The 72,089-nt window shown below is 39.9% G+C and overlaps 3 protein-coding genes and 1 pseudogene across 3 annotated transcripts; 1 reads left to right on the plus strand and 3 right to left on the minus strand.

Moving 5' to 3' along the window:
* Nucleotides 1-6,083: 6,083 nt before the first annotated feature.
* Nucleotides 6,084-8,282, minus strand: LOC145907429 (uncharacterized). Its single transcript, XM_082994841.1, has 3 exons — nucleotides 7,601-8,282; nucleotides 6,661-7,523; nucleotides 6,084-6,095 (listed from the first exon to the last, which is right to left on the minus strand). The coding sequence occupies exons 1-3, from the start codon at nucleotides 8,280-8,282 to the stop codon at nucleotides 6,084-6,086; spliced, it is 1,557 nt and encodes a 518-aa protein (XP_082850967.1).
* Nucleotides 8,283-11,188: 2,906 nt separating this feature from the next.
* On the minus strand, nucleotides 11,189-13,387 carry LOC145907431 (uncharacterized). The gene is made up of 3 exons (XM_082994842.1): nucleotides 12,706-13,387; nucleotides 11,766-12,628; nucleotides 11,189-11,200 (listed from the first exon to the last, which is right to left on the minus strand). The coding sequence occupies exons 1-3, from the start codon at nucleotides 13,385-13,387 to the stop codon at nucleotides 11,189-11,191; spliced, it is 1,557 nt and encodes a 518-aa protein (XP_082850968.1).
* A 1,994-nt stretch (nucleotides 13,388-15,381) lies between these two features.
* On the minus strand, nucleotides 15,382-21,582 carry LOC145907432 (fibrinogen-like protein A). The gene is made up of 7 exons (XM_082994843.1): nucleotides 21,321-21,582; nucleotides 20,287-20,340; nucleotides 19,825-19,937; nucleotides 19,459-19,555; nucleotides 18,309-18,408; nucleotides 16,575-16,712; nucleotides 15,382-16,305 (listed from the first exon to the last, which is right to left on the minus strand). The coding sequence occupies exons 1-7, from the start codon at nucleotides 21,580-21,582 to the stop codon at nucleotides 16,125-16,127; spliced, it is 945 nt and encodes a 314-aa protein (XP_082850969.1). The 3' UTR covers nucleotides 15,382-16,124.
* A 13,140-nt stretch (nucleotides 21,583-34,722) lies between these two features.
* LOC145907453 (unconventional myosin-X-like) lies at nucleotides 34,723-47,132 on the plus strand (annotated as a pseudogene).
* Nucleotides 47,133-72,089: the final 24,957 nt, after the last annotated feature.

The raw sequence follows: 72,089 nt of genomic DNA on the forward strand, positions 1-72,089 counted from the left end.
GACGGTGAAATCGCTCCACCAATCCGTTAGCCTGTGGGTGGAACGCTGTAGTGCAGTGGTGTTTAATTCCCATGAGCTGGCAAATGTTCTTCCACAATTCAGATGTAAACTGCGGGCCTCTGTCAGACGATATTTCCGTTGGGATCCCGAAGCGGGCAATCCAATGAAATATAAACGCTCTTGCGCAAGTGACGGTTGTCGCATCAGACATTGGAATGGCTTCTGGCCATCGTGTAAAGCGGTCGACGATGGTAAGCAAGTATCTACTTCCTTGTGATGGCGGCAGAGGGCCAACAATATCAATATTAACATGGTAAAATCGCGCTTTGGGGATTTCATAACGATGAAGAGGAGAACGTACGTGTGTTTGGATCTTTGCACGTTGGCATTGCAAGCATTGCCGAGCCCACTCTGCAACTTGCTTGTTCAAACCATGCCACACAAACCTTGACGAAATCATTTTGCGTGTTGTTCTGATTGATGGATGGGCTAGACCATGAATAGCGTCGAACACCTTTCTTTGCCATGATTGCGGGATGATTGGTCTGCAAACACCAGTGGACACATCACATAAAAGTCTCACCTGTGAGGTGTCCATCACAACTTCCTTAATTTGTAAGTTGGATACGGCAGTGCGGTAAGCTTGTACTTCGGGAACATGCTGCGCTTTGGCAAGAGCAATGTGATCCAAATTGATTGCAGGATTTTCAATGGAGCCAATCACTGCTCTGGATAAGGTATCAGCAACACAATTGTATTTACCTTGTACATGGCGAAGGTCCGTTGTATATTCGGATATGGCGGACAAGTGGCGCTGTTGTCTTGCTGACCATGGATCCGATGCCCTTTGTAACGCAAAAGTCAACGGTTTGTGGTCGGTGTAGAGGGTAAATATGCGGCCCTCTAGGAAGTATCGGAAATGACGAATAGCCAGATGAGCCGCCAGCAACTCTCGGTCGAAAGCGCTGTATTTCATCTCGTTAGCACGAAAATGACGGCTAAAAAATGCAAGAGGTTTCCAAACCCCGTTTACATGCTGTTCAAGCACCGCTCCTACAGCCCTATCGGATGCATCAACAGTCAGGGCGACTGTGGCATCAGGATGTGGGTGGTTAAGTTTGGTTGCATTTACCAGTGCAAGTTTTGCTGCGTCAAAAGCACATTGCAAATCACGAGACCACTGCAGCTGAGCATTCCTTTTTGACATGGAATTATAAATGGGGAACATGATACTTGCGGCAGAAGGAATAAATCTGTGATAAAAGTTTATCATTCCAGCAAATCTCTGCAAACCTTTAACCGTGGTGGGCCGAGGAAATTTTTCTATGACTTCCACTTTACTGGGCATAGGTTTTGCGCCTTCGGCATCAACCAAATGACCTAGAAACTGGATTTGTTTTTTTCCAAAAACACATTTGTTTAAGTTGATTAAAAGGCCGCATTCCTGCAGGCGGCGGAAAAGCTGTTCTAGGTGTAATTTATGTTGACTTGGGGAACTGCTGGCCACCAGTATGTCGTCCAGGTAAACAAAAACAAATGGTAATGATTGACATACCTGGTCCATAAGCCGTTGAAAAGTCTGGGCTGCATTTTTCAGACCAAAAGGCATTCTTAAGAATTCAAACAGTCCAAACGGAGTTATGATAGCAGTTTTTTGGATGTCTTTCTCGGCAACAGGGACCTGGTGGTAGCCCCGAACTAGGTCGATCTTCGAAAATATCGTGGAGCCGGACAACCGCGATGTGAAGTCTTGGATGTGCGGAATGCTGTAGCGATCTGGCTGGGTGGACACATTTAGGCGGCGGTAGTCACCGCAGGGGCGCCATTCACCTGATGGCTTTGGAACCATATGTAGTGGTGCGGCCCAAGGACTGGATGAACGACGAATGATACCCATTTGAAGCATCTTGGCAAACTCCGCTCTAGCGATTGCAAGCTTTTCGGGGGATAAACGACGTGCCTTTGCATGAACCGGTGGTCCAGTTGTGCAAATGTGATGCTGGACCTTGTGTCTGGGTACAATGCTGGAAAACTTCGGTGCAGTTAAAGACGGAAATCGTGAGAGAAGTCTTGTAAAATCTTCAGTGGATGTGGTCAATTTGCAAATGCGCGACGATTTGTCATTTGTGGCCTTTATAGGAATGCTGACGAATGATGTTGAATGAACAAGGCAACTGTGGCGTAGGTCTACCAGCAAGGAATGTGCACGCAGAAAGTCGGCTCCCAGAAGAGGTTGCGATACAGCGGCAAGTATGAATTTCCAACGAAATTTGCCAGCTGCGAGTTCCAAGTTGAGTACCTTTTCCCCAAAAGTATTAATCCTGCTGCCGTTAGCTGCAATTAACTTGATTCCTTTAGCTTGCTGTTGACGAGCAAGACGTGATGCCGGAAAAACGCTTACCTCGGCGCCTGTATCAACTAAGAAATAACGACGAGTGGTTTGATCCCAAATGTGAAAAAGGTTATGAGCTTTGCCGGCCGATGAAGTAACTAACAACGGCCGGCTGACGAGTTTCCCTGGAAACTGCAGGGAGGTTGACATTTCTTTGCCTTTTCACCAAAGCGCTGATGGTAAAAACAAAGTCTCTGATTTGCTGCAGTGCGTGTCGATGCACGTGGAGACGCCGCGAGCATGTTGCGCTTGTCTACCTTTGCGACAGCCGTGAACGCGTAGCGCTCCTCGCTTCTTGCCTGCCAAAGAGTGGTAGCACGTCGTGCAAAAACACGTGGGTCGTCAAAATATTCTTTTGCGAGTATAATTCGTATTTCTTCGGGCATCCTTTGCAGAAAGATATAACGAAAAAGGAAACACGGCTTATGACGGCCTAACAATGACAGCATCTCATCCATTAATTCTGCTGGAGATCGGTCTCCAAGTTCAGATGCATGTAACAGTTTATGCGCTCTTTCATAATCTGAGCAGTCGTAAGTGTTTATCAAACGTTGCTTTAGGTAATTGTACTTATCGTGATCCGGTGGGTTTTCCAATAAATCCAATAGTCTACCGGCGCTTGCTTGATCCAGGGACGAAACAACGTAAAAATATTTCGTTTCATCAGCAGAAATGCTTCGTAGCGCAAACTGGGCTTCTGCTTGCTGAAACCATATTCTTGGTTGCTGTGTCCAAAACGTTGGCAGTTTCATAGCAACTGCGTGCATGGCAGGAGTTTCTTCCATATCCTCAAACGTCAGGGGTCACCAATTAAAGCGGGTGCTTCGTAACGTGTATTTTTCTGAATGCGCGTCGTTGCCAGAAAACGCTTAATTGTTTCGAGACACGCAGAAAAAGGCAACACTAAAAGCAAAACTTATCACGCTTCAGTGAATTCAAGGGTGGCATCCGCCACAACCTGGTCACTGTGATTAACTGCTATGGTGGCGCAACATGCGAAATCTACATCAACTCTTTCACCACTGCTGGAAAGGCAAGTAGAGCATTGCTGCAAATTGTAATGTCGAACACTCGGAAGTATTTCTTGTATAATTTTGAATTGTATTTTCTTCTGATGATCCGGTTTTGTTGGTTGGTGGCAAACATGCTTCTTTTTCAATATTTGTTATTAAATTATGTTCTGCATTTTTATGTGTTCAGAAGCGTTTCGTTGTTTTAGTTACAAAATATTTTTACTTTAAATTAGAGGAGTTACTTTAGACAGTTTACGTCCAACTTTGGTGTTCAGGTTGTCCAGAAACTCCAGCATGGAATGAACGTGGAAGGGAATAAGAACACGTTCGCATTATTCGAACACAAGGGCGATGTTGACAGAGCGATTGAACCAAACACTTTCCTCGCTGATATCGTTGCAAAGTTCGAACAGTAAGTTGCCGTTCGAACTTTTTACTTTATTTGAGAAGTCTAGTTACAAATTCGTTGCAAGAAATTGGTCACACAGCTCAAAGAAGAAAATAAAAATATTATCGTACAAAGTAGATTTCGTAAATATTTAAAATATTTGAATTTTTTATCAAACATGGAAACTTGGGGTGTTACAAAATCATGTCGTTTGCATCTGACTACCAAATGTAGATGGAGGAGATTGAGAGGAATGCCGCAAGAAGACGCCGTGGTCAGTATCACAATAATCTCACTAAACAATAAGACTGGAGTTTTGTGTTATTGGATGTCGGTGCATCTCTGCCCGTGGTTGATATTTATTGGCATTGTATTTGGGTGCTTGATGTTTAAATATTATTCGCATAATTTTATGTTCAGCATATTTCGCGTTCTCTTCATTCCGTCTAATTCCTTTTATCTCAACAATTTGTTTCAGGCTGAATATGTTAACCTTGCACGTCGGTGGCCCGGATACGGATCCTACTTGTTTAAAGTTGAAAATCACGACGCGCAGTTCGGTCAAACCCTTCTCACTCTGGCGATATCGGCGCAGGTTTTCGGTGACTGGAAATTCTATTTATCGAGTAATTTATTTCGAGTTCAGGAATCAATTCTACAAAACTTCACTCTCTCCATGCCATCTACATTCTGCCATGGAATGCAACCGGCAGACGCATCAGACGCGTCTGTGTCCTCCACAAACTGCTGCGTTAAGTTTGGTTATTACACAAGAGTGTATAAGGTCTAACCTTGGGAGGTGACAAGAAAATGATTTGTAAAGGAAAGCCAAAGCTAGTATGCTACTCATGCCGAAGCAAACGTTTCAAACACCACTGTGTTCATCATCAGTGCCAAGTAAGAATGAGTTGCAGCAACGTGTGCGCAGAGGGAGGCAGGTAACTGAACAGACAAAAACAACAACACAAATGAAACACGTGACAGACGCCACTCGAAAGCCCACGGCCGTGACGTCATCATTTGGGCTGCAATGAGGACCTGGGTGTTGACAAGAAACCTTGTTACACAATTTACCCTCACATAAAACCTTTCCCATAAGTCGGAGAAATGGCGCCGCGATATCCGCACATTTCTGTAAATATTTGGGGTGAATTGGCGTGACTGTATTTTGGGGTTTATCAGAGAAAGCCAAAATGAACTGAATCAAATTTACTGACATCCTCGAATCAGAAATCAACTGTCAAATCTGATGGATCAATGTTTATATTTACATGGATTATCAACATAAAGCATGGAAACGGTTGCATGCGATATTACAACAACGACATGATATACAAGGAATGATAAAACGGAATATGTTGTCAATATCTAATTGACACGTTGACATAATTCTATGGAAGAAGTGCCATCCGAAACACACAGAATGTAATAATAAGTAGTGTCGACGTCATATTTGCAATTATTATGTTGTTTTTTTTCTGGCATCAACCGTTTTTTTATTAACGTCGGATAATAATCACGCTGTAAACCAAGTTTACCTCATTTACGGCGAACGTGCTATTCGTTCGTTGACACTTCCAGCAACAAGCCGCCTTTTCAAATGAGTCACGTGGTAATCCGAACTCAAATAACCCGGTATGCATTTTCTATATAGGCCACATGTCTTTTGCGTAAAAAAGATACGAAGGGACAGAGGACAAAGGACATATAGGACAGAGACATTTTGTACGCGTGGTTTGTAACGTGTTAATCCTCGTGCGCTTGTTTATTATATATTAAACTGATCGATTGACTGTGGGTTTGATAGCAGCCTTTTTATCAGGAGTCAGATATACGTCAGTGTTATTATTTGTGTAGACGTTTTAAGTAACGCCCTACAAATACCAAGATAATAACAAACATGCAGAAAGGTGAAGTTTTCGCTATTAACACAAAAATTGTAAGGATTTGTGGAATAAATTCGGTTCGGTATAATTGCTTTCCTGTTATTTACGATTTAAAGCCTTTATCAAAACTGGTGAAAGTATTTACAATGTCTGTCAATAATTGTCAATTAACACGACGTTGCCATGGTAACTAACGACGCAATGTTAATTTTCGTCACTTAAACCTCCCCAACAATTATTCGCATTTCACTTTCATCTTAGAACTCATTATTCCGCTCCATGAGTTTTTCCAATAATACCAACTCATAGTGTTGTAATCAGTAGAAGTTCTCGACCACGGACCATTGAGGTGGGCATCTGAACAACTACGATGCCACCAAGCTCCACCATCAGTCACAGCACAATTACCTCCATACCTGCAATTATAATTAAGTCGGTTGTCAACAACTCTGTGTTACAACTGATTTAAACTCAGTTAAAACTTGTGTTTAACTAAAACTTTAACGCAACCGCCTGTTTCAGAGCAATTGATTTTTACAATTGTTGATTTAGGGTAGGCGGTTAACTTTGTCAACGAAAATCAACTATTTGAGGAAATGCATTTCATCTTTATTAAAACAACTCGATTTACTTCGTTAGTAAAACAGAAATATAATCAGACACGTTGTATCATTATTACTCACGTATCACGGTCTCTGTTGCGTGTTGAAAATCTCATCCCGTTTAGATTGTGGTGCCCAGTCATGGAATCTCCTATATTCCCCGAATATCCGGATATAGTAATTGTGTAAGAACTTCCTTCATCGCCAATGCTGAAAGTACTGAAAACAACAATGTCATAATGTTTAATTTGATTAAAAGGCCGCATTCCTGCAGGCGGCGGAAAAGCTGTTCTAGGTGTAATTTATGTTGACTTGGGGAACTGCTGGCCACCAGTATGTCGTCCAGGTAAACAAAAACAAATGGTAATGATTGACATACCTGGTCCATAAGCCGTTGAAAAGTCTGGGCTGCATTTTTCAGACCAAAAGGCATTCTTAAGAATTCAAACAGTCCAAACGGAGTTATGATAGCAGTTTTTTGGATGTCTTTCTCGGCAACAGGGACCTGGTGGTAGCCCCGAACTAGGTCGATCTTCGAAAATATCGTGGAGCCGGACAACCGCGATGTGAAGTCTTGGATGTGCGGAATGCTGTAGCGATCTGGCTGGGTGGACACATTTAGGCGGCGGTAGTCACCGCAGGGGCGCCATTCACCTGATGGCTTTGGAACCATATGTAGTGGTGCGGCCCAAGGACTGGATGAACGACGAATGATACCCATTTGAAGCATCTTGGCAAACTCCGCTCTAGCGATTGCAAGCTTTTCGGGGGATAAACGACGTGCCTTTGCATGAACCGGTGGTCCAGTTGTGCAAATGTGATGCTGGACCTTGTGTCTGGGTACAATGCTGGAAAACTTCGGTGCAGTTAAAGACGGAAATCGTGAGAGAAGTCTTGTAAAATCTTCAGTGGATGTGGTCAATTTGCAAATGCGCGACGATTTGTCATTTGTGGCCTTTATAGGAATGCTGACGAATGATGTTGAATGAACAAGGCAACTGTGGCGTAGGTCTACCAGCAAGGAATGTGCACGCAGAAAGTCGGCTCCCAGAAGAGGTTGCGATACAGCGGCAAGTATGAATTTCCAACGAAATTTGCCAGCTGCGAGTTCCAAGTTGAGTACCTTTTCCCCAAAAGTATTAATCCTGCTGCCGTTAGCTGCAATTAACTTGATTCCTTTAGCTTGCTGTTGACGAGCAAGACGTGATGCCGGAAAAACGCTTACCTCGGCGCCTGTATCAACTAAGAAATAACGACGAGTGGTTTGATCCCAAATGTGAAAAAGGTTATAAGCTTTGCCGGCCGATGAAGTAACTAACAACGGCCGGCTGACGAGTTTCCCTGGAAACTGCAGGGAGGTTGACATTTCTTTGCCTTTTCACCAAAGCGCTGATGGTAAAAACAAAGTCTCTGATTTGCTGCAGTGCGTGTCGATGCACGTGGAGACGCCGCGAGCATGTTGCGCTTGTCTACCTTTGCGACAGCCGTGAACGCGTAGCGCTCCTCGCTTCTTGCCTGCCAAAGAGTGGTAGCACGTCGTGCAAAAACACGTGGGTCGTCAAAATCTTCTTTTGCGAGTATAATTCGTATTTCTTCGGGCATCCTTTGCAGAAAGATATAACGAAAAAGGAAACACGGCTTATGACGGCCTAACAATGACAGCATCTCATCCATTAATTCTGCTGGAGATCGGTCTCCAAGTTCAGATGCATGTAACAGTTTATGCGCTCTTTCATAATCTGAGCAGTCGTAAGTGTTTATCAAACGTTGCTTTAGGTAATTGTACTTATCGTGATCCGGTGGGTTTTCCAATAAATCCAATAGTCTACCGGCGCTTGCTTGATCCAGGGACGAAACAACGTAAAAATATTTCGTTTCATCAGCAGAAATGCTTCGTAGCGCAAACTGGGCTTCTGCTTGCTGAAACCATATTCTTGGTTGCTGTGTCCAAAACGTTGGCAGTTTCATAGCAACTGCGTGCATGGCAGGAGTTTCTTCCATATCCTCAAACGTCAGGGGTCACCAATTAAAGCGGGTGCTTCGTAACGTGTATTTTTCTGAATGCGCGTCGTTGCCAGAAAACGCTTAATTGTTTCGAGACACGCAGAAAAAGGCAACACTAAAAGCAAAACTTATCACGCTTCAGTGAATTCAAGGGTGGCATCCGCCACAACCTGGTCACTGTGATTAACTGCTATGGTGGCGCAACATGCGAAATCTACATCAACTCTTTCACCACTGCTGGAAAGGCAAGTAGAGCATTGCTGCAAATTGTAATGTCGAACACTCGGAAGTATTTCTTGTATAATTTTGAATTGTATTTTCTTCTGATGATCCGGTTTTGTTGGTTGGTGGCAAACATGCTTCTTTTTCAATATTTGTTATTAAATTATGTTCTGCATTTTTATGTGTTCAGAAGCGTTTCGTTGTTTTAGTTACAAAATATTTTTACTTTAAATTAGAGGAGTTACTTTAGACAGTTTACGTCCAACTTTGGTGTTCAGGTTGTCCAGAAACTCCAGCATGGAATGAACGTGGAAGGGAATAAGAACACGTTCGCATTATTCGAACACAAGGGCGATGTTGACAGAGCGATTGAACCAAACACTTTCCTCGCTGATATCGTTGCAAAGTTCGAACAGTAAGTTGCCGTTCGAACTTTTTACTTTATTTGAGAAGTCTAGTTACAAATTCGTTGCAAGAAATTGGTCACACAGCTCAAAGAAGAAAATAAAAATATTATCGTACAAAGTAGATTTCGTAAATATTTAAAATATTTGAATTTTTTATCAAACATGGAAACTTGGGGTGTTACAAAATCATGTCGTTTGCATCTGACTACCAAATGTAGATGGAGGAGATTGAGAGGAATGCCGCAAGAAGACGCCGTGGTCAGTATCACAATAATCTCACTAAACAATAAGACTGGAGTTTTGTGTTATTGGATGTCGGTGCATCTCTGCCCGTGGTTGATATTTATTGGCATTGTATTTGGGTGCTTGATGTTTAAATATTATTCGCATAATTTTATGTTCAGCATATTTCGCGTTCTCTTCATTCCGTCTAATTCCTTTTATCTCAACAATTTGTTTCAGGCTGAATATGTTAACCTTGCACGTCGGTGGCCCGGATACGGATCCTACTTGTTTAAAGTTGAAAATCACGACGCGCAGTTCGGTCAAACCCTTCTCACTCTGGCGATATCGGCGCAGGTTTTCGGTGACTGGAAATTCTATTTATCGAGTAATTTATTTCGAGTTCAGGAATCAATTCTACAAAACTTCACTCTCTCCATGCCATCTACATTCTGCCATGGAATGCAACCGGCAGACGCATCAGACGCGTCTGTGTCCTCCACAAACTGCTGCGTTAAGTTTGGTTATTACACAAGAGTGTATAAGGTCTAACCTTGGGAGGTGACAAGAAAATGATTTGTAAAGGAAAGCCAAAGCTAGTATGCTACTCATGCCGAAGCAAACGTTTCAAACACCACTGTGTTCATCATCAGTGCCAAGTAAGAATGAGTTGCAGCAACGTGTGCGCAGAGGGAGGCAGGTAACTGAACAGACAAAAACAACAACACAAATGAAACACGTGACAGACGCCACTCGAAAGCCCACGGCCGTGACGTCATCATTTGGGCTGCAATGAGGACCTGGGTGTTGACAAGAAACCTTGTTACACAATTTACCCTCACATAAAACCTTTCCCATAAGTCGGAGAAATGGCGCCGCGATATCCGCACATTTCTGTAAATATTTGGGGTGAATTGGCGTGACTGTATTTTGGGGTTTATCAGAGAAAGCCAAAATGAACTGAATCAAATTTACTGACATCCTCGAATCAGAAATCAACTGTCAAATCTGATGGATCAATGTTTATATTTACATGGATTATCAACATAAAGCATGGAAACGGTTGCATGCGATATTACAACAACGACATGATATACAAGGAATGATAAAACGGAATATGTTGTCAATATCTAATTGACACGTTGACATAATTCTATGGAAGAAGTGCCATCCGAAACACACAGAATGTAATAATAAGTAGTGTCGACGTCATATTTGCAATTATTATGTTGTTTTTTTTCTGGCATCAACCGTTTTTTTATTAACGTCGGATAATAATCACGCTGTAAACCAAGTTTACCTCATTTACGGCGAACGTGCTATTCGTTCGTTGACACTTCCAGCAACAAGCCGCCTTTTCAAATGAGTCACGTGGTAATCCGAACTCAAATAACCCGGTATGCATTTTCTATATAGGCCACATGTCTTTTGCGTAAAAAAGATACGAAGGGACAGAGGACAAAGGACATATAGGACAGAGACATTTTGTACGCGTGGTTTGTAACGTGTTAATCCTCGTGCGCTTGTTTATTATATATTAAACTGATCGATTGACTGTGGGTTTGATAGCAGCCTTTTTATCAGGAGTCAGATATACGTCAGTGTTATTATTTGTGTAGACGTTTTAAGTAACGCCCTACAAATACCATGATAATAACAAACATGCAAAATGGCAAAGTTTTCGCTACTAACACAAAAACTGTAAGGATTTGTGAAATAAATTCGGTTCGGTATAATTGCTTTCCTGTTATTTACGATTTAAAGCCTTTATCAAAACTGGTGAAAGTATTTACAATGTCTGTCAATAATTGTCAATTAACACGACGTTGCCATGGTAACTAACGACGCAATGTTAATTTTCGTCACTTAAACCTCCCCAACAATTATTCGCATTTCACTTTCATCTTAGAACTCATTATTCCGCTCCATGAGTTTTTCCAATAATACCAACTCATAGTGTTGTAATCAGTAGAAGTTCTCGACCACGGACCATTGAGGTGGGCATCTGAACAACTACGATGCCACCAAGCTCCACCATCAGTCACAGCACAATTACCTCCATACCTGCAATTATAATTAAGTCGGTTGTCAACAACTCTGTGTTACAACTGATTTAAACTCAGTTAAAACTTGTGTTTAACTAAAACTTTAACGCAACCGCCTGTTTCAGAGCAATTGATTTTTACAATTGTTGATTTAGGGTAGGCGGTTAACTTTGTCAACGAAAATCAACTATTTGAGGAAATGCATTTCATCTTTATTAAAACAACTCGATTTACTTCGTTAGTAAAACAGAAATATAATCAGACACGTTGTATCATTATTACTCACGTATCACGGTCTCTGTTGCGTGTTGAAAATCTCATCCCGTTTAGATTGTGGTGCCCAGTCATGGAATCTCCTATATTCCCCGAATATCCGGATATAGTAATTGTGTAAGAACTTCCTTCATCGCCAATGCTGAAAGTACTGAAAACAACAATGTCATAATGTTTAATTTGATTAAAAGGCCGCATTCCTGCAGGCGGCGGAAAAGCTGTTCTAGGTGTAATTTATGTTGACTTGGGGAACTGCTGGCCACCAGTATGTCGTCCAGGTAAACAAAAACAAATGGTAATGATTGACATACCTGGTCCATAAGCCGTTGAAAAGTCTGGGCTGCATTTTTCAGACCAAAAGGCATTCTTAAGAATTCAAACAGTCCAAACGGAGTTATGATAGCAGTTTTTTGGATGTCTTTCTCGGCAACAGGGACCTGGTGGTAGCCCCGAACTAGGTCGATCTTCGAAAATATCGTGGAGCCGGACAACCGCGATGTGAAGTCTTGGATGTGCGGAATGCTGTAGCGATCTGGCTGGGTGGACACATTTAGGCGGCGGTAGTCACCGCAGGGGCGCCATTCACCTGATGGCTTTGGAACCATATGTAGTGGTGCGGCCCAAGGACTGGATGAACGACGAATGATACCCATTTGAAGCATCTTGGCAAACTCCGCTCTAGCGATTGCAAGCTTTTCGGGGGATAAACGACGTGCCTTTGCATGAACCGGTGGTCCAGTTGTGCAAATGTGATGCTGGACCTTGTGTCTGGGTACAATGCTGGAAAACTTCGGTGCAGTTAAAGACGGAAATCGTGAGAGAAGTCTTGTAAAATCTTCAGTGGATGTGGTCAATTTGCAAATGCGCGACGATTTGTCATTTGTGGCCTTTATAGGAATGCTGACGAATGATGTTGAATGAACAAGGCAACTGTGGCGTAGGTCTACCAGCAAGGAATGTGCACGCAGAAAGTCGGCTCCCAGAAGAGGTTGCGATACAGCGGCAAGTATGAATTTCCAACGAAATTTGCCAGCTGCGAGTTCCAAGTTGAGTACCTTTTCCCCAAAAGTATTAATCCTGCTGCCGTTAGCTGCAATTAACTTGATTCCTTTAGCTTGCTGTTGACGAGCAAGACGTGATGCCGGAAAAACGCTTACCTCGGCGCCTGTATCAACTAAGAAATAACGACGAGTGGTTTGATCCCAAATGTGAAAAAGGTTATGAGCTTTGCCGGCCGATGAAGTAACTAACAACGGCCGGCTGACGAGTTTCCCTGGAAACTGCAGGGAGGTTGACATTTCTTTGCCTTTTCACCAAAGCGCTGATGGTAAAAACAAAGTCTCTGATTTGCTGCAGTGCGTGTCGATGCACGTGGAGACGCCGCGAGCATGTTGCGCTTGTCTACCTTTGCGACAGCCGTGAACGCGTGGCGCTCCTCGCTTCTTGCCTGCCAAAGAGTGGTAGCACGTCGTGCAAAAACACGTGGGTCGTCAAAATCTTCTTTTGCGAGTATAATTCGTATTTCTTCGGGCATCCTTTGCAGAAAGATATAACGAAAAAGGAAACACGGCTTATGACGGCCTAACAATGACAGCATCTCATCCATTAATTCTGCTGGAGATCGGTCTCCAAGTTCAGATGCATGTAACAGTTTATGCGCTCTTTCATAATCTGAGCAGTCGTAAGTGTTTATCAAACGTTGCTTTAGGTAATTGTACTTATCGTGATCCGGTGGGTTTTCCAATAAATCCAATAGTCTACCGGCGCTTGCTTGATCCAGGGACGAAACAACGTAAAAATATTTCGTTTCATCAGCAGAAATGCTTCGTAGCGCAAACTGGGCTTCTGCTTGCTGAAACCATATTCTTGGTTGCTGTGTCCAAAACGTTGGCAGTTTCATAGCAACTGCGTGCATGGCAGGAGTTTCTTCCATATCCTCAAACGTCAGGGGTCACCAATTAAAGCGGGTGCTTCGTAACGTGTATTTTCTGAATGCGCGTCGTTGCCAGAAAACGCTTAATTGTTTCGAGACACGCAGAAAATGGCAACACTAAAAGCAAAACTTATCACGCTTCAGTGAATTCAAGGGTGGCATCCGCCACAACCTGGTCACTGTGATTAACTGCTATGGTGGCGCAACATGCGAAATCTACATCAACTCTTTCACCACTGCTGGAAAGGCAAGTAGAGCATTGCTGCAAATTGTAATGTCGAACACTCGGAAGTATTTCTTGTATAATTTTGAATTGTATTTTCTTCTGATGATCCGGTTTTGTTGGTTGGTGGCAAACATGCTTCTTTTTCAATATTTGTTATTAAATTATGTTCTGCATTTTTATGTGTTCAGAAGCGTTTCGTTGTTTTAGTTACAAAATATTTTTACTTTAAATTAGAGGAGTTACTTTAGACAGTTTACGTCCAACTTTGGTGTTCAGGTTGTCCAGAAACTCCAGCATGGAATGAACGTGGAAGGGAATAAGAACACGTTCGCATTATTCGAACACAAGGGCGATGTTGACAGAGCGATTGAACCAAACACTTTCCTCGCTGATATCGTTGCAAAGTTCGAACAGTAAGTTGCCGTTCGAACTTTTTACTTTATTTGAGAAGTCTAGTTACAAATTCGTTGCAAGAAATTGGTCACACAGCTCAAAGAAGAAAATAAAAATATTATCGTACAAAGTAGATTTCGTAAATATTTAAAATATTTGAATTTTTTATCAAACATGGAAACTTGGGGTGTTACAAAATCATGTCGTTTGCATCTGACTACCAAATGTAGATGGAGGAGATTGAGAGGAATGCCGCAAGAAGACGCCGTGGTCAGTATCACAATAATCTCACTAAACAATAAGACTGGAGTTTTGTGTTATTGGATGTCGGTGCATCTCTGCCCGTGGTTGATATTTATTGGCATTGTATTTGGGTGCTTGATGTTTAAATATTATTCGCATAATTTTATGTTCAGCATATTTCGCGTTCTCTTCATTCCGTCTAATTCCTTTTATCTCAACAATTTGTTTCAGGCTGAATATGTTAACCTTGCACGTCGGTGGCCCGGATACGGATCCTACTTGTTTAAAGTTGAAAATCACGACGCGCAGTTCGGTCAAACCCTTCTCACTCTGGCGATATCGGCGCAGGTTTTCGGTGACTGGAAATTCTATTTATCGAGTAATTTATTTCGAGTTCAGGAATCAATTCTACAAAACTTCACTCTCTCCATGCCATCTACATTCTGCCATGGAATGCAACCGGCAGACGCATCAGACGCGTCTGTGTCCTCCACAAACTGCTGCGTTAAGTTTGGTTATTACACAAGAGTGTATAAGGTCTAACCTTGGGAGGTGACAAGAAAATGATTTGTAAAGGAAAGCCAAAGCTAGTATGCTACTCATGCCGAAGCAAACGTTTCAAACACCACTGTGTTCATCATCAGTGCCAAGTAAGAATGAGTTGCAGCAACGTGTGCGCAGAGGGAGGCAGGTAACTGAACAGACAAAAACAACAACACAAATGAAACACGTGACAGACGCCACTCGAAAGCCCACGGCCGTGACGTCATCATTTGGGCTGCAATGAGGACCTGGGTGTTGACAAGAAACCTTGTTACACAATTTACCCTCACATAAAACCTTTCCCATAAGTCGGAGAAATGGCGCCGCGATATCCGCACATTTCTGTAAATATTTGGGGTGAATTGGCGTGACTGTATTTTGGGGTTTATCAGAGAAAGCCAAAATGAACTGAATCAAATTTACTGACATCCTCGAATCAGAAATCAACTGTCAAATCTGATGGATCAATGTTTATATTTACATGGATTATCAACATAAAGCATGGAAACGGTTGCATGCGATATTACAACAACGACATGATATACAAGGAATGATAAAACGGAATATGTTGTCAATATCTAATTGACACGTTGACATAATTCTATGGAAGAAGTGCCATCCGAAACACACAGAATGTAATAATAAGTAGTGTCGACGTCATATTTGCAATTATTATGTTGTTTTTTTTCTGGCATCAACCGTTTTTTTATTAACGTCGGATAATAATCACGCTGTAAACCAAGTTTACCTCATTTACGGCGAACGTGCTATTCGTTCGTTGACACTTCCAGCAACAAGCCGCCTTTTCAAATGAGTCACGTGGTAATCCGAACTCAAATAACCCGGTATGCATTTTCTATATAGGCCACATGTCTTTTGCGTAAAAAAGATACGAAGGGACAGAGGACAAAGGACATATAGGACAGAGACATTTTGTACGCGTGGTTTGTAACGTGTTAATCCTCGTGCGCTTGTTTATTATGTATTAAACTGATCGATTGACTGTGGGTTTGATAGCAGCCTTTTTATCAGGAGTCAGATATACGGCAGTGTTATTATTTGTGTAGACGTTTTAAGTAACGCCCTACAAATACCATGATAATAACAAACATGCAAAATGGCAAAGTTTTCGCTACTAACACAAAAACTGTAAGGATTTGTGAAATAAATTCGGTTCGGTATAATTGCTTTCCTGTCATTTACGATTTCAAGCCTTTATCAAAACTGGTGAAAGTATTTACAATGTCTGTCAATAATTGTCAATTAACACGACGTTGCCATGGTAACCAACGACGCAATGTTAATTTTCGTCACTTTAAACCTCCCCAACAATTATTCGCATTTCACTTTCATCTTAGAACTCATTATTCCGCCAAATGAGTTTTTCCAATAATACCAACTCATAGTGTTGTAATCAGTAGAAGTTCTCGACCACGGACCATTGAGGTGGGCATCTGAACAACTACGATGCCACCAAGCTCCACCGTTAGTCACAGCACAATTACCTCCATACCTGCAATTATAATTAAGTCGGTTGTCAACAACTCTGTGTTACAACTTATTTAAACTCAGTTAAAACTTGTGTTTAACTAAAACTTTAACGCAACCCCCTGTTTCAGAGCAATTGATTTTTACAATTGTTGATTTAGGGTAGGCGGTTAACTTTGTCAACGAAAATCAACTATTTTTGCGTAAATGCATTTTATCTTTTACTAAACAACTCGATTTACTTCGTTAGTAAAACAGAAATATAATCAGACACGTTGTATCATTATTACTCACGCATCATTGTCTCTGTTGCGTGTTGAAAATCTCATCCCGTTTAGATTGATCCACCTAATCATGGAATCTCCTATATTCCCCGAATATCCGGAAATAGTAATTGTGTAAGAACTTCCTTCATCGCCAATGCTGAAAGTACTGAAAACAACAATGTCATAATGTTTAATTTAATGCAAAGTAATTTAAATAACAACGGACAATTTGTTGTTTTAAATCAATCCGCTTACATTGGTTTGTTACTCATGGAAATGATTGTTAAACATAAAACCCTTTATGACGTAATAAACGACATGTGTCATACATTGTGTTGTGTTGTGTGGGATAATTATTTCTCAACTAAGCAATAAACACGGAGTGGCATTAGAAGTTTTGAGAAGGAAACCCAGATATTTTTCAACTTTAAGTTCACAAACGGCTGGAGGATTACAAGGAGGCTTTATTGTAGCTGAAGAACAAAGCGGATAATTCTAACTTTCCAGTCAAGATGCAACGTTTTGGCAAAGGTCAGTACTTGGGACTCAAAATTTTACCACAAGGACTTGGGCAACAACGACCGCATAAACTCGTCTGGGCAACAGATTTTCCTCAACCTTTTTTAAGTGGTTCTTAACCTTTTTTATCTCATTTCCCACTTCCAGTGTAAACGGAATCCTTATTTCCCACTGGTATTTACATTTTTTAACTCAGAATTTGATTATTGTATTTTCGTTATATCTGTTATACTTTTTTAACTTTTTCTACCGCATGGCATTACCAATTACCAATAAGTGTACAACACACAGTGAATACATATCATTATATTTCTTTTCCGACTACTTTTGTGTATTTCGGTGCCGACTAATTATCCACCTACAACCCTAAAATTTCCTACAGGGTTAGAACCACAGGCCTAAGGAATTAACTCTGCAGGCCAATGCACCCATTTTCTTGCATAGAGACCAAACAATATCCAATCAACCACGCAACGACCAGCAGCTAACCCAGGGGTGGGCAAAGAGAACACAGAGTGTTTACACTATACAACTTATACACTGACAATCAAGTTGTGTCAGCGTCTTACACGTCGCGATTACGGGATTTTTGTTGCCTCATTCAAAACCTTGGGAGCCGAGCATGTTGGGCAGAAAATCGAAATTTCAAACACTGGATTATGCATGGGTGTTAGATGGAGAATATAATAACCATTTGATCCCATATATCGATGCGGGACACAGCACTAATATTCACTGGATTGCTGCCATCAATTGTCAAACGGTTTGGCCGTGGTTAATTTCGCTTGAACTGACTTCCATATGCCTACGCTTCAGAAGATTTGGAATCAAGGGAAAGAAAATTTTCTGCAGCCACATTCTCTAAGCGCAAAAAGGTGACATTCGACCCAATCCGAGCCCCACTGAGCTCGGTCCCGGCAATCCGCGACCAAGCGATCGCGCAAACCTCAAGAGCGGTGATGTGGGGTCGTTACGAGTTGATTACCATCCCTATGTGTGTGCGGTATCTAAACTTTTTGTTTTCATAATTATTCCGAACTGAGTAAATGCATTGAAACACAGCAAGAATATTCTGTGTTGCTTCAAACTTAAATCCCGAATTTTGGGAATCTGACGTAATAAGGGGGGTATTTCCCTAATATATTTTAAGATTTTGTTAGTTATGACGACCTGGCAGCATCGGGTAAATTATCGTTGAAACAATGGCATTAGATTGAAAACGTTAAATACGTCATAGTCTTACCTATACTCGGCAAAACCTTGACTCCCGGAAAAATCCTGGAGGTCAACACGAAGGCGACATCTAGTGGACGCACTGGTGATTTGATGCAGTTTCTCCAAACCTGATAACATTTGTTGCTTGTAATGATATTGCTGAAAACACTGGAATTTAAATTGGATTAACTGATGCTGTTGTATTGGCACTAGGATTGTTACGTAGCTTGCTTGAAACGTTTTGCTTGGTAGGCCTGTATATTTAACTGGGTGTGCACAAGTTATAACAATGTGTTCAGTAAAACAAACCTGGAACTCCTGTTGCTGCCGGGCATATTGCAATTTAAAATGTACCGCTCTTCTGGCATAAAATATACGTGCTGTATTTTTACGACGTTTCGTCTGTCATTCAGCGAGACCTCATCAGGTATTGATACCGCAATTTCAAAGTAAACTGCACTAAAACATTCAGGGCACAAAAACGAAAAAAGGACAGGTTGACACCGCTTGTCAGATCACGTGGCAGAGGCAAAACACGAAACACTGCGGGAGGCGAAACAGTTACAACAAATTGTTATAAACTGCAGGAAAGTAAACACATTGTTCTTTGTCGTTGACCCATCCACTGTTTTTGTGAATGTGAAACGACTCAAGAAAGAGCCGCTTGGTGTGGTCCAACTCCTTTTCCAGAGCTTGGAAAGGGCTTTATCAAAGGCAACTTCGTATCGCAGTGTCACCGCATGCTTGGCCAACGCAGTCTTGCTGACACGAAGTTGCCTTCGATAAAGCCTAAGTTCTGGAAAAGGAGTTGGACCACACCAAGCGGCTCTTTCTTGAGTCGCTTTACATTCATTTACTTTCCGGCAGTTTATAACAATTTGTTGTAACTGTTGCGCCTTCCGCAGTGTTTCGTGTTTTGGCTCTGTCACGTGATCTGACAAGCGGTGTCAACGTGCCCTTTTTTCTTTTTGTGGTCCTTAATGTTTTAGTGTAGTTTACTTTGAAATTGCGGCATCAATACCTGATGAAGTCTCGCTGAATGGCAGACGAAACGTCGTAAAAATACAGCACGTATATTTTATGCCAGAAGAGCGGTACATTTTATACTAAAACAAACTATTATTCAAAGTTTTGCAACATTTGTACTTGGTTAAGGATTGCTTTATTGAAATACAAACCAATCCAAACTTCTGTTGATAGATCCCCAAACCCGTTCTTGTAATCCACCCAATCTCTGTCGAAACTCACAGATCCATCATAACGACGCTGGAACACCTGGTATTTATCAAGTAAAACACTTGACACTGATTTTCGGAGAATTGGTCTAAAAAAGTTAGATGACCTCCATGTCAATATATGACTTTTCACTTTCATGTGTAATTTCCTGACCTTTACAAACAACACAATCCCGGGCGTATGGTTAAGTATTGTAGTGTGAAATCGGAAATTACATGGCGTGCATAATAACCTCGCTTACCCAACATAGCGTTGGTGCCAGGGATTGCCCACCCCTGTGTTAGTGATATTTACCACATTATCAATACCTGCCAGCCATCTTCACAGTAAACTTCTTCTCCCGATATGAGATGTTGGCGACCTTTAATATCTGAAGTTTTACAGGAGCCCGGTGGAAGAGAATATATGAAATTCCTGAGATCTGCAGACGGTTAAAACTCATCAGATTGGCAGAAGTATTTGAGTTAAACTCATTCACACGCAAGTAGGCGGTGAAAACCCCACAATATTTGCACGACCTGCATTATGACCAGAATATACCGGTGCCAGATGGAACCCTCTCTGATTCGCACGTCATGACGTATATGTTGGGTTTGCCAATACCTTTGCCCGTAAGTCAAGTCATTACTCGCTTCTGCCCCTAGTGGTGTAGATATCTCACCAATCTATACCACTAGGGGCAGAAGCGAGTAATGACGTGAGTTACGGGCAAAGGTTTTCAGAATTTGACACATATGTAAGATTTACATTTAAATAAAGTAAAACTCAACTGTTGGAAGTGTTACTCAGTTGACCTTGCAGTTGATCCACTCTGTTCGACAACTCTGTGAATAAAATGTTCGATGTGTGAGTGGACATTGGATGTTAAGTGCATGAACTTAACTGTTAGATGTGCGGTTCTGCTCACTCTGCATTTGATCCACTCTGTTCGACAACTCTGTGAATAAAATGTTAGATGTGTGAGTGGACATTGAATGTTAACTGCATGAACTTAACTGTTAGATGTGAGGTTCTGCTCACTCTGCAGTTGATCCACTCTGTGCGCCAAATCTGTCAACAAAACTCACGTTTACGTTGGCATGTTTTCGTCAGTCAAAGAGTTTGGGGCTAAATGGTAAAAAAATCCTTTAAGCCGAATAATCCTATTAAAAATAAGCTTCAGCTTAATCCCTGACAAGTGATGCAAATCTTGACTGTGGTTGCTATATGCAATAATTACTTTGCACAAAACAAATCTCTGCCATACATCCAGGTCACTTGTGTCGTACCACGAGGCTTGCAAGGGTAAGTCAGATAACTAACAATAAAAACACAATACTTGACATAAACAAACTATTTTCAAAAAGAATCTGCTTTTATTGTGGGTGGTACGACATGAGTGACCTATAGTAACCCCGACGGACTGTTCCGTTACGAAGGGGATTTGAGTTTTGTCACGTGATTGGTGAGTACGCAGGTATTTACACCACTAGGGGCAGAAGGGAGTCATGACGTGAGTTACGGGCAAAGGTTTTAGCATTTGTTATCTTGACACATCTGTGAGATATCAATTTATATGAATATGAAACTCAACTGTTGGAAGTGTTACTCAGTTGACCTTGCAGTTGATCCACTCTGTTCGACAACTCTGTGAATAAAATCTTCGATGAATTTACTTTAATATGATTTTATGAGAGTTCACCGTGTAGGGGATTTGTGGTACTGCTGTGTTTGTATCAAATATCTATCTGTACTGCTTGGTTTGTTAAAGTTTCCTATCCAATAATAAATTTTGTCGAAAAGTGTTTAGAGAAGAATCTTATACCTGTAACAAGTCTCATCAAATCTTCTTTGCCAGCCACAGGTCCTTGGTCTCCCTTTTCACCTCGGTGACCTTGAGGTCCACGTGGTCCCATCTTTCCTGGTCTTCCAGTCTCTCCTCTGGCACCTTTCAAGCCGGAATGTTCTATCTCTGATCCTTGTTCTTGTCCATCACAAATGGAAACAACTCTGCATACTTGTTGTTGTTGGTGAGTTATGACAAGATGGCCGACCAACAAAACTCCAAACAACATCAATTTCAACATTGTCAAACAAGCTAGACTTTGAAAATCTGTAAATAGTTGCTCAGTCATCACATGGAAATTAACAAAGTAAACGCCAACGTTAAATTGCACCAAAATTACCTAATTAACAACTACATTGAAAATATGGAAGATTCACTGAGACCTGCTGGCGAAAATCAATACACATTTATGCTGCGTAGATGAAACAAATATGAAAATAATGCAAATGATAAATGTGGATTATCGCAAATTACATCTGGCATCTCTACTTGGTTTTAACTTCACCTTCAACTCTATCAGTTATAACTTGTCCAAGCACAAGTGACTTTAAACCACGGTCAGCTACAATACAAGCTTGATCTGAACTGGATCACGTTGCGTTTCCAACCACACAGACCCGAGCAAACTCAATGCAGTAATCACGACGCAACTGTGACTTGCTTAAAACCTCCTTCAAGTTGCCGGAGACCTTTGAATTTCCGAGGACCGAATAACGTCACTGATACGAAAACACGGCGTATCAAAATACATCCATGCAAAGGAAGTCGGTTCAAATACCTAAGTGCGTGCGCTCGTTTGCAAGAGTTCGTAAAACCTGCATTTATTCTGGCTTTGAATTCTCGCTCCCTTTAATCGGTGCGTTTGGGTTGGTTATGGAACAAGACGCAGTTAAACTCAGTGCAATTTAAGCTGTTCTATCTGAATACTAATGGTTGACACTGAATTGAGATGAAATAAATATGTTGGATGACTTGGACGGTGGTAAAAGCCGCTTAAATATACAAGTTTTACATGTGTTGCGACCTATATGCCAATTATGAGCCTCAATCCGGTACTTAACAATATTATTTATGATCGATGGGAAATCCTATTTGATTAACGCATTTGACATAAGATCGCACGTGAGTTCTAATTGTTGTGTTTTCCTAACCTGACTTTAATTGAAACTTGATGCAAACATTCCAACAATATTCATTTAAAATGAACAATTTTGGACACGAAATTAACATGCGCAATTATACCAACGCCAAACTGAGTGAATTTACGCCCAAACGCACAGACAAAATTGAGCAGAACCAAATCACAAAACCGATGAACTGAGATGAGCACAGTACAGCTGCGCTGCCCTGCCCTGTCCTGCCTCGGTCCTCAGCTAAACGCACACGGAAAGTTACAAAGAAAGGTCGGTTACTGAAAGACGATGAAGGACAGTCACATGGGAAAACTTAAAGTCTCAAAGCGACCAAGTCACTTGAGATTAATATGACGCAAAACAGCTGTTAAACCATATCACACAAAAGCCAAAAAAAGACACAAATCACGTGAATGGTCAGCTGTTGCTATCGCTAAATTTTGAAATGAAACCCGCTTGCCAAGACGATCTAAAAATACCAATTACCCAACCCAGTGGAGTGAGACGCCAAAATGACAACTGGCCATGCAACCTTAAGTCCATTAATGCAACCGTTGACATGTAATGCAAAATCACGTTACAACATGTACATATTCAAATGAAATATTACACACAAATATTTTCGTATCTTGCTCCTGGTTTTCAGGTGAATTTCTTTTCTCACTTTAACAAAACCAGGCGGATGACGGATCGTTAATATTAAAGAACTTATGCGTGTTTCTTTTCCTAATCCTATGCTTTCAAACAAACTCTTACAAACGCAACTATTCAGATACCAAAAATAAACCTTTTAATGCTTTGTCTAATATTAATATAATGACTACAATCGCTTAACATCCTATAGAACGTTGGCAACACAATTGACGTCACGACGCAAAACTGCAAAAAAGTGGGGAAATGCTTCGTTGGCGCTGAGCGTGAAGTCAATACAAGTTTGTAGTGAGGCGTGAAGGAATGTGGTTGTGGGGCAAATGGAGTTGCACTGGTTTCACTAAATGGGCGCCTGACTTTATTAAACGGACTAATGTTAAAAACGACAATAAAACATACATACAATTCCAGTAGTAATACATGCTTTCGCATAGCAAGGCAGGATCGCCCCACTTGGGGGGCAGTGAAAGCGTGATATTACTTCTGCGTTGTCTGATTACTGTGGTGGAGATCCTCTACGCATGTGAAGGTCGCCTGACAATCCAGCTCGGCTGCAATGCCTTGGCTGCGAAGCCCAAACTTTACAATTCCAGTAAACGCCCGACACTAAAAACAACCGTACAGCTCAACGCACATCTCAAGACTAACGGGTCATACACACAGCACTTCTTGCACCGGCTAATCAACCAATCAACTGTATGTTCAGGCAGGGGAAGATACAGGTTCAGTTGCGCAGTCAAACTTGAGACAAGCAAAACACTCGTTCATGAGGCGGCAACCGCAACACGAGAAAGGCAATGACGCGCTTCGATGCACAGGCGAACACTGTGGTCGCCATCATCTAAATTTTACTTTTCGCCCCACCTAAAAGATGTGCACAGAGGTAACAAGTTGCCAAACACTCTTTCCCACTGGTTGATTTGGTCACACACACATATATATATATCAATGGATTGGTTATTGTTGTATCTGCTTTGGTGATGCTAGCTGGAGCACAGGAAGGCGCATCTTACCGATATTTTGTTTTTTCAGAGTATGACGTTTATCAGATTACCAACAGTCCGAAGTAGTACCTGTATTGATGATCACTTACCATTGCTTCCAGAATAATGAACACAACATTACGGCAAACAACCATATTTGAGGGTTTTGAGATAAAATGGCCTCCAATTTAACATATTCAGGGTTAAGTCCGTCACCACTAGTTACTTGGAGATTTGATGTAATGTAAATCGTCCCCTACTGTGTGAATTTGCTGCCCTCCCTTGGGGCATAACGATAAGAATCCAACTTCATGCTCCGGGAACCGTTGCTTGTGGACAATATCAGCATCAGCACTCGCAGGACAAAGCACAGCCTGCTGTTCTTTCATGAAGTCGATATTGAGTTGATTTATTAGCGAAAGATAATTGTAGACCCAACTGCTACCTTTCGGTTAAAAGATTGAACACGAATTTAAACAACAAAACGAAGTTCTCCATGTAAGCGAAAAGTTCAATAATACTGCAAGTATATCAACCTGCGCTGCTCTGGAGGGACCGACAAATCTGTCCCATCTTTTCAAATATAAAATATAAAAAAATATGATTTAACATTCCAAAAGACTTTAATTTGGGCCTCATCGGGGTTCCAACTAAACTACGTTATTTTGCATTTCAGGCATTTCGCATGCTGTCCATAAAACAACTGGCTGGAACACTAGTGCACTGGCCCAACATCGATAAAGACATTTTGAACATGTGTCTTAAGAGCTGTACATCTTAAGCCAAACATAAAAACATGGTGCCGAATGCTCCCGTACATCCATGGTTGTTGACCGAGAAGCCATGGAATTTAGGTCTCATGAATCCGTCATTTAAATGTCAGATGTATAAAATTCCAAATAAGGTCACTTTCAACTCGATACAAAGTTACAACTTCACATGTTTAAATGTAAGATGGAAAGGACTTGTTTGTACAGCTTGCGCTCAAAGTACAGTTTTGCACCAGTGTCTTGGTATCGGGACAGGGATTCTTTGTTATTTAAGACAGCTCTGAGATTGTGCAATTTATTTGAAATTCTGTTCATATTAGTTAATGCTGCATCGCCCGTGATGAGATTCACCTTTTGCTTCCTGCTATACAGAGCTGATATAAACCTACTTTCTTCAGAGCATGCAGGGTCACTTAAATAATCTGAATCGACTTTTAATTTCGCCTGCATCAGTTTCAGCTTTTGGTACTTGTTAAGGGAGTTACTTTCTTTGACGACTTCCAAAAGAGACTTTGTGACTACAGAGCACTCTGGTGCCTCGTTAGGTTTAATTGTTGAATTTTGAGCTGCAGGGGCTTCTGTTATAACTGCAGAGGACACTCTATCTGCCTTTAAATCCACAATTTCTTTGTTCCTTTCCCGGTTTGTTTTTTGTTTTGAGACTGAGGCATGTCGATTCTTTCCAGCAGATGAAATTCTTGTTCCTTGTGACTCAACCCCAGTTTTTGATTTCATCCAAACCCTGTTTTTTGTCAAACTCAACTTCTTAATATTTTTGTTTGTTTTCACCATAAACATCTTGTGCTTGGGGCAGTTTCCTCTCGTGCATAATCTGCATCCTTGTTTTGTTGACTGAGTTGGGGCAGAAGAGGAACGTTTTGATGATTCTCCACCAGTTTCTCGAATTAATTTAGCTTTTTGAAGCATGCTGTCGACACTTTCAATTTCTTTTTGAAGCTTTACATTTTTTTCAACTGTTGGTTCTTCTTCTGTGGTTAGTTGACTTTGCTTGCTGTTATGTCTTTCTTTTACCCATGGCTGTAGCAAGCTTTCTGAAACATAACACACGTTGATTTTTTCATGTTTATGTGTCACAGTTTAAACATTTCAAATTCGCACTCAGCAAAATTTTTTGTAAGGTAATACTGAAGCAGAATAATAAAAAGGTGCACTCTAGTCCGAGGTTCCAGACTGGGGTCTGCACAGGAGGTCTGTGAAGATATGGCAGGAAATTAAACTTATGTTGTGTAAAATTGCTACAGTGATTTGGGAGCTTTGCAGTTGTTGCTCAGTTTTGTCAATTATAGTTTTTCAAACTTACAGTCTGTCGAGTTGCTGCTAATAAGATCTGCCGTTCTGCATATGCAAAAAACTTATAAATATGCCGGAGAAAAATATATTCACAAATTCACATCGGAGTTCCGTAGCAAAGAGTTTCCTGCTCTATACAAACACTTACCATATTTTTCTGCGCGATATCTTTCCAAAGTCGTCCTTACATCAAGCGTTCGATCAAGAATTTCGAGAAACACTTTAAGGTTATTCATTATACGAACATGGAATCGGGGAAAATTTTAAAACTTTCCTTTCTTCAACTCATTTTATCGCTAAAAAACTCCACGCAGGGGAATAACCACAATTTTTAACTTTAGATATAGGAAATAATTGTTATTTTAATTTCAGCCAAAATATAATCGTTAAAAGATTGAATGGAGTGATCTATATATTTATTTTATCTGAAATTCCACAATTATTTGAATCTACAAATTTAATTTATTGCACGCTCCAATGGTTTTGAGGGCACCATCCCTATTTTTAGTGTTAGTTGTATTATATGCACTCTGTATTTGATCTGTATTAAACACTATGGGATCCGTATCAGTATTAAATCCCCCATATCAAGTTCTGAGGTGTTGCATCAAACTTTATATTATTCTTTGTTATTCTTTGTGTATCGTAATTAGGTCGCGTACATGCGCATATGTTGTTTCGAGGTAATCGCTTTGCTTCACCCACACATATGGGGAAAATCTCTGACATAACGCAAGTAAATGTGGATCATTGTTAGGTAATGCCTAACCAGCATTTTAATGGTTACGTCATGTTATGCCAACCTCATATAATGTCGTGCGGAAATAACTAAAAAATTTTTTATTGCGGGACTAAGTACTCGAAATTGACTTAACATCGGACGTGGATAATCCTGAAATTCCTGTTGATGAAGTCTCGCCGCATGGCAGACGAAACGTCGTAAAATACAGCACGTTTATGCCAGAAGATCAGCGGATAACCCTATATGTTGTCTGTGATGTAGGATACGGTATAACAATGATTTTAGATTTGCTGTTGTCATGTTTAATTCCAAAACGTAAACTTTTGTATAAATTGATCAACTTGTCAATAGGAAAACAACAGGATAATTACATTTATACAGAATGGTGTTTTCAGTGAGCAATCACAGGGCTATCGCGCTGGTCGCGACGCATTCACTCAATGCACACATCTCTTTCACTATACCGGACAACGAGTCCGAAGAGCAGCACATGACTGCTAGTCGCACGGCGCACCTGACGCCTCAACTTCGCAAGTGACCAGACGCCATACACTTGTTTACTGAGCCTGGAGTCATGCATTGCTCATAACCTTTATGGTTTTATCGTTGCCCATGCCATTTAATTTCTTTGTATATTGTTCTTACGCGTAGTTGCTTTTATTGCAAAATAAACATGATTTGATTTAATTTGATTAGTGGACTGTATCGAATGCCATTCCTGGAAATTACTAAAGACATGTTTGATATTTTTTCACTGTTGATTCGAACTTTTGACACATGACAATACGCAAAGCTATTATTATTTGTAAACTATCCTCAGGTTTTTTTCCTTGTTGTTTTGCGCTTAAATTAAATGTCACTTGCATCGTTGCAACAAAACCGAAGCTGTTTGTCACGTAAAAATTGAAATATACCAGACAAGTCATATTAACGCGCGAAACCTATGTAGAAACTTGGGCCTAGGAAATTTAAATTGTTTGTTCGAGTATCTGTACAGATTACGACAACCTTTCAACGATCTCCATAAGTGTACGCTTAAATGCTACGATTGATGAAGATGTTCGGAATGATTCAACCTCAGCACGCTAATCCATGACGCACGTACAACACCTTACAACCACCCGGCAAACATTTTCGAAACGGGGACTCCTGCAGCAAAACTTTATATTATTCTTTGTTAATTGTGACAAACTGTATTTCCGCCGCGTATACATGCACAAGGTATTTCGAGGTAATCGCTTCGCTCCTCCCACACATATGGGTAAATCTCTGACATATGGAAATCAGCTTTGGGTTCAATAATCAAATCGACGTTTTAATAATCCTGTCCATATTAATATTTTTTCCTCATTTCGACCACGATATAAATATCGCCACGACCATAAGCTAAGAGGGGAGCGAAAAGAGAATAAGCTAAGCGCAGACTATGACAGAGGGTAGACTTTGACAAGTGGGGAGAAGGCTGCATTGAGCGCCTACGTGTAGTGGTCTGAGGTATGTATTATTGTTCTAATTATAAGGTTGTAAAGGTAGTTCGTGGCAAATATTCTTTTGATAGTCATTGGAGTCGGGAGTGTTTTCTTTCTGCAAACGTGAGTCCCTGCAGTGTTTTTATGTTTCGCCCGTTCAGTTGCCTGCCTACCTCAGAGCTTTCTTGGTTGCAACTCTTTCTCAAGTTGCACTGATGATCGAAACGTTTGCACATAATGTATAGCAGCATATTAGCTTTGGATTTCTTGTTTAAAGTTTTGAGGCTTTTTAGCATTAATACGCATACTGAGTAACTTGCGTTTTTGCCAAAGAATGTAAATTCGGCTTGTCATGCTTTGAAACATTTTAATATTTTGTTTAAACTTTCAAAACCGCTTTCTACTCTTTTACATTTACACCCGTCTTTCTGACGCCATTGCTAGTTATCTCGCTTGCGTTACGTCATTCAACTTGTGCTACTTCTTCTGAGTCTGCTTTGTCGCGTAATCGCAGCAATTATCTCTTTGTTTCTGCGTCATCTTTGATATGTTCCTATATATTTGCGACACTTTCCACAAATAAACATATCCTAACATTCGGTCCAACTCAGATCGCAATGTGGTTTCTTGGGTTACAACATTTGGTCTCCTAGGTCCTAACATGTGGTCTCATGGATCACAGAGATCGCAGTTTCGTCTCAGAGTCCAGAACTAGGTTAGATCCAAGAACTAAACACTGATGACGATACCTATACCAACATGATGTCAGACCGAGACTTTCTTGGCAGACTTGATGATGGGTCGCGAAGGTGGAAACCCTTTTCAAAAACATTTCCTGTGGCTTATGACCTATGAAGGCACACTAGCACTAAATATTCAAAAAAAAAACAATCATTGCAACTGCATTGGACAAAACACAGCAAGGATCTGAGGAGCATTCAGGAGGATCTTATGCCCAATAGGATAGCAGAAATAGCTCCCAGGGGGCAACCAAAGCAACTTTCCCGACAAAAATGTTTTTACCATTGCACAGAAAAAGGCTTGGGGACAACATTGAATTGCAAATTGCATGAGGTTTTTGTGATTTACTTTTTCACAAAACCAATCGACACTTTTGAAGACTTTTTTACTGAAATAATGTCCGACCTGGGGGCAAAATACTTTTTTTGACCCGAGTGCGTAGACAAGTCAAATCAAGGCATACTTCTGTAATTCAATTTCTATCAAAATTTCCTTGAATAATTCTACAAAACTTCACTCTCTCCATGCCATCTACATTCTGCCATGGAATGCAACCGGCAGACGGATCAGACGCGTCTGTGTCCTCCACAAACTGCTGTGTTAAGTTTGTTTATTACACAAGAGTGTATAAGGTCTAACCTTGGGAGGTGACAAGAAAATGATTTGTAAAGGAAAGCCAAAGCTAGTATGCTACTCATGCCGAAGCAAACGTTTCAAACACCACTGTGTTCATCATCAGTGTCAAGTAAGAATGAGTTGCAGCAAGGTGTGCGCGGAGGTAGGCAGGTAACTGAACAGACAAAAACAACAACACAAATAAAACACGTGACAGACGCCACTCGAACACCCACGGCCGTGACGTCATCATTTGGGTTTCAATGAGGACCTGGGTGTTGACAAGAAACCTTGTTACACAATTTACCCTCACATTAAACCTTTCCCATAAGTTGGTGAAATGGCGCCGCGATATCCGCGCATTTCTGCAAATATTTGCGGTGAATTGGCGTGACTGCATTTTTGGGGTTTATCAGAGAAAGTCAAACTGAACTGAATCAAATTTACTGACATCCTCGAATCAGAAATCAACTGTCGAATCTGATGGATCAATGTTTATATTTACATGGATTATCAACATAAAGCATGGAAACGGTTGCATGCGATAATGCGATGCTCAGATGAGCAGACACAATATTTTCTGGCTTCTTTACTCAATGAGGAATTGGACAATTTACCGAGGGACATAAAACACAGAGCACTTGCAGCAGATAAATCTAAATCAAATCCAGCTGTGTTAAATGCAGTTCCATTGTTTATGTTACGAATGTATGAAAGAAACAAACAACCAAACTTGAAAGTCAGTTATGCATCAGCTTTCCTTATGTGCTATAACCCGCAGTGTGAGGTCGATAAAGCTGGAAATCTTGTTTCAAGAAGTTTGGTTGCTCGGGGAAGAAACTTTACTCAAATACTTCAAGCTCTGCTTTCTGAAGTCACAGTGGATTTGAAACAGTGGAATTCCAGCATGCAGGCCGTCGTATCATGGAGGTTGTTTATTGGGAGATGTTTTAATGCTTTGGTGGAAAGTAGAAGAACTGAACTTAATCTTCAACTGAAACAGAAAAGTTGCCAAGAAGAAGATGATGATGTTGAACACAAACTTGCAACCTGTGAGCTTTCATGTAGAACATAAAGCATGGAAACGGTTGCATGGTATAATTGAACCAATGGTTTTTCACAGCAGCATCCCGCTTAGACGCCGTTCTACACACCGCTTTGTAATGCAGTTACGGCATCATTTCACACGCTCAAAACAATCGCTCACATGTCAAACGCGGTCACATCACACAACCAGAACTAAAATAATATATGTCCTCTCCTTTTAAGCCTTTAAGCGCCACGCCCTATAATCAACAATTGAAGATTTTTCATTGTTTAAGTTCAGGAAGCTATAACTTTTTATCTACAAACGCTAGACTAAAAATTAAAACACAAAAATCATATACAAATTCATACTCTACACAGTCATCGCTTTCCAGTTCAATAACTCCATGTTTTGGAGTAGTTATATCCAAAAATGTAACCACCCCTACTAAAATAGCTTCCAAGCCATAGGTACCCTATTTAAAATTTCCATAACTCCCGAAATTGTGCGAATTTTAAAATAATTCGACTGTTGACTGAATCAGTGTGAACACCAAGACGCAATGAAGCGAAAAAACTGGGTCGCTGCGGTCGCTGCATTTGATATTTTTGAGCGACGGTACTGTCTAGTAAACTGAAATTTTAGGGAGTTATTTTGGTATAACCTACTTATACTGTTAGTTATTGCTTGTAAAAGGGCTTGTAAACTTTATAACACAGATCAGGCGTTTGCTAACTGATAGCAGATGAATTTGACAGCACTTCTGAAAAAATTTTTTTTGTTTGTTTCTTTTTGTGTTCAACTGGTAGTGTATGTCAGCAAGTTGAAGAAAAAGAAGGCATAACATCAATGTATATTGATAATTGAATAGACAAGCCTTCTACCAGTGCATATAAACCTTTTCCACAACATAACAGAGACAATGTAGAAAAAAAAACAAGGAAAAAAATCAGTTGTATGAAATTGAAGCTACCCTTATTACTGGGTGACGCCCACAGCCACACCCACAACTGTTGGATACTTGAACAAATTGCATGAATATGGTTCCATATATGATGCTTTGATAGCAAATTATACATCAGGGATGTTACAGAGGTTACTGTGACATGAACAAATCATCATCATTGAACTTTTTGTGGTTCTGTTTTGGATATACCCTTCCGAGAACAATTGGCGATTGTTATGCAAAGAAAAGAATATGAATAATTGAATATACAAGCCAACTACCAGTGTATAAGCCTTAGCCACAACATGACAGAGACACTCTAAAAAAAGACAAGGAAAAAATCAGCTGTATGAAATTGAAGCGATCGTATTTACTGAGTCACGCCTTCAACGACACCCACAACCCTTTGATTCTTGAACAAATTGCATGAATATGGTTCAATATATGATGCTTTGATAGCAAATTATGCATCAGGGATGTTACAGAGGTGACTGTGACATGACCAAATCATCATCTTTGAACTTTTTGTGGATATGTTTTGGATATACCCTTCCGAAAACCATTGGCGATTGTTATGCTGAGGAAAGAATTACTCAATTGTCTATTGTCCGGAAAGCAAAACCAGTGTTATGGAACCAGAATAAAAACCTGTGACTATAAGTAATGAAGGTGTTCTATTTTTTTGTAAATTGGTGTTTTTTATGCTTCGGCGAAAAAAAAAAATTTTTTTTGTTTATTTATTATAATTTTTTTCTTTATTTTTTTTATACTGCACCCTCATAATGTTTATTTCATGTTATGTACATTTCTTCCTGCTATTTTGTTGTTTTGTACGCAAAAAATACAGCAATACCACCAGTCAAAATTTGCATGCGCACATCTCGCCATTGTGACGTCATAGAGAGAAACGGAAACCGCCGATCGAAAGCTGAGACCCTCGCGCACAATTCGTCTGTAGAACGTTTCGCGCTACTCCCAACGAGTAGTTTGCCATTTAATAGGACATGCAATCAGACCACCTGCTGTGCTGGTTTGTTCATAATGATAATCATCATCAAATGAATGACTAATTAGTCAAAAAATTTCAATGCAAATGTATTTTTTTTTTTCAATAAACTTCACGCTTCAAGTTGTCTGTTGCTGAAAACCTTATGTCTCTAGGCCAATCACAACGGAATTGATAATTAATCAAAAAAAGCACCTCGCTTAAAGGGTTAAGCAGTCGCCTTGCACTCTCGCATTAATGTGTGCCGAAATGTGCCCAACTGTGCCCGAATTTATGCTCGTCGAGCAAAAGCGAGCACATCCTAGCACAGACCGGCACATTCCATCCCAGCACAACTCAGCACGCGCGCACAATAAAACAAACACGGAATCGTCTGTAGTGTAAACGGGCCTTTAGTGTGTAACAACGTTTTTGCGTAAACAAACTTAATATTAGAGTTATAATATTGCAAAGTCTTCGTGGAAACTAATGTTGAGTAGCCACGCATGAAACGGAGAAATCCCGTTTCGCCCATCCGTGAGGTGGTTTAAGTGTCTACCGTTTTTTTTTTTTTTTTTTGCTCAGTGACATTCATTTTACACAATTACGCTACCACAATACACATAAGAAGCAGAGCCAAAGGGAGCATAGCGAAAAGTTAAAAAAAACATGACAAATTACGTTGAGTACTTTAGACAGTATGCGACAATTAACTTTCATGCAAATATAAAGTATTTCTTTTTTTTTGCTAGGTTAATTCACAGTTACGTAGATTCTTCAAAAAAAGCACAAATTTCGTTAAGGTCGGGTTCGTTTCCGCGTATTTGCCACTGTAAATCACATATCTGGCGCAAAACAACGCACAATTTATAAAAAGTTGACTTGGCAAATCAGAATGCATTCCAAAAAGTTTTTCTGCATCTGTTAAAATTAAATTTTGTCTTATTCTAGCACTTAAATATGAAATTACATCCTCCCAGTATACATTTACAATGGGGCATGAACAAAAAAGATGACACACAGTTTCCACTTGCTTCTTGCAGAAAACGCACATGTTACTAATTACTTTCCCAAAAGAATGTAGTGGTTTGTTGGTTGTAACGGCATTGAGATTTAATTTAATTTGGATGCTTCTTAATTTGGTTTCTATGGTTGATTTGTAGACGTTCTTGTAAACAAGGGGCCATGGGGTGTCTTCCCCTAACCTTTTGTCCCAGATGTCTTGTGCTTTTGGTTTAGAGGCTTTATTTTTCAGAATGGAATATATATCTTTTGTTTTGTTCAATGCATGCAACGTCTGAATTAAAGTGTCTACCGTTCGTAACACTGGGATGAAAATGTACGCACAGCGGCACCACGTGGTCACTTTCCAGCATTACAAACGCGCCATTAAAGTAACTCGCCAACGAACAGTGATGTTTCCACTGCAGTCAGTACAGTTTAGCAGTTTAGTAATTGTAAGGGGACACAATTTTTGCCCCCTGTTGCATTTCATACCGATGTTTACGTTTGCACGCTTCAATGGTTTTTCGGGTGCTTTCCCTTATATTTGATGAAACTGATTTCTGGTCAAAATGGCGGCCTTGGCTTCGCTTTGCGACGCTTACGGCAGTGATTCTAATTTTAGCGATAACGACGAGCAATTTACGCAAGTAGATCAAGCTGGCACCAAAGTGAATTTGCCTTTACCGCAAGCTATTTCTTCATTGTTTGGAGACACCAAGTCGTTGAAACCCCAGGAACACCGAGGTCGAATCCGGTCGTTCCCCCACGAGCACGGAAATTGGGCAACGTATGTTTACATACCGTACCCTTAAAAGAAGTTTGGATGAATTTAAATTCAACGTTGAAAAAACACTCGAAAGCAGAGAAAAGGGTATTAAATTATCTGCTTAAATTATTGTGTACAGTTTTAAATGTTTGTGAATGAATTGATAGAATCGACATGGCATCTTGTGGATGATTTCCATGTGAGTATTTCAAGGACTAATGTCATACCTCACCACTGCATAGACCCTTTAGTGGAGTCCCAGACAAAATTTAAAACGGTTTTGAAGATTTTTAATCACATTATCATCTGATGATTTGAATATTTATGTGAACGATGAAAAAACAAGATCATTTTGTGGGTTTAAGGTAAGGGTGAAACTTTTTTGACAGCATTTCTTGTCTTGATTTGGTATCAGATTGTTTGTTATTGTTTCCAAACAATTCCAGATTTCAGCACAACCTGCCGTTCAGCAACTGAATAAAGTCGTTCAGATCGTGGATAATGCATTCATGGATTTTCATTGCAAGCCTTACTACACAAACCATCCTACCACATGAGTGTTGCTTGGCATCTCAACCAATTCACAGAAGAATCCAAATTATTTTCAAAACTTTCATCAAATTGGAACAAAATAGAATTGGAGAACCCTGAACTTTTTACAATTGATGTGGATGAGGTTGTTTGTAAAAGTGGCAACAAAATGTTTTCATGTAAACTAAGTTCCATCAGTTGACATCCACAATACTCACATGGACATCGGTATTGTCAACATTTCATCGGATTTTTAGTGAGTTTTTCCACTTTTTGTGGTCGAGTTAAATTCTTGTTTAGCTCCAGATTTTAACTGCTACATTAAATCTTTTGTGTAACATTTTGTTCTTTTAACAAAATTTCTGTTTAACTTTTATTGTTTGTTTCATACAGGTTCCAGCACAAAAACCTGTTGTGAACATTTCTAAACATGAGAACCAGCGGTGTTTGTCAACGTGATATCATGAATTGCTGAACAGCCGCAAAATGCAGGTTTTTAATTTGAACTGTTTATTATCACGTTGAGTTTATGCCGACCTAAACTCCATACATGAAGTAAAAACAAATTCGCTTAAAACAAAATTGATTCTAAAGAAATATGCGTATGAGCCATAACAAACCATATGATTTGATACTGTTGGATACCAAGCAGTTGTTTGGGCATAATGCGCTCCACAGTGGTTCGTCTATATTGTTTGATGCCCAGTTATGGGTACCCAACTGACTTACGTTGAAAAATATCTGTTCCTGGCTAGTTTGCGAGCTAGCCCTGGGCCACAGTCACCAACTGCACTTATGAGACCCCTACAAGTCAAAACCATCCACAGTGTCCCCAGGTCTATTTCAATAAGGTTGGAATAGGAAAATTTTGTCTAAAAATATTTGTTTGTAAAAGAAACAGAAAACAACAGCTCATCAAAATAATCTCATCAAAATAATCCCCACCGAGAAATGAAAGTTTTCTCAAGGAAAATCAGGAATTAAATATTTTTCAAAAAATCAAATCTGCATTTCCCCAACTCCAAAGAAACAACTTCCAACCTGCAAAACGTTTTCATGACAGAAAGTTTGACAAGACAAAACCGAAAATTATTCAACACTTGCTTGCAGCACAAAAAAAGACAAGTCTTCAAATATATTTGGACAAACAATGGGACAATACTACTTTGTGAAAATAATGTAAGTAAGATCAGAGCCATAACTCAACTGCTGATTTGAAACAGCATTGAACTTCCATCTCTATAAAGCAAAGTATTGTATTTACATTTTTTTGTTATTTAATGTGAACAATGACTGTATTTTATACAAATCTACTACACAACATGTGTGTTTCTTGTTTTCCCGCCATTATTCAGGGGTTTGTTGGGCGGAGGAAGTTCAAACGAGTTCACAAGGCGATCATCACAATGCAGAAATTCGAGCAAGAAAATTATTCAAACTTCTTCTCGCAGAAAAACGAGAGAGGGAGAGAAAAAGGGCGGAGACGACGATCGTCTTCCAGAAATACACGAGAGGGCGGGCAGCCCGGAAGATGTTTAAGGTAGAATGTTGCTGTTTTTGGATGGTTTCAATGCATAAATTGTTGGTAGTTTAATACAGGAGTACACAACCCATGTGTGTCATATTAGTTGTCACATGCCAAACATTTGCGTGACCTCTTTTCAGTGATTGATGCTTGCTGGCAAGGAAACTTGACGCAATATTGTTGGACAACATACTATCAATGACCACACTTGGAGTTTACGATTTTCTACTTAAAATACTAAATACACCCAAAGCACTGTCACTTTGTGTAAAAAGTCATTGAGTGCATTTGCTGATACGATTTCCATGGCAACCTTTATGTTTACACCTTTCCCATTGTTTAGATCCTGCTTGAAAAACACAGACAACTCAAGGCTCTTAAGGAACAAATGGAAAGGGAGAGGTAACAGAGGGAGGAACAGGTTTGTCCGTCCCTTACTTTCCTTTTACCCCCCAGCTTTATAAATTTAAAGGTCACAATAACATTGTGTAAGAATCCTGGAACAGAACGGTTTCCTCCAATTTTGTGAATTTCCACAGAAATTGTTTGACTAATATTTAAAGTTTGACTTCGTGTTTGCAATAAGTTTGTTGAGGTTTCAAAAGTTGGGCGAATTGTTCTCAAAAATTAGGTTTTTGAATAAACTAAGCCAAGAAAATGGGTTCTGTAGGCGCGCTTGGAACGGGAGAGACTCGCGAGGGAGGAAGAAGAAAAAAGGCGAAGAGAGAAACAGGAACAAGAGGTAGTAAAAAAAAACTTCATAATTTTGTGGTTTCCTTGCATAGAAGGAAAAGTTACCTTTCCTGTGTTGATTGTTTGAAGAAACCCAGACACCAAATTGCTTTAAATCTCAACAATCTGATTTTTGCAGTGGAAATACTGAAAAGATTTATTTTAGCAATTGGTTGACATGTTTGTACAAGTAACACGAAAAGTGCAATATTTTCTGTGTGGTAATCATTCCCACAATACTTGGTCACTCTCTGATTATCTGGTGAAATTTCCCCTTTCCAGATGGCGAGAGAGGCTGAAATGGCCAGGGAAGCGACGGAGAACGGATTGGAGGAGGACGCTGAGGGTCTTCCTTCACCCCCACCGCCCCCACCTTGTGAAAAAATGTACAGCCCACGCAAATCCATGGATGGCGAACACGTGGGTGCTTGTGTGTGCTACGTATACGTTTTTGTGAAACAAATCTCGTTCTTTTAAACAAAATACTTGCTTTTTGGGTTGGTTACTTTCTAACACTTGGAACTTTTAATTGAATTGTTTCTTGGTTTCCGCCAGCAAGAGATTCAAATCATATTTCTATTGTAAAAAAACAACTCGCCTATCTCTTCGGGCAGGAATCGGCTCTTGCGTCACTCGACGCCGTCATAGATTCCGCTGACGTAGACAGTGCTTACTCAACCGTAAACAAGAGGATGCTCTCATCCGGTGGAGAGGAGGAGCTTGATGATGCGGAACGGGAGGAGATGGAGAGGATTTCCCAACTTGAACTTGAGATCGCGCAGATGCATCGACGAAGCGAGGCCAGGGAGAGTCTTGCGCTGGAAGTGGTGAGAATAAGTGTTGTGATGTCATAATATGATTCAGAATACTGGAAGGTATTTAAGAACAATCTAAGTTGGCAAAAAAATAATCTGGTATTTTTACAAAAAAAGAATTTTTGTTTGTTTTGCTGACTCTAATAATTTTTAATCAGGATCAACCTGAAGCAACCGATGAATTTGTAACGAACGTGGGTGAGGAATATTACCCCGACGAGAAGGCAGACGAAAACAGAGGAATGGACATTCTACAGGTTACAAATATAAGTTGTTTGCGTGCAAACAACACTGTGAATGTTATTAGGATTTTATTTTGTCCATACTAACAATTCAATCCGGCTCGATTGTTTAATGGTGGTTGCTATTTTTAAATTCACTAACAAATGATTTTGCGTAACCCGAGATCATTCTTATCAGTTGTAATTCCGATAATCAATCCGATGACGTCATCCTCGTTACGTAGCAAGTCAGCTTGTATTAGGTCTGAAATCATCTTAAAATAATTTACCGTTTAAATTATAATTGGTCTATAGTTTAATGGCGTTTACTGATTGATTTTAAATTGCCCCCGAGTGCGTAATATTGTGATTTATGCAACGCATAAGCGAGTTACTCGCAACCACAAAGCAAAGTTCGGGGTGCTGGCGATACTATGGACAAAAAAGAAGGTTTTTTAAACATTTTGTTGCTCCAGGATTTGGGTTTTGAAGATTTTGAAAGCCAAGTGGACGCAATGATGCATAACACATCGTATGACGTCGATCAAATGAATGTACGATATTTGTTTTTGTTTTAAGCTGATTTGCACGTTGTTTTGTAACAGTTACCTGAGTGGCGACGAGTCACATTGTAAGTTTCCGAGACGGGGAAGAGGTTGTGGTTATATTGTTTATGTTTGCAGGGAAGTATTCTCGCACTGGGTGACAATTAGTAAACAACAATATGGCAGTCGTTTTATTTATGCTAAGAGCAAACGATTTGATATTATTTTATTAAAACGTAACTCTGCAGTTGCCTGTGTGCGTTTTTCTTTTGCTACAAACAGACAAGGGTTTTGATTCTTGATTATTTAAAGTTAATTTTTGTCGTTTCTCAACTAACAACAAGTGTAAAAGGTTAATTTCAACCTTACATGGAAAAAGTTAGTAAACAAATATTTCCCCGACCCACAGAACACACAGGATGGAATTGTTCCAGATGACGAGGAGAATTACGAAGCGGAAGACATTAAAACGTCTGATATGGACGACGGTAAGTGTTTAAACGCTTTGTTTTAAAATTTCGCAGTTTTGACACGGGGTGCTATTACTTCTATGGCAAAGTAGTGACGACATCATGTGATTTGTCGTGACGTCATCAATGTTTTTGTATTGAATTGATGGGTTGAACTATTGCTGGTGTTTTCAATCAAACTTGTTGATAATTAAACATTATTCATGGGTGTTTACCCACTATAGAGAGTTATTACACTGATTCGTCGTTTGATGACGTCGATGATGACGACATGAGTGACGATGGAACGTCCACTAGTGGCGGTATGGAGGTCGCAGAGAAGTGGAGTCCCAACGTATACTTTCATTCCTACCTCGACGTGAAGGTTAGACGGAATAATATGTTGGACTGAGATTTCCACCTTCGTAGATCCCAGTCTTCACAACTCGCATTCGTCCAATATGTTCTCACGGCGCACTGAAATTTCGTGACGTTTTAGGGATGTAATAGTAATACAGTTGTTGATATTGATCAGTTCGCTTGTTACGTATCACATTGATCAGTGCAACAACTAAATGGCTCAGTTTGTTATGGAAATAAAATTCAACTCCACGTAAGTTGGCCAACAACATTTAAGCAACAAACTAGCAAACGTCACACCAACCTCTGCCACTGTGAAGATTGGTTGATATTTGAAAACACATCATTGCACAACCTTACAACCTGTTATAGGGTGGCCTCATGAGCCAGTGGAAGAGACGGTGGTGCGTCCTGAGTAACAGCACTTTCATGATCTTCAGAAGCAAACAGGATAGTTTAAAGTGCGGCTGGCTGTTTAAGAAAGCTGACAGTGGCAAAGGAACTCTGAGAGGAACTCTCCCAAGGAAGAATTGGCAGAAAAGGTTGGTGGTCGGCGATGTATTTCATATTATATTTCCGTTGTTAGTTCTACGTAGCAGTTAAGTTACACGAAGCTTGAACACTAAACAAGGTACAACAACAAAACACTAAACAAGGTACAACAACAAATAACCAAATCCAGATGGTTCACGCTGCGCAACCAGGAGTTGAAGTTTTACGATAACGACGAAGAGAACGCCAAGTGTCGGGGGACGATCGACCTCAGTCAAATATCCGACGTAACTGACGTCACAGAGAAAGAGAATGGCATTGACATCATTATGACGTCATCAAAAGTGCACCACCTTTCGGCGGAATCGAGCGAGGAGGCGGGGGAATGGTACAGGTGAGTTTAAACCAGAATCGCCAACGTTTGGTAAAAAGTCTTTGGATGCAGTGCGGACTTTCACTGAAAATACTGTGAAATGTTATTGAGTGGAACTTTTTTTCCGCAGCATGTTGATGAAGATTGTATCGAGCACGGAGAAAGAGATAGCAAACATGGAAAGCGAGTTCGCGAACCCGAAGAACGCTCTGATGACGGTCGACGGTCAAACCGTTACCCAGGCAACCGCAACATCTGTGTCAGGTGACTCTCGTGTATTTTAGCAAGTTGTCAGTTTCTCTTGAGAAAAAGACGTTACAATATAAATAGGCTTTAGGGGTTCTGGCACTGATTTTAATCTCAGGAATCGGATACATTATGGATGCTACATTAGAACCAATTACTCCTATCGTGGCATCGTGGCGACAAGATGTGAATAATATTAAGTGGTTTGTGACTGCAGGAAAGTCGAACACGTTCACTGTGACGACATCGCAACGTGTTTACACTTTCGCGAGTGATTCGGGGGAGGAAATGCATCACTGGATCACTTTACTCAATGAGAGCAAGAACACAGCAAGTTCAGGCGACTCGGTACGTGTTAAACAGACAGAAACCAAATCCCATTTGACTTCAGGTTTTATAATGATTGCTTCACAATTGGTCACAAATCAAAACGACAAAGTGAATTTTTAGAAAAATTACACAATAAGTTTTGTCAAGAAAATAAAAGTCAGTAACACTTTCTTTTATAACTCAATACATATTTTCTTTGTGGTAAGAGAACTCTTCAGGCTCGCCCACAATCTCAAATATTGTTAATACACTTTCAGTCTGGCCAGGATTCTTTCATACAGCAAGGTTGGTTGCTTAAAACATCTTACGAGAAGCAGAAAGTGAGTCACCAACGTCGGTGGTTCGTTCTGAAACCAAACGCGATCGAATATTTCAAGAACAGCAACCGCGATGCCCAGAAGATCGGGTCGATGGGACTCAACAGTCTCTGTGTTGTCACCTCACCGGACGAGAACGTCTTTGTAAGTCCCTGGTGTATGTAGGAGTAAAAGTGAGCTTTCGTGTGTTTACTAGAGATGAACACTTGTTAATCGAACCTCGCTGTGAGATCCTGTATAGCTGGACGATTCCGTCTTACCATGTAAAACATGTAACACTTAAAATCATAAAACGAATGTAATAAAGTTTAATAATATGTATGTTGCCTACACAAAAAGCACTTGTTTAAACATGATCAGTCTGGTATAATACAAGGGAAATATACGTTGATTCCTTTAAGCATGTGATTTTTTGTGTAATATTACTGAACATTGACCGGCAGCTGTAGTTTCGATCCACACTTTCTATACTAGAAGTTACGCCACCTCTATTTCACTACAGACGCAGACAGGTTTGTGGGAGATTGTGGTATACGGGAGGAAGCACACCCTCCGACTCAGCACGGAGGTAGAGGAAGACGCGAACATCTGGAGCAGTGAGATCCAGGCTATGATAGATGGACAACCTCTGATTATCACCAAAACAAAGATCCTAATGGACAAGATCAAGGTACAGAAGTGTAGAATTGAAACTGAGCTTGTTGCTTGGAGTAATCTGCTTACAGGGCAACTGCTTCGATCTAATATGTCGGTGATGTGTCTGGTGATATCTTGCCACTTAGGTAGCCAGGCGAAAAGCTTATTGCATTGAAATTACCTGCTTAAAAAACACATCAGGAAATATTATTACAATGTTGTTAACAAAACGACTCTGCCCAAAGCATTTCATTCTTTCACTTATATTTAGCATGTTGACCATAGTGTATGAAAATATGACTAAAATTTGTGTATGTTGCAACAGCGTTCCGATGACAATGAAAAGGAGATCGACTTAATCTACAAAAGGAACCCAATCTTCAGGCAATCAAGCGAACCTTTAAGATCCCCTTTGCTATCCCTTCCATACGAACAGGTGACCCAGCAATTATTACAACTATCCGTCCCAGAATCCAATACTAACGCAAACTTATTAGTGCTGCAAGTATCCATGTGGTTGTCATAAAACCACGATGACGTCAACAACATCTTACCCGAACTATCTGTGACGTAACATTGCTCACATTGTTGTGTTGCTTACGAACCAAGTTGATTATTCAAAAAAAAATATGAAAGTATTGGTTTCGCTACTTAGAAAAAAAAGGCATAGAAATCATAATCAACCGATGTTTGCTCACAGGTGCCCTCTCGTGACGACCACTACACGTTGAGGGACGAGGCTGTGAGGATTTTTTACGTCCTCCTTCAAATGGAAGAACGGACTTTTCAGAACATTGAGGAGGAAGCGAAATCACTCCAGGTAAAAAAACTGAAAAAATTGTTTTTAAATTTTGCTTTTTGATATTTCTCGAATTCCCGCCTGTAATTGAGTTTCCTCCCCTATATATTTGCACATGTTATGACGTTTGTCAGGTAATTGTGGATCTTCCTTTGCAATGAGTGGGGAATGATGTTCACAGATCACAATTTATATCAAAGTTTTACTTGAAGTCAATAAGCATTCAAAACAGACAATCAAAAAGCATTGCGACACCGTCCAGCCAACAAACTATCTATCTGTTCGTTTCAGGCGATCATGCGAGTGTGCCACGGCTCCAAGCTATTCCAGGACGAGCTTTACCTCCAATTAATCAAACAAACCGCCATCTACACCCTCCAACTCACCACAGACGAGCAAATGTGTGACCAGCTTCATGTGACGTCATGTCCGCATTACTGGCATCTCATAGCTTGTATGTGTTGCGCGTACCACCCATCACGTCCCGTGCTGTCTTACCTGAAGCTGCATCTAAAGAGGTATGACGTCACTAAAGTGTGTAAATAACTTGGTTATCCAATGTAGAGTTCGCGGAACCCTTAACACAAAAGGTTTACTAAATTTTTGGGGTTCTTTGTTAAGTTAAACAATCGTTCTAGGTTTCGCAGACGAAAATTTTGTGAATATCTGATCTGAGCGCTAATTCTAAAACATCTCTAACCCCACTTTTGTTGGTAAACCAGAATTTATTGCTTGCCTCAATGCTTTGTATTCCCAGTAAATTTGAAACAAAATGCTCGTTTAATGAGAGATAAGCCAAGAAATATCTTAAGCTTTCACGCCCACCGACGATTTTGCCGGGCAAAACTGGTGGGGCGTGCGCCACTGAGAAGCACTTGCTACTAAGCAGTAGTTTTGCATTACAGCGGGTCGGGTTATCTTACCTCACGCTGTTGACTGCACACAAATGTGCCATAAGATGCCTGGGAATCTGTACAGTAATGATTATTCAGGGATCCCTTTTCACCGTTTGTTTATTAACATCCGTAATCAGGGTACAAGAGCGATTTCCTGGCACTCTTGGTGGAGCTTATGCTGAGTTCGGTGAAAATGCGCTGAGTCAGCAGACGTCACGTCGACGTGAGATGGTTCCTTCCATTGCTGAGATTTGTGCTGTGCTGGAGATGAGGGACCTGGTCACTGTGATTAACTTCTATGGTGGCGCAACATGCGAAATCTACATCAACTCTTTCACCACTGCTGGAAAGGCAAGTAGTGTTTTGTTACAAATTGTAATGTCGAACGCTCGGAAGTATTTCATGTATAATTTTGAATTGTATTTTCTTCTGATGATCTGGTTTTGTTGGTTGGTGGCAAACATGCTTCTTTTTCAATATTTGTTATTAAATTATGTTCTGCATTTTTATGTGTTCAGAAGCGTTTCGTTGTTTTAGTTACAAAATGTTTTTACTTTAAATTAGAGGAGTTACTTTAGACAGTTTACGTCCAACTTTGGTGTTCAGGTTGTCCAGAAACTCCAGCATGGAATGAACGTGGAAGGGAATAAGAACACGTTCGCATTATTCGAACACAAGGGCGATGTTGACAGAGCGATTGAACCAAACACTTTCCTCGCTGATATCGTTGCAAAGTTCGAACAGTAAGTTGCCGTTCGAACTTTTTTACTTGATTTGAGAAGTCTAGTTACAAATTCGTTGCAAGTAATTGGTCACACAGCTCAAAGAAGAAAATAAAAATATTATCGTACAGAAGTAGATTTTCGCATCATGTAATTTAACCCTTTCTCATGTAACGCGAAACATTCGAATTTAAACAGAACAAACTCGGAATCACAAACGAATCCGGATAGTGGCGGTAAGGATTCGGAATGGGTGTTCTACTTCAAACTTTACTGTGTGTTCGATCCGATTGATGCACGGGAAGACTCAATCGAATATCACTTCGTTTACGAAGACGTGATTCGGGAGTTTCTCTGTTTCCATTCAGTGATTTTAGTTTTTTTGATTGAAAACTTGCCTCGGTTGATTCTGTCGTCATGGTAACCTGGCATCCAACGCGGATTTCACGGAGCCGTAGAATTCCTTACATGAGCTACTGGACACCTTAAATCGTCTGGGTTCCTTCTCAACTCAAATAACTTTGGCGAAAAAATTTCGGGAAACACTGACCTTGAGTGCTTGACTTAAAATAAATATTTACTCATTTTTGTATTTTGTATTTTCTAAACGCAGGAGTTTCCAATGCAGAAAATAAATTTCATACAACCTCTAGCTTTCTTAAAAACATTAACTCAGAACTTCCCTAATGTTGCAGGTCCACGAACAAGTGATACAGGGACTTTACCCTCTATCTGATGACGTATTGAAAGATATCGCAGCTTTAAGGTTGCAATTCGCTGAAGGAAATTACCATCAAATCAATATTGAGTAAGTTTATTTAAGTGGAGCCGAAACTTTATCTTCATTGCTTCGTTCCGTTTAACCAACAAAAAGCATAAAAATATAAAACTGCCAATGGATTTTCAAGACTTCTTTTGCGAATATAAAACATGGATTTCTTTTTCCAGTGCTGACATTGGCAAATATTATCCAATAAACAAGTTGATGGCCGCTTACGAGATCACAAACGAAAACGAAGACTTCTACTTCAAACGAACCGATTCTTTCTCGAATGAATTAAATGCAAACTCAATGCCAGCCAAGAAACGTTCTGTGAGTAAAGGTTTTTGTTCGGTCTCAATTTGATTTTTTCGATAATTAAGACGTTCTCATAAATTACGTAAAATTTCAAACTCGCCACGTAGATCTCCCCCTCTTCGAACACATCCTTTCATCCCATGCTAGTTATCCGATCCCATGGGGGCCTGACTCGATAAACTGTGGTTTTATCGGTGCCTGTGCCATTTTATTCCGCATATTTATTGTTCACACGCGTTCAAGTCGTTTTTGTTCAAAAGAAAATTGAGTTATATTTGGACGTTGGCATCAACCGCGCATGAATCGTATTCCACAACTAATCGTCATTCTTTAAATCAGCTCGTATATTGATAGTTAGTAAAACAACAAAGCATTTTAATTTGTGGACGAAGCGAATTGAGGCCGAAACGTTAAAATTGAACAAATCGTTTTTGTCAACGAAGAGTTTCGTCAGATTTTAATTCTTTCAGGGGTCGAGTCTTTTCAACACGTTCCGGAAGAGAGGGATGAAGAAGGTGAAGGAGGAAGGTGAGAGCGGTGAGATGAAGAGGACTCTCTTCCTGGAGGAACTGCAGGATGTCAAATCAAACGTCCTGGATAGATGGAGGAGATTGAGAGGAATGCCGCAAGAAGACGCCGTGGTCAGTATCACAATAATCTCACTAAACAATAAGACTGGAGTTTTGTGTTATTGGATGTCGGTACATCTCTGCCCGTGGTTGATATTTATTGGCATTGTATTTGGGTGCTTGATGTTTAAATATTATTCGCATAATTTTATGTTCAGCATATTTCGCGTTCTCTTCATTCCGTCTAATTCATTTTATCTCAACAATTTGTTTCAGGCTGAATATGTTAACCTTGCACGTCGGTGGCCCGGATACGGATCCTACTTGTTTAAAGTTGAAAATCACGACGCGCAGTTCGGTCAAACCCTTCTCACTCTGGCGATATCGGCGCAGGGAGCAACCGTGTTCAAACGAGGTCACTCACAGTCCCTGGATCATTTCTCATATGAAAAGTAAGTTTGATCGAACGCAATAGTTCGTTTTCAACGCGGGAAGACACGAAACTTGTTGGAGTTATTGGCTCTCAACGTTTCTGCTTATCGGTCTTATGAATATAATGCAGTTTATTTTACGAAACATAAACTTACCATAACCATAGTAGTGGGGTAACGTGGAGTCCATATTTCCCTGCAGTTTATTTGGCGTCAGAAAACAAAATTGTTGGTGAACTACGGCCCAAATGTTTGATTCGGTCAAATGCCCACTTACAAAAAAAGTTTTCAAATAGAGTCTCGGGTTTGCTGCGGCCGGTTCGAATTCGGCTCTGACGTTTGAAAAGTCTCAGAACCACTGTTCCAAACAATTAAACAAGATTTTGCAGCTACATTCCTTGAGTTGAACATTTTATTGTGTCTTCCTCTCAGGATCCAGTCTTTCGGAGCGGGATCTGCGAATGTTTTCAGACTTCAGACCGAGTCAAGAGGGGACATTTCCTTCACCGCAGAACAAGTTAACGAGATTGTGAAACTCATGCGAGCTTACGTCACCGCCCTCTTCCGCCGAAAGCATTGAAAGTTGACACCGAGCACTTTTATTGCGTTCAGATTTTAACGAAACTTTAGTATTTGTCGTTCTAGCCACAAACTTGAATGTTAAGATCAGGGGTTTTCCACAGGGTCACCATATGGACCACAGCGATCTATATCAATGGCTTCCACATTACCACACAATATTACCTTCGCCGATGCATGTTTTTGTGACATTACTAAGCAAAAACTTTCGTCGGTTGGGAGGATCCACAGAATTAACCAGGGTGTCGTTGGACCCGAACAAGCTCGCGAGTTGTTCCAAGTCTTTCACGTCCCAATAAGGTTTATTTACAGGATCATGTATCTTATAGTTTCGGCATATACGCTTACACCCACTCTCAATACTCCGCTCCAGTGTTTAAACCTTGCAGTGACGATTTTCATTTGTTTTGCCACTTTCACATGTTTTTTTCGCTAGTCATATTCTTTCTTGTCCTGAAGCACTTGGTGATCTTTTCTGTCTATTTTGTTTTCGGGAAACCAAATTCCATAACCATAGAAATCACAACCAGTGATAAAGTTGTCAGTCCCACTCATGGCATTTTAACTTGTGATTTGTAATTTCAATATTATTTCACAATTATTTCGCCCCAATCATGACCCACACCCAAAACATGTGTGTCTGCTTAATTTTAACATCTAAATAGCGTCATCAACACGACGACGTCACCACGTAACATGAAATATTCCAACCGCTTTTGTACCGATTGTTGTTAACTCTTTTATCCTTAGACTGCCTATCTTTTAACATTGTTATCTGTCTAATATTATTTATTGTACATTTGCATCAATTTATTGCTTCTTCGATTTGGTTGTTTTATAAACACAGTTCCTTGTATGTCTGCGGCAAGCCAGTTGAGGCCTGTGATGTCACAATTGCTTATTGTTACGTTCCAATTACTGATATTGTTTCACTGTCGCTCGGTTTTGAAAAAGAAACAAACCCTGAATTGGGATCGAAAAGAAATTCGTATTTTGAGATCTTGTCGGAAAATTCTGGTTTTTAACATGGCCTGAAACTGACGTCATGACCTTGGTTTTTGGTGGCTGCAAATTCTATTTATCGAGTAATTCATTTCGAGTTCAGGAATCAATTCTACAAAACTTCACTCTCTCCATGCCATTTACATTCTGCCATGGAATGCAACCGGCAGACGCATCAGACGCGTCTGTGTCCTCCACAAACTGCTGTGTTAAGTTTGGTTATTACACAAGAGTGTATAAGGTCTAACCTTGGGGGTGACAAGAAAATGATTTATAAAGGAAAGCCAAAGCTAGTATGCTACTCATGCCGAAGCAAACGTTTCAAACACCACTGTGTTCATCATCAGTGACAAGTAAGAATGAGTTGCAGCAAGGTGTGTGCAGAGGTAGGCAGGTAATTGAACAGACAAAAACAACAGTCAAACTGAACTGAATCAAATTTACTGACATCCTCGAATCAGAAATCAACTGTCAAATCTGATGGATCAATGTTTATATTTACATGAATTATCAACATAAAGCATGGAAACGGTTGCATGCGATATTACAACAACGACATGATATACAAGGAATGATAAAACGGAATATGTTGTCAATATCTAATTGACACGTTGACATAATTCTATGGAAGAAGTGGCATCCGAAACACACAAAATGTAATAATAAGTAGTGTCGACGTCATATTTGCAATTATTATGTTGTGTTTTTCTGGCATCAACCGTTTTATCATTAACGTCGGATAATAATCACGCTGTAAACCAAGTTCAACTGATTTACGGCCAACGTGCTATTCGTTCGTTGACACTTCCAGCAACAAGTCGCCTTTTTAAATGAGTCACGTGGTAATCCGAACTTAAATAACCTGGTATTTTCTATATAGGCCACATGTCTTTTGCGTAAAAAAGATACGAAGGGACAGAGAACAAAGGACATATAGGACAGAGACTTTTTGTACGCGTGGTTTGTAACGTGTTATTGTTAATCCTCGTGCGCTTGTTTATTATGTATTAAACTGATCGATTGACTTTGTGTTTGATAGCAGCCCATTTATCAGGAGTCAGATATATGGCAGTGTTAGTATAGACGTTTTAAGTAACGCCCTACAAATACCATGATGATAACAAACATGCAAAATGGTGAAGTTTTCGCTACTAACATGGAAAATGTAAGGATTTGTGGAATAAAGTCGGTTTGGAATAATTACTTTCCTGTTATTTACGATTTAAAGCCTTTATCAAAAGTGGTGAAAGTATTTACAATGTCTGTCAATAATTGTAAATCAACACAACGTTGCCACCTCACGGACGGGCGAAACGGGATTTCCCCGGTTCGTCGTGATATGGTTGAAATAGCATTTCAAACATGTTTGTTGGAAATATCATTCCTTCTGAACTAAAATAGTTATCAAGGCATTGTATAGAGGTATGTTAAAAAGCAAGCAAAACATATTCCATCAACAAAACGTTTGTTTCGTGCACGACGTGCTTCGGCAATGCTCCACACGTCCTAAACTATCAAAATTCTCGGTCTTTTGCCAAATCTACCAAAAAACAAAATGCTCTTAAGGCCCGTTTACACACGAACACAGTATGGCACGGCACAGCACAGTCTGGCACACACGGTGTTTACACTACTGGAATAATCGAGCACGACTACGGGGATTTTCCTGTAATGAACACGAAACCGACAAGTGAAAGTGACAAGTTACGTTGATAATTTTTTCAAGGTTGTCAGTCTTGCCTTGCATTTCTCGGCCCCGCCACCGATATTATAGGCACAAATTAAAGTTGTTGCTATTGGCTGTACGTATTCTTCAACAAAAACATGTACTGTTTTACATAGTTAAGGCAGGTACTCCTTTTACGTAATTTTTTACGACGCAAGGTAACACTACAGTATGTTGAACTAAACAGCACAGATTATGAAAACAAAGATGGTATAATTGAACCAATGGTTTTTCACAGCAGCATCCCGCTTTGACGCCGTTCTACACACCGCTTTGTAATGCAGTTACGGCACCATTTCACACGCTCAAAACAATCGCTCACATGTCAAACGCGGTCACGTCACACAACCATAAATAATATATGTCCTCTCCTTTTAAGCAGTCGCCTTGCACTCTCGCATTAATGTGTGCCGAAATGTGCCCAGCAACTGTGTCCGAATTTATGCTCGTCGAGCAAAAGCGAGCACATCCTAGCACAGACCGGCACATTCCATCCCAGCCCAACTCAGCACGCGCGCACAATAAAACAAACACGGAATCGTCTGTAGTGTAAACGGGCCTTTAGTGTGTAACAACGTTTTTGCGCAAACAAACTTAATATTAGAGTTATAATATTGCAAAGTCTTCGTGCAAACTAATGTTGAGTAGCCACGCATGAAACGGAGAAATCCCGTTTCGCCCATCCGTGAGGTGGTTTAAGTGTCTACCGTTCGTAACACTGGGATGAAAATGTACGCACAGCGGCACCACGTGGTCACTTTCCAGCATTACAAACGCGCCATTCAAGTAACTCGCCAACGAACAAGGATGTTTTCACTGCAGTCAGTACAGTTTAGCTGTTTAGTAATTGTAAGGGGAAACAAAGTTTGCCCCCTGTTGCATTTCATACCGATGTTGATGTTTGCACACTTCAATGGTTTTTCGGGTGCTTTCCCTCATATTTGATAAAACTGATTTCTGGTCAAAAAATGGCGGCCTTGGCTTCGCTTTGTGACGCTTACGGCAGTGATTCTAATTTTAGCGATAACGACGAGCAATTTACGCAAGTAGATCAAGCTGGCACCAAAGTGAATTTGCCTTTACCGCAAGCTATTTCTTCATTGTTTGGAGACACCAAGTCGTTGAAACCCCAGGAACACCGAGGTCGAATCCGGTAGTTTCCCCATGAGCGCGGGAATTGGGCAACGTATGTTTACATACCTTACCCGAAAAAAAGTTTGGATGAATTTAAATTCAAGGGTCTAGTGCGGAATCGTACGTACCTATGTTCCAGAAACCGGGGAAACCCCAAATTACGTCACAATAAAGGTGGGGTCAAGTTATGACGTCACACCAAAAATTACGTCACTGTGACGTCACTGGCTGAAGATACGCACCGACGAAGATTCTCGCCTACACGTACATACGCAGTTCTCCTATAGGCATCGAAAAGGCGACGAAAGGCACAACAGCAACGAAGAAAATACGTGTTTACGCTTCATTGATTATTCAATAAAATAAACATTTTACAAGCTTGAAATTGCCTACGATCAACCACAAGGGTATCCAAAAGCAATATAAGAAAAAAATGAAGCTAAGCATAGCGCGTATTAGCGCCGTTGGCGGTAAATATGTCACAAAGTGAACAATTGTATGTCGCCCAGAAGGAGATGTCGCACAGACTTAATTTTTTGCACAGACAACCACAAGTGTCACCAAACCACCTTACTTGAAAATCTAGGCGATAACGAAATATTAACCCTATTTAAATCGACGACAAACTTTTGTTTGTGACGTAACAACGTTGATGATAGATGGATTAGATCAAAATTGTAGTCATCTTATAACACAGTCTCTTCTGTACAATCGTATCCATTTATACATTTATCGGACCAGTACTTTAGCTTGTACACCTCGAAACATACACATATCTCTACGCACTCTGGCGCCGTTGGCGGCAAGAGGGGGTACCAAGTGCGGAATCGTACGTAACCATGAAGGAGACGTCGCAGAGACTTGAAATTTGGTACAAATTATAAGAAGAGACATATAACAAACATACTAAAAACACAATTCGCTACCTCTTTATTAACCCTCTTTTAAACAACGATACACATTTGTTTATGACGTAACAACGTTAATGATAGATGGATTGGATCAAAATTACAATCATCTTATAACACCGTCCCTCCTGCAGAATCGTACCAAAATTTACAATAATCGGAGAAGTACTTTACCTTTCACACCTCAAAACATACACACACCTCTTCGCACTCTGGCGCCGTTGGCGGCAAGAGGGGGTACCAAGTGCGGAATCGTACGTAACCATGAAGAAGACGTCGCAGAGACTTGAAATTTAGTACGAATGACAAGAAGAGACATATAACAAACATACTAAAAACACAAGTCGCTACCTCTTTACTAACCCTCTTTTAAACAACGATACACATTTGTTTGTGACGTAACAACGTTGATGATAGATGGATTGGATAAAAATAACAATCATCTTATAACACCGTCTCTTCTGTACAATCGTACCCATTTATACATTAATCGGACCAGTACTTTAGCTTGTACACCTCGAAACATACACATATCTCTACGCACTCTGGCGCCGTTGGCGGCAAGAGGGGGTACCAAGTGCGGAATCGTACGTAACCATGAAGGAGACGTCGCAGAGACTTGAAATTTAGTACGAATGACAAGAAGGGACATATAACAAACATACTAAAAACACAAGTCGCTACCTTATTATTAACCCTATTTTAAACAACGATACACATTTGTTTGTGACGTAATAACGTTGATGATAGATGGATTCGATTAAAATTACAATCATCTTATAACACCGTCCCTCCTGCACAATCGTACCAAAATTTACAATAATCGGAGAAGTACTTTACCTTTCACACCTCAAAACATACACACACCTCTTCGCACTCTGGCGCCGTTTGCGGCAAGAGAGGGTACCAAGTGCGGAATCGTACGTAACCATGAAGGAGACGTCGCAGAGACTTGAAATTTGGTACAAATTATAAGAAGAGACATATAACAAACATACTAAGAACACAAGTCGCTATCTTATTATTAACCCTCTTTTAAACAACGATACACATTTGTTTATGACGTAACAACGTTAATGATAGATGGATTGGATCAAAATTACAATCATCTTGTAACACCGTCCCTCCTGTACAATCGTACCAAAATTCACATTTATCAGACCAGTGTTTTAGTTTGTACATCTCGAAACATACACAAACTTCTAAGCACTCTGGCGCCGTTGGCGGCAAGAGGGGGTACCAAGTGCGGAATCGTACGTAACCATGAAGGAGACGTCGCAGAGACTTGAAATTTGGTACAAATTATAAGAAGAGACATATAACAAACATACTAAAAACACAATTCGTTACCTTTTTATTAACCCTCTTTTGAACATCGATAAACTTTTGTTTGTGACGTAACAACGTTGATGATAGATGGATTAGATCAAAATTGTAGTCATCTGATAACACTGTCTCTTCTGTACAATCGTACCCATTTATACAGTAATCGGACCAGTACTTTAGCTTGTACACCTCGAAACATACACATATCTCTACGCACTCTGGCGCCGTTGGCGGCAAGAGAGGGTACCAAGTGCGGAATCGTACGTAACCATGAAGGAGACGTCGCAGAGACTTGAAATTTGATACAAATTATAAGAAGAGACATATAACAAACATACTAAAAACACAAGTTGCTACCTCTTTATTAACCTTCTTTTAAGTAATGATACACTTTTGTTTGTGACGTAATAAAGTAAGGTTAGGGTTAGTGTTGTAAAACAAAACGGTTAGGTGCATTTTTTTCAAATACTCAACCGAAACTTTGGGGTTAATTGCGTAAATTAATTAGGGCAATGAATTGGTAAGTAATATTAGCTCATTTCAAAGTATGTGAATTTCCCAGCTTTTCTCATATGAAAGATATGTAAACAAATTGGAATGTTGCAAACGCTTAGATGTATTTCAGATCAAAATTGAATTGCCACAACCATTAAACAATTCACTATTTTTGGGCTATATCCTAACGCACTTATGAGGTGGAACATATTCCTCCCTGCACGCAATAAATAAACATTATTTAAAGGATTTTCCTACATATTATCTACCCTACTGCCTGCTGCTGGAGCTCATACACTTGTTATTTTGTTTGGTTAATGTACTCATATGGTATAGAGTCGGGATATCTTTCAGGGCGTGTCCAAATGTTATGGTGATATCTGCGCATTCCCCTTTCTGACGGAAAATACTACTACACCGGGTCACAAAGTTTTTTCCAAACTTGATCCACATATAAGTATGTGTAAAAAATAAATCTGTGCCAATTTGAATGATTAGGCGTGAACAGTGCGCACCGCCTGTTGTTTTTGTTTGTAACTTTGAGTTGAAATACCACCCGAAATCGGAGCGTTTATATTCGCACAGATTTATATGTGATTTGGGCTTATATGTGGATCAAGTTTGGAAAAAACTTTGTGACCCGGTGTAAAAGTATCTCCCTTTCTGACCCCTTATTTCTGACTTCCATGAGTATTGCATCAACTGTGACCCATTGGGCTCTGGCGGATGACCAATGAAAAAATTTAACTTTCTAATTTTGTTGAAACTAGTGTAGCTATGCATTTCTTACATTGTCGACCAACCAGGTGCGGTTAGCGGTTAAAAGGGCCTATGCGAGATCACAACCGTAAAGAATGTATCAAAGAAACTCGAAATATAAATCGCTACAAGTTTATTAACCACGACCTTACGGTGATCGACGGAATTTGCGGCCTTGTTTTTACGATACGAATTCATTATATTCTTTTAGGAGACCGATTGCTTAATTTCAGCAGGGTCAAGCCGTCGATTAGGAATTGTCTTATTACCAGAGAGATCAATACAGTGTGTAGTTGAAAGGTCTTCTGTTGGAGTGCAGCCATGTAGGTAAATCGATGTTTCCATAGTTTGTAATGAACTAATAACTAATTCCAAACCGAAATATATTGTTTCAACCAAGTTTAAGTCTTCCAGCAATAAAATAAATTGCCAAAAGTGTTTTACATTTCCACAACTGCTTTGCTGTGGTACATGTTGGTAAAACTAGAATGCTAACTGTAAGCAATGAATCATGCTTGTATTTGTTGAAAGTTTAATTTCGCAATACCAGGAAGCATATTTTCGTTGCCTTATTTGGTAATCCCATGTCTCTGCAAGTTTGTCAATAATGCTCATTGTTTTCTAATAATGGGCATCTTAAAAACTTTGGTGTCGCCTTTTTCTTTTTTTATGATGTGGAACGTGAAACGCAAAAAACTGTCTTTTCTTGCAAATTCGTGTGCTATCAACATGAACTCGCTTGTAGGTGTAAACTCATGTCAACTTTCTCTGTGTGGTGCTTTCCTCCACAACAACGATGCCATTAATTGGGCTCGGCAACATGGGTTGCTGTGTTTAACAAAAATATGTGTCTGCGGGTCAGACATGACCGAACAACGTCTGCAAGCGTCCAAGGACGGACGAGTTTGGAGGTGCCCTGACAAAGTAGGTTTTTATCAATAACGGTGGCTTTATTGATTTTAAAGTGTATATGCTAAGGTTAATCATTTGTGTTTGCATCGAACAATGCCAGGAATGCAAGAAACGCATGTCGATACGTGCAGGCTCATTGTTTGAGAGGAGCAACCTCTCCATGGTGCAGCTCCTAACCATCCTCTATCATTGGGCAGAAAGTACACAAGATGCAATCTGCAAAGAGGCAGAGATTGCCAACGGAGCGTGCGTCGATTGGTGCGGTTTTCTTCGCGAGGTAACTAGTATCAAACTTGTCATATGACATTTCGTGTGTAACTAATATGTCTTGGCACGTTTAGATTTGTACAGAAGATCTGATGACCAGTCCTATTTTGATTGGAGGTCCTGGCCACGTAGTGGCTATTGATGAATCGCTGGTGGCGCGAAGAAAACCGTGCTCCAATGCCCAGGCCCGCGCAATTCCGCAACAATGGGTTTTTGGCGGCATAGATATGCAGACCAAGTAATTTTTTTAACAATACCATCAACAAAGCACGTAATATGTTTTTTATTTAAGTGAGTGCTTCATGCAACTGGTTCCCGCCCGTGACCAGCAGACCTTGGAAGCGGTTATCCGTCGCCACATTCTCCCGGGCACAGAAATCTGATCAGATGAGTGGAGAGTTTACAGAAATCTTGGAAGTAAGATTATTGTGATATTTTTTTTGTATATCGTAGACGACTACAACATTACCTTTGCAGACATCGGATACACACATAGGACTGTGAACCATTCGCAGCAATATGTGACAGCTGCTGGTGTCCATACCAACAGCATTGAGAGTTTATGGGCTTCAGCCAAAAGAATGATGAGAAAAAAAAACGGGGTGTCCAGGGATTTCATTCCATCTTACTTGGATGAGTTTTTGTGGAGACAAAGGAGGCCAAAATCTCATTATTTTAATGATTTGATTTTGGCCATAAAAAACAATCCAAAGTATTTGGTTTAAATGGGCAAGTATTGTTAAAAATAGACTACAAACACCAATTTAGGTGACAAGTTAACGCTTTTAAACTTGTGCAGGTGACAATGCTGCCCGAGAAACGCAGGTCAAGTATTCCAAACTTCGTGAGAGGACCTGCTCTGAAAAAAACCTAAAATGTAAATAGGCACGTACAATACGGCTACCGGCAAAAGGTCCTGCAAAAAAAAAACCTAACGACTGCGTTGAGATTACCTCACGGGTGCAGTTGGAAAATTCTCAAAGCAATAAAATAAGTTTATATTAACATCCGAGTTAATGCAGTTTGTGTGTGTATTTGTGATATCGTTCTGGCAATGCTAATCCGAACCCGATAAATAAACTGGCAGCGAATTCAATTTTTAATGTGTCATGTCCCTCATTGTAAAGGTGTGTGTGTGTTTCGAGGTGTACAATCTAAAGTACTTCTCCGATTATTGTGAATAGTGGTACGATGGTGCAAAAGGGACGGTGTTATCAGATGACTACAATTTTGATCCAATCTATCTATTATATATTGTTACGTAACAAAGTTTATCGTTGATTTAAGGAAGGTTAATAAAGCGATAGCGACTTGAATTTTTAGTATGTTTGTTATATGTCTCTTCTTATAATTTGTACCAAATTTCAAGTTTCTGCGACGTCTTCTTCATGGTTACGTACAATTCCGCACTTGGTACCCTCTCTTGCCGCCAACGGCGCCAGAGTGCGTAGAAGTGTGTGTATGTTTCGAGATGTACAAACTAAAACACTGGTCTGATTAATGTGAATTTTGGTACGATTGTACAAGAGGGACGGTGTTATAAGATGATTGTAATTTTGATCCAATCCATCTATCATCAACGTTGTTACGTCACAAACAAAAGTTTATCGATGTTCAAAAGAAGGTTAATAAAAAGGTAGCAACTTGTGTTTTTAGAATGTTTGTTATATGTCTCTTCTTGTCATTCGTACCAAATTTCAAGTCTCTGCGACGTCTTCTTCATGGTTACGTACGATTCCGCACTTGGTATCCCCTCTTGCCGCCATCGCCACCAGAGTGCTTAGAAGTGTGTGTATGTTTCGAGATGTACAAACTAAAACACTGGTCTGATTAATGTGAATTTTGGTACGATTGTACAAGAGGGACGGTGTTATAAGATGATTGTAATTTTGATCCAATCCATCTATCATCAACGTTGTTACGTCATAAACAAAAGTTTATCGATGTTCAAAAGAAGGTTAATAAAAAGGTAGCAACTTGTGTTTTTAGAATGTTTGTTATATGTCTCTTCTTGTCATTCGTACTAAATTTCAAGTCTCTGCGACGTCTCCTTCATGGTTACGTACGATTCCGCACTTGGTACCCCCTCTTGCCGCCAACGGCGCCAGAGTGCGTAGAGATATGTGTATGTTTCGAGGTGTACAAGCTAAAGTACTGGTCCGATTAATGTATAAATGGGTACGATTGTACAGAAGAGACGGTGTTATAAGATGATTGTTATTTTGATCGAATCCATCTATCATCAACGTTATTACGTAACAAACAAAAGTTTATCGATGTTCAAAAGAAGGTTAATAAAAAGGTAGCGACTTGAATTTTTAGTATGTTTGTTATATGTCTCTTCTTGTCATTCGTACTAAATTTCAAGTCTCTGCGACGTCTCCTTCATGGTTACGTACGATTCCGCACTTGGTACCCCCTCTTGCCGCCAACGGCGCCAGAGTGCGTAGAGATATGTGTATGTTTCGAGGTGTACAAGCTAAAGTACTGGTCCGATTAATGTATAAATGGGTACGATTGTACAGAAGAGACGGTGTTATAAGATGATTGTTATTTTGATCCAATCCATCTATCATCAACGTTGTTACGTCATAAACAAATGTGTATCGTTGTTTAAAAGAAGGTTAATAAAGAGGTAGCGACTTGTGTTTTTAGTATGTTTGTTATATGTCTCTTCTTATAATTTGTACCAAATTTCAAGTCTCTGCGACGTCTTCTTCATGGTTACGTACGATTCCGCTCTTGGTACCCCCTCTTGCCGCCAACGGCGCCAGAGTGCGAGGAGGTGTGTGTATGTTTTGAGGTGTGAAAGGTAAAGTAATTCTCCGATTATTGTAAATTTTGGTACGATTGTGCAGGAGGGACGGTGTTATAAGATGATTGTAATTTTAATCGAATCCATCTATCATCAACGTTATTACGTAACAAACAAAAGTTTATCGATGTTTAAAATAGGGTTAGTAAAGAGGTAGCGACTTGTGTTTTTAGTATGTTTGTTATATGTCTCTTCTTGTCATTCGTACTAAATTTCAAGTCTCTGCGACGTCTTCTTCATGGTTACGTACGATTCCGCACTTGGTACCCTCTCTTGCCGCCAACGGCGCCAGAGTGCGAAGAGGTGTGTGTATGTTTTGAGGTGTGAAAGGTAAAGTACTTCTCCGATTATTGTAAATTTTGGTACGATTGTGCAGGAGGGACGGTGTTATAAGATGATTGTAATTTTGATCCAATCCATCTATCATTAACGTTGTTACGTCATAAACAAATGTGTATCGTTGTTTAAAAGAAGGTTAATAAAGAGGTAGCGACTTGTGTTTTTAGTATGTTTGTTATATGTCTCTTCTTATAATTTGTACCAAATTTCAAGTCTCTGCGACGTCTTCTTCATGGTTACGTACGATTCCGCTCTTGGTACCCCCTCTTGCCGCCAACGGCGCCAGAGTGCGAGGAGGTGTGTGTATGTTTTGAGGTGTGAAAGGTAAAGTAATTCTCCGATTATTGTAAATTTTGGTACGATTGTGCAGGAGGGACGGTGTTATAAGATGATTGTAATTTTAATCGAATCCATCTATCATCAACGTTATTACGTAACAAACAAAAGTTTATCGATGTTTAAAATAGGGTTAGTAAAGAGGTAGCGACTTGTGTTTTTAGTATGTTTGTTATATGTCTCTTCTTGTCATTCGTACTAAATTTCAAGTCTCTGCGACGTCTTCTTCATGGTTACGTACGATTCCGCACTTGGTACCCTCTCTTGCCGCCAACGGCGCCAGAGTGCGAAGAGGTGTGTGTATGTTTTGAGGTGTGAAAGGTAAAGTACTTCTCCGATTATTGTAAATTTTGGTACGATTGTGCAGGAGGGACGGTGTTATAAGATGATTGTAATTTTGATCCAATCCATCTATCATTAACGTTGTTACGTCATAAACAAATGTGTATCGTTGTTTAAAAGAGGGTTAATAAAGAGGTAGCGACTTGTGTTTTTAGTATGTTTGTTATATGTCTCTTCTTATAATTTGTACTAAATTTCAAGTCTCTGCGACGTCTTCTTCATGGTTACGTACGATTCCGCACTTGGTACCCCCTCTTGCCGCCAACGGCGCCAGAGTGCGTAGAGATATGTGTATGTTTCGAGGTGTACAAGCTAAAGTACTGGTCCGATAAATGTATAAATGGATACGATTGTACAGAAGAGACTGTGTTATAAGATGACTACAATTTTGATCTAATCCATCTATCATCAACGTTGTTACGTCACAAACAAAAGTTTGTCGTCGATTTAAATAGGGTTAATATTTCGTTATCGCCTAGATTTTCAAGTAAGGTGGTTTGGTGACACTTGTGGTTGTCTGTGCAAAAAATTAAGTCTGTGCGACATCTCCTTCTGGGCGACATACAATTGTTCACTTTGTGACATATTTACCGCCAACGGCGCTAATACGCGCTATGCTTAGCTTCATTTTTTTCTTATATTGCTTTTGGATACCCTTGTGGTTGATCGTAGGCAATTTCAAGCTTGTAAAATGTTTATTTTATTGAATAATCAATGAAGCGTAAACACGTATTTTCTTCGTTGCTGTTGTGCCTTTCGTCGCCTTTTCGATGCCTATAGGAGACCACCGTCATTTCGGCGAAATGGAATTTGGTTAAAACCGAAATTATTTCACGCATGAATGAACACGGCTTCAAACAATTGTGTTCACACAAAATAAGCATTAACTCACGAAAAAAACAAAAATGAGTTGTAATAACAAACATTTCAATCAGCAAGGTGTCCAATATTTGCAAAACAATATCTACACTTTAAAATTGCAATTTTTGAACACCTATAAAGTATATAACAACGAAATGGGTTTGACTGCGGTGTCGCTGTGTGAATCCCAGCATTCGCGTATTTTCGGCGCTGCATACAAGTGCCAATTTAATGATGTTCCGGGCCATAGGATTTTTTATAAATTGGTGGAGAATAGGCTCAGAACATGTAGATCACATTGCAATAGCGTTTTTTGAACACCTATAAAGTATATCGCAACGAAATGGGTTTGACTGCGGTCACGCTGTGTGAATCCCAGCGATCGCGTATTTTCGGCGCTGCATACAAGTGCTAATTTAATGATGTTCCGGGCCATAGAATTTTTTAAAAATTGGTGTAGAATAGGCTTAGAACATGTAGATCACATTACAATAGCGTTTTTTGAACACCTATAAAGTATATCGCAACGAAATGGGTTTGACTGCGGTCACGCTGTGTGAATCCCAGTATTAGCGTATTTTCGGCGCTGCATACAAGTGCCAATTTAATAATGTTCCGGGCCATAGGATTTTTTAAAAATTGGTGCAGAATAGGCTCAGAGCATGTAGATCACATTACAATAGCGTTTTTTGAACACCTATAAAGTATATCGCAACGAAATGGGTTTGACTGCGGTCACGCTGTGTGAATCCCAGTATTAGCGTATTTTCGGCGCTGAATACAAGTGCCAATTTAATAATGTTCCGGGCCATAAGATTTTTTAAAAATTGGTGCAGAATAGGCTCAGAGCATGTAGATCACATTGCAATAGCGTTTTTTGAACACCTATAAAGTATATCGCAACGAAATGGGTTTGACTGCGGTCACGCTGTGTGAATCCCAGCATGCATGCGCATTGTTCGTCAAAGGCTTTGACTCAAACAGAAGGCAGTGAGCATTTGCGGCGCTGCATACAAGTGCCAATCTAATAATGTTCCGGGCCATAGAATTTTTTAAAAATTGGTGTAGAATAGGCTCAGAGCATGTAGATCACATTACAATAGCGTTTTTTGAACACCTATAAAGTATATCGCAACGAAATGTGTTTGACTGCGGTCACGCTGTGTGAATCCCAGTATTAGCGTATTTTCGGCGCTGCATACAAGTGCCAATTTAATAATGTTCCGGGCCATAGGATTTTTTAAAAATTGGCGTAGAATAGGCTCAGAGCATGTAGATCACATTACAATAGCGTTTTTTGAACACCTATAAAGTATATCGCAACGAAATGGGTTTGACTGCGGTCACTCTGTGTGAATCCCAGCGATCGCGTATTTTCGGCGCTGCATACAAGTGCTAATTTAATGATGTTCCGGGCCATAGGATTTTTTGAAAATTGGTGTAGTATAGGCTTAGAACATGTAGATCACATTACAATAGCGTTTTTTGAACACCTATAAAGTATATCGCAACGAAATGGGTTTGACTGCGGTCACGCTGTGTGAATCCCAGTATTAGCGTATTTTCGGCGCTGCAAACAAGTGCCAATTTAATAATGTTCCGGGGCATAGGATTTTTTAAAAATTGGTGCAGAATAGGCTCAGAGCATGTAGATCACATTACAATAGCGTTTTTTGAACACCTATAAAGTATATCGCAACGAAATGGGTTTGACTGCGGTCACGCTGTGTGAATCCCAGTATTAGCGTATTTTCGGCGCTGCATACAAGTGCCAATTTAATAATGTTCCGGGCCATAAGATTTTTTAAAAATTGGTGCAGAATAGGCTCAGAGCATGTAGATCACATTGCAATAGCGTTTTTTGAACACCTATAAAGTATATCGCAACGAAATGGGTTTGACTGCGGTCACGCTGTGTGAATCCCAGCATGCATGCGTATTGTTCGTCAAAGGCTTTGACTCAAACAGAAGGCAGTGAGCATTTGCGGCGCTGCATACAAGTGCCAATCTAATAATGTTCCGGGCCATAGAATTTTTTAAAAATTGGTGTAGAATAGGCTCAGAGCATGTAGTTCACATTACAATAGCGTTTTTTGAACACCTATAAAGTATATCGCAACGAAATGTGTTTGACTGCGGTCACGCTGTGTGAATCCCAGTATTAGCGTATTTTCGGCGCTGCATACAAGTGCCAATTTAATAATGTTCCGGGCCATAGGATTTTTTAAAAATTGGTGCAGAATAGGCTCAGAGCATGTAGATCACATTACAATAGCGTTTTTTGAACACCTATAAAGTATATCGCAACGAAATGGGTTTGACTGCGGTCACTCTGTGTGAATCCCAGCGAACGCGTATTTTCGGCGCTGCATACAAGTGCCAATTTAATGATGTTCCGGGCCATAGGATTTTTTAAAAATTGGCGTAGAATAGGCTCAGAGCATGTAGATCACATTACAATAGCGTTTTTTGAACACCTATAAAGTATATCGCAACGAAATGGGTTTGACTGCGGTCACGCTGTGTGAATCCCAGCGATCGCGTATTTTCGGCGCTGCATACAAGTGCTAATTTAATGATGTTCCGGGCCATAGGATTTTTTAAAAATTGGTGTAGTATAGGCTTAGAACATGTAGATCACATTACAATAGCGTTTTTTGAACACCTATAAAGTATATCGCAACGAAATGGGTTTGACTGCGGTCACGCTGTGTGAATCCCAGTATTAGCGTATTTTCGGCGCTGCATACAAGTGCCAATTTAATGATGTTCCGGGCCATAGGATTTTTTAAAAATTGGTGTAGTATAGGCTTAGAACATGTAGATCACATTACAATAGCGTTTTTTGAACACCTATAAAGTATATCGCAACGAAATGGGTTTGACTGCGGTCACGCTGTGTGAATCCCAGTATTAGCGTATTTTCGGCGCTGCATACAAGTGCCAATTTAATAATGTTCCGGGCCATAGGATTTTTTAAAAATTGGTGTAGAATAGGCTCAGAGCATGTAGATCACATTACAATAGCGTTTTTTGAACACCTATAAAGTATATCGCAACGAAATGGGTTTGACTGCGGTCACGCTGTGTGAATCCCAGTATTAGCGTATTTTCGGCGCTGCATACAAGTGCCAATTTAATGATGTTCCGGGCCATAGGATTTTTTAAAAATTGGTGTGGAATAGGCTCAGAGCATGTAGATCACATTACAATAGCGTTTTTTGAACACCTATAAAGTATATCGCAACGAAATGGGTTTGACTGCGGTCACGCTGTGTGAATCCCAGCATGCATGCGCATTGTTCGTCAAAGGCTTTGACTCAAACAGAAGGCAGTGAGCATTTGCGGCGCTGCATACAAGTGCCAATTTAATAATGTTCCGGGCCATAGAATTTTTTAAAAATTGGTGTAGAATAGGCTCAGAGCATGTAGATCACATTACAATAGCGTTTTTTGAACACCTATAAAGTATATCGCAACGAAATGGGTTTGACTGCGGTCACTCTGTGTGAATCCCAGCGAACGCGTATTTTCGGCGCTGCATACAAGTGCTAATTTAATGATGTTCCGGGCCATAGGATTTTTTAAAAATTAATGTAGAATAGGCTTAGAGCATGTAGATCACATTACAATAGCGTTTTTTGAACACCTATAAAGTATATCGCAACGAAATGGGTTTGACTGCGGTCACGCTGTGTGAATCCCAGTATTAGCGTATTTTCGGCGCTGCATACAAGTGCCAATTTAATAATGTTCCGGGCCATAGAATTTTTTAAAAAATTGGTGTAGAATAGGCTCAGAGCATGTAGATCACATTACAATAGCGTTTTTTGAACACCTATAAAGTATATCGCAACGAAATGGGTTTGACTGCGGTCACTCTGTGTGAATCCCAGCGAACGCGTATTTTCGGCGCTGCATACAAGTGCTAATTTAATGATGTTCCGGGCCATAGGATTTTTTAAAAATTAATGTAGAATAGGCTTGGAGCATGTAGATCACATTACAATAGCGTTTTTTGAACACCTATAAAGTATATCGCAACGAAATGGGTTTGACTGCGGTCACGCTGTGTGAATCCCAGTATTAGCGTATTTTCGGCGCTGCATACAAGTGCCAATTTAATAATGTTCCGGGCCATAGAATTTTTTAAAAATTGGTGTAGAATAGGCTCAGAGCATGTAGATCACATTACAATAGCGTTTTTTGAACACCTATAAAGTATATCGCAACGAAATGGGTTTGACTGCGGTCACTCTGTGTGAATCCCAGCGAACGCGTATTTTCGGCGCTGCATACAAGTGCCAATTTAATGATGTTCCGGGCCATAGGATTTTTTAAAAATTGGCGTAGAGTAGGCTCAGAGCATGTAGATCACATTACAATAGCGTTTTTTGAACACCTATAAAGTATATCGCAACGAAATGGGTTTGACTGCGGTCACGCTGTGTGAATCCCAGCGATCGCGTATTTTCGGCGCTGCATACAAGTGCTAATTTAATGATGTTCCGGGCCATAGGATTTTTTGAAAATTGGTGTAGTATAGGCTTAGAACATGTAGATCACATTACAATAGCGTTTTTTGAACACCTATAAAGTATATCGCAACGAAATGGGTTTGACTGCGGTCACGCTGTGTGAATCCCAGTATTAGCGTATTTTCGGCGCTGCATACAAGTGCCAATTTAATAATGTTCCGGGCCATAGGATTTTTTAAAAATTGGTGTAGAATAGGCTCAGAGCATGTAGATCACATTACAATAGCGTTTTTTGAACACCTATAAAGTATATCGCAACGAAATGGGTTTGACTGCGGTCACGCTGTGTGAATCCCAGTATTAGCGTATTTTCGGCGCTGCATACAAGTGCCAATTTAATGATGTTCCGGGCCATAGGATTTTTTAAAAATTGGTGTGGAATAGGCTCAGAGCATGTAGATCACATTACAATAGCGTTTTTTGAACACCTATAAAGTATATCGCAACGAAATGGGTTTGACTGCGGTCACGCTGTGTGAATCCCAGCATGCATGCGCATGTTCGTCAAAGGCTTTGACTCAAACAGAAGGCAGTGAGCATTTGCGGCGCTGCATACAAGTGCCAATTTAATAATGTTCCGGGCCATAGAATTTTTTAAAAATTGGTGTAGAATAGGCTCAGAGCATGTAGATCACATTACAATAGCGTTTTTTGAACACCTATAAAGTATATCGCAACGAAATGGGTTTGACTGCGGTCACGCTGTGTGAATCCCAGCATGCATGCGTATTGTTCGTCAAAGACTTTGACTCAAATAGAAGGCTGTGAGCATTTGCGGCGCTGCATACAAGTGCCAATTTAATAATGTTCCGGGACATAGGATTTTTTAAAATTGGTGTAGAATAGGCTCAGAACATGTAGATCACATTACAATAGCGTTTTTTGAACACCTATAAAATATATCTCAACGATTATGTTATGTTAATTAAATATACCTCTTAGTATCACAATCTCCCCTTTTTTATTTCCGCCCACGCATAACAATGTAAATGTTGCGAAAATAAATCATTCAAAACATAAATGGAGGTATTTTCGAATATGTCCGTGTTTCGAAAATGTGTGGGATGAATTTTAAGTGGCAACGTCGACGTTTAACTGATATCACATTACAGTGAATTATGTGGGTGAACGTTTTCATTGATTAAGTGACGATTCTTTATCTTGTGTGGCGTAGCAAAGCCCAATGGGGATTTAACAAGGCGTCAATGGTGCGTCGCAGCATACTCAGCTATTTAGCATCATTAAAAAAAAAAATTTAAGAAATTCCTGGGGGCATTGTGTGCGGCCGCACTTCCAACGAGGCATCTGTTGCGATACAGGTAAGTTGTTTAAAATTCATCTTTCTTTTCGTTTGCTAGAAACCATAGTGTTGCAGCTTCTCACTACTTGTGGGGCTGCTACGACGGTGGGTTGGCAAACTACAAACAAAATTTTTGTAATTAATGTAAATGATTTTACATTACCATTCAATAAAAGGACACAAGGATACTTTTGGGCGGTAAAAAACGCTTTGAATTGTGTTTAAAGTCACATCCCAGTCAGAAAATTATCCCGGTATCACTCATGTTTTATCAAGCCATCATTAATTATCATTATAGATTTGCACCCCCAAATTCGGCAATAATTCTGGGATATATCCCCATGTTAATACATGAAAGGTAACACCTGATCATGAATGAATATACTTGACCGTCATGAGTGAGAATATGGGATATATCAGATACTGCTCATGGATAATCACGCTAATGTCGGGTATAACCTAATTCTGCTGCATTTGCTTGAAAAAACGACATGCTCACACAATATATCTTTTCATAACTTTATTGAGAACCAAAACGAACATGTGAGCTCACAACGACATTGACCGACTGCATTAAACCGGACAGAGCGTGTTTTTGGCGTCAGTCGCGGTCGACCTCGTCAAGAGGTTCCATAAAACTACCGCTTGAACTGGCGCATAGCCTTCAACGTTTTTTCCCTCCGTCCCAGTCTTAGGTGTTGGAAAGCACTACCACGATTTCTTTGTTAATATTGGAATTTTTTAATCCTTTCATCCCATAAATTGTAGAGAATCTGCAAAAAAATCAAAAGTATAAATCAATTAGTTCTGGTTGTGTGATGTGACCGCCATCACGACCAGTGAATGTTGGTGCTTAATGGGGTGTGAAACGATGAACAATGGCATAACAAAGCCGTGCGTATAAGGGAGTCCCAGTGGAATAACGCTCCACTTTACCCGTGGTTATGTTCAGTAACAATAATGTAAAAGATTTCCAAATCCTTACCTAACAGTTTGAAGAACAGCTTTGTGTCTTGAAATGCTTTTTTGCTGTGATGGCGCTGATTACCAACTCAAGTCCCCTCCGTGAATAGGCATTCTTCTTTTGTTGATTTTTTCTTCTTGCCCACTTGTTTTCTTGATAATTTGTCACAAGGTTTGTAGAAACTCATATTGCTTTTAGTGCGAGGCATTTTGCTAAACACTTGAAAAATTAAAAGTAGCTAATCCTGCGAAAACAATTATATTTGTATACCGGTAGCCTAGTAAACATTTAGCCCGACGCCACGCATGGTAGCATCGAACATTAACTCAGCAAGTACCTCACCTAACATCCTTCCTTTTGGCGACAACAAAACTAACAGGATACAAACTCACCTTTTTGCACTAATTACTTGCTTGGCCTTAAGCACCTGAGCCGAAGCTTTTATTAATTTGATACAAATACGTATTTCAGTAAGCGTGGCTTATTTCACTGTTAACAAGCAACACTTAAAAAGTTAGAGCATCCTTTTTGTCCCAACTTTCTATAACTTTGTGGCGCACATATTTGGCGCGATTTTTTTCAAATTGAATTTTGAAAAAGGGGGTGACGTCACACACCACCGGCTGCGGCACAGATTGGGAGTTAGCTTGAGGGAATGTGGTGATTCGCTGACGGTTATATCGTAAGCGAACAAAGGAATTGTTGCGCATTTGTTGGGGGAGGGCATCTAAATTCGGCCGTTAATGTCTGGGCGATGGAAACTTTGCGCTGAATATGGAGACACCATGGCTTGTAATGCATAATTGGTAATGCAATGAATTGTATATATTCTATTATTTTACAATGCCTTGATTGCAGTACTCAAACCGAAAGACCTAAATCATTATATTGTCCAAACCCTAAGACCCATAAAATCAGTAAGAACATGGAATTAAATGGTCGGGAATTGCCTAAATTCGTGATTACTCAAATGAAACAAATCCGAAAAAAGATAAAATTTGCGCAGCCAAACAGTCAATACCATATATTACGAGATTTATTCCATATTTTCGTCAGATTACCACAGGGCTTGTGGTATAATTTGGGAATAAATCACAAAAAAATAGTTTACTTGTCATATGCGTGTCAACGATATGATAAACTTCCGATCTTTATTGCCGACAATCAGTGATAACGCCTTTCCGTGACAAACTAGGAAAGATCACAGATAGCCAGTGGTCTCCATTAATGATTCAGTGATACGACTGGGATAAAGTTTGACTGGGATAAGCTTGTGCAAAAATAATTTTACAAACATATTGTATCACTTGCCGGTATTTGTTTAAAGCCACTACACCACGTCAAGGTTCCGGCAACCGTAGTGGATTTATTTTAAAGATTTAACAAATAAACAGTTATTTGGCAGATTGAAGTTGGAGTTTAAAGTTAAAGCAAGTTCTAATAAGATTTTAGCATAAGTAGACCACGGCCTTTAAAATTATTGGGTAAAATAACATATCTGGCCTTACATTGATTAACGCAACAACGATTTTAAGTACAAGAGGTTTGTCCTAGCGGCAAATGCAAAAAATATAAGATTAACACAAAAACAAAACATTCACAGCATAATTACGATTACTACAACTTAAGGCATGCAACGACCCAAACAACACAAATATTTTTTTGGTTTCACGTTGGTGAAGTTTTAAAAAGTCTCATACAACAAACATACAGTCACGGGAATGAACACAAATCGACACAAAGTATTCACAACAACATGGATTTTATAGATTTTTGTACATCAGTGCAGGAAAACCAAGCTTAAGAGAGGCATCTTCGTACGTAAAATTATTAAATTTCATTACGTACAGAATTTCTGCCTCAAAATTGAGTATTTGACACAAAATAAACCTGGATTTTATCTTTTTGTCCAACACTATATGTCCCAACATGGTATGTTTACTGATCAACTCAGGTTTTAGCACAAAATCAGCAATAGATTCTCGAAAAATTTGTGTCCCCACGAGTTGTTGTCGGATAAGGAGTTGACAAAAGGAGAACTCTACAAATCTCCAAAGGTTCATATGGACATTTGCCGATAATATTTGTTGCCGTACAGTTCGATTATACATTATAAGGCTTTTAGTGTGTTCCCGGTAACATAAACAAAGGCGGTAACAATCTGTCCGGAACTGACCTTGTTCAAACGTCTGAAAAAGAACTGTTTTGAGCTGTTTCGCAACGAAATCGTAGATATCTTTAATGTCTGAAGATAAATCGTCCAATTCCGAAATTTCAACATCTTTACCGTTAACTTGTTGTTTTAAAGTAATATTTTTATAAACCAGGCATTCGGTTGATTTTGCTGCCTCTTCGTTGAAGCGGCGTCGCTTCCGACGAATTACAATCTTTGGTTGCTGGTTAGGATCGTGAAGGTTAGATTTAACTCTTTTGTAAAATAATGTACAACAACCAGTAAGAATTCTTTCTTTAACACTAGCCCAAGTGACGTGTTTTAAAACTGCGTCATCAAATTCAGTTAAACCAGATTCACAAAATTGATACGCCACGTAGTGACCCGAGCTTAAACTGTCTCCAATGTGCACGAGAACGGACACTAACTGAAAAGAGAAATGTTGCGAAATATGTAAAACCTGATTTGGAACGATTCTTCTCTTTCGTTTGTGGCCATCCACATTTCTGTGAAGTCCAATACACAATATATTCGAAACATCAGTGATCTGGCCTTCCATATTTGTGGTAGCTTGTTTATGACAAAAGGGGCATGTCCTAAATGCCGTGTTTCGAAACTCAGCATCACAGTATGTGGCCAGATCACTATTGTCAGCAATGTTATCGGCAACAGGCAACGTCAGTAGAGATTGTTCTTGCACTGACTCGGTAACATTACCACAGGACTGGCAAGTTGCAGATGTTTTGTACTGAAAACACATGTTAAGATTACAGTATTTTAAAATAGAGCTAAAATCAAATACCATTAAAAATTCATTTGGGTCTTGTTGCTGACCCAACTTCCAGCCAAGTGCGCCACATACATCTTTGACCAACTGCAAGTACAAGTTGTTATCTGATTGTTTGAGATAGAGGCGACAAATGAAGTTAGCGATTCTTTCTCGTAAAGTTTCACCGATGGTGGCCACTGGAATCTCATCAAATAAACATTGGGCTGCTTGAAACAGACTACTTAACCAACAGTTGTTGTGAACATTAGGGAGACCCAGCTGGACCAAACTATTTTTCTTCAAAAATAGTGCAACTTTGTCGCTGCAACTTGCAGAGTCTTCAACTAACGCGTATAACATCCAAATGCGAAAGCGCGCAACAACAAATTCCAATTCACTTACCTTCAGTACATAGTTTGTAATGGTGTCAACAGTAAAACATGCACATAAGCCGCAACTTGACAAATCTTCCTGCTCAACTAGTGAGCTGTTTTTCTGTATGATTTCATTGCTTGTGAAAAGGCATAAAATCGGTATCAAGTTTTTCCTAATTAAACTTGATAATTGTCTGCTGGACCCCGGAGCTGAATTAAAAAGTATCAGTTCTCCATTAACCTGTTTAAACCATAAAACCACAAAATGTCGCTCGAACAATGTTGGAATGAAAATATTTTCGCACAATTTTTCTCCAAAAAACATTCCATGGCATGCCCTTCGTATGTTTTTTAACTTCTTTCCACTCAGTATTTCACCTGCTAATACGGTTGAAAGAAAACCAAACTTACCAGGGTGTACGGAATTAGCATTTCTGACTGTTCTGGAAATATAACAATCTACTACATTATTCGTTAACCATCCAATCGTTGCATCATTATGAGTGTTGATTGGATTTTGAGTTAAAGAGATATAGGTTTTACCTCTAGGTTTACTGCAAAGCGAACACAAATCCAACCATGACAGTGACTCACCAGAAGGCGTGACTAAAGCTGTATTAAAAATAGAAGTGGGAGTAAATGGAATAAGATGCCAAACATAGTAAGCAAGATCCTTGCACGATGTATGAATTTCGCTGTGATCTGGACAAAACGTAAAACGTGGCAGAACTGGGGTGACAATAAGTTTTTCGAATTTTTGAGAGGAATCGCATGGCTTATTTGCGTATTTCAGATTTTGAGAAAACGTTTCTGAAGAGTAAAAACTTTTCTCTTTTCTTTTTCTCTTTTTGAATTTAGATTCTACCACCTGCGTACGCTTGACAGCATCCGAAGTGACATTTGTACGTCTACCAGGCTTGGTATATAAATGTGTAATGGAATCTGCAAATAATTTTTGTAAAATTAGTATTGATTCATGATATTTAATGACAAATTCATCTAATCGCGCAACTCTTTTTCCGTCTAATATGTTTGATTTCAGGTCACCAAAATGCTCTTCGATTATTCCTTGCGTTTGATTGTTCTGTAAAATGGTCTGATGTTTACAATTTTTTAACAAGTTACATTTTCTTGAGTACATATTAAACAGTTGTTCCTGTTGATAAGTGGTTTTTTCTTTGTTTATATGTCGGGATAAATCCCCCAGCAGTAATTTTGATGTAGCACAAATTCTACTCAAAATTATTTCTATTACACGTGCACAAAATGTTGGGTTGTAATACACATTTTTACTGGTACTTGTATTGAACTTCTGGGACACATCCGACTTCAAGTAGGAGTCAAGCTTGCTTCGATATCTGAGATAAAAAGGTGATTGGCGTTCTTGCAGTTTATCTGAATGCTTGGATGTGTAAACAAAATCGGAATTAGAAACAAAACATTCGCCTTCGTTTATGTCGCAGTCGGCTTGGTCAGAAAATACCTTTTCTTTTAAACGCTTAAAATGAAGTTCCACTAATGATGAAGTGGATTCGTTATTGGTTAAAACTATAAAACTTTCCACCATACTATCTAGTTCAAAAATAGTTACACAACAAAAAAATGCATTAATCCAATA

The sequence above is a fragment of the Ascidia mentula genome, chromosome 6, assembly GCF_947561715.1.
Source record: "Ascidia mentula chromosome 6, kaAscMent1.1, whole genome shotgun sequence".
NCBI lineage: Eukaryota > Metazoa > Chordata > Ascidiacea > Phlebobranchia > Ascidiidae > Ascidia > Ascidia mentula.

Coding starts and splice junctions, on each gene's coding strand:
- LOC145907429 (XM_082994841.1), bottom strand. CDS start 8,282: ATGGAAGAAACTCCTGCCATGCACGCAGTTGCTATGAAACTGCCAACG. Junction 7,524..7,600: donor AAACTCGTCAGCCGGCCGTT/GTTAGTTACTTC, acceptor GTTATTTCTTAG/TTGATACAGGCGCCGAGGTA.
- LOC145907431 (XM_082994842.1), bottom strand. CDS start 13,387: ATGGAAGAAACTCCTGCCATGCACGCAGTTGCTATGAAACTGCCAACG. Junction 12,629..12,705: donor AAACTCGTCAGCCGGCCGTT/GTTAGTTACTTC, acceptor GTTATTTCTTAG/TTGATACAGGCGCCGAGGTA.
- LOC145907432 (XM_082994843.1), bottom strand. CDS start 21,582: ATGTTGAAATTGATGTTGTTTGGAGTTTTGTTGGTCGGCCATCTTGTC. Junction 19,938..20,286: donor ACTGAGTAACACTTCCAACA/GTTGAGTTTTAC, acceptor AACCGTCTGCAG/ATCTCAGGAATTTCATATAT. Junction 16,713..18,308: donor CAAGGTTTTGCCGAGTATAG/GTAAGACTATGA, acceptor TGTTGTTTTCAG/TACTTTCAGCATTGGCGATG.